General features: G+C 32.1%; 1 protein-coding gene and 2 pseudogenes across 1 annotated transcript; all 3 read right to left on the reverse strand.

The window, feature by feature from the left end:
* Positions 1-14,612: 14,612 nt before the first annotated feature.
* On the reverse strand, positions 14,613-21,145 carry LOC134260562 (actin-2-like; annotated as a pseudogene).
* Positions 21,146-35,006: 13,861 nt separating this feature from the next.
* On the reverse strand, positions 35,007-37,052 carry LOC134260559 (actin, cytoplasmic-like; annotated as a pseudogene).
* A 10,221-nt stretch (positions 37,053-47,273) lies between these two features.
* Positions 47,274-60,240, reverse strand: LOC134260561 (actin, cytoplasmic type 5-like). Its single transcript, XM_062743107.1, has 3 exons — positions 60,088-60,240; positions 58,537-59,281; positions 47,274-48,100 (listed from the first exon to the last, which is right to left on the reverse strand). The coding sequence occupies exons 1-3, from the start codon at positions 60,211-60,213 to the stop codon at positions 47,364-47,366; spliced, it is 1,608 nt and encodes a 535-aa protein (XP_062599091.1). The 5' UTR covers positions 60,214-60,240; the 3' UTR covers positions 47,274-47,363.
* Positions 60,241-69,589: the final 9,349 nt, after the last annotated feature.

The raw sequence follows: 69,589 nt of genomic DNA on the forward strand, positions 1-69,589 counted from the left end.
GACAAAAGGTGTTACTTTGGAGGTGGGTGATAGAGTGTTAGTGAAGGTTGTTGCCTTTGAAGGAAAACACAAGATCGCCGATCGCTGGGAGGATTTTCCCTATGTTGTCCTGGAACAACCGAACTGTAACATCCCAGTCTACAAAGTGAAGAGAGAAGATGGAGAAGGAAGATGTAGGATATTGCATCGTAATTTACTTCTGCCAATTGGTTCTAGGATTTCCTCTTCACCACCAACACCTAAACCAAGGAAGAAGACAGGAGATAAGAGAGAGATCGTTCAGACGAAACCATCCATCAGAGAGGATGAGGATGAGTCTGACGACGGTGATGAAGATATTATAGTACATATAGAAGGTACCGGTACCACTGAAACTCAGAGCACATCTATGGAGGACGCTCCTATTCCCATCAGTGTACCTGATGATGATGATGTTGATGATGTTCCTGAGTCTGAGATGTCAGTCATAGATGAACTTGATCCAGAGGATCCAGTTACTGAAGATGACCATGAAGAGACTGATGTTATCTCCGTGCCTTCACCGCCTAGTACACCACAACCTGTACCAAGAGTATCAACAAGAAAGAAAGTAAAGCCAACCTGGACAAAAGATTATGTTATGTCCCTTCAGCATCATCCAGAGTGGATGCAGAAGGCTGCTTACCTAGAAAAGATAGTTGAGGATGGAACATTCAAGAAGCTGGATAAAGAGGCATCCAGAGCCCTTATTAGCATTATCACAGGTAAGTGATGTTTTAATTGTATATATTGTTTCTTTTATGCCGATACACAGATATTTTGTGTCACATTCTGGGTCCTGGCAATGGCGCGGACGCCATTCTCACACCAGGGGGAGAATGTGGCAGATACATATTTTATTAATTTTCTATGCATACATGTATTTATTATATACATGTATGGTAATTATGATTTATCATATTTAATTTGATTTAAAATGCACATGTTGAATAATATAATTATTCAGTTTAAAGCCCTTTAGTGTGCATTCACCCATGGTCTCTCAACAAGTGTATATAGGTAGAAATGGCCTTAGGTCATTAATTATATCCAGGCCTAATGTTGGATGTTTCTTTTAATTTCATTGGTGTTTTACTTTGTGTTTTACTTGGGGATTGGTTCAAGTTTTTCCCTCCAGAAGGTTCTTGGTTTTCTGGACATTCTTTGTCCAGAGTTTGGTCAGTGATGATGTATTTATAGTGTTCTGACATTTTGACAATCAGACATATTCATAGAGACTGACTTTCTTCTCCTTCTGGTAAGTTAACAATTTATTACTAATATTAATATGATTCTTATATTTCAATTAAATGTCCAATCAGTAATTTTGCATTCTTGATCTATTTCCTAAGCACTTTCTCTGAGTAAATGAGATCAGCGAGAATGATATTTTTAAAGTATGATATAATAGAAAGATCTCATTGTTATATATTTTTATGGTAACATATTTTTATGATTTGGTGTGTAATTATTGTGTAATTGTTTACAGACCACTCAGACTGTATGATTTGTACATCTGCAGCATTGCTGCTTGCTGTTATGTATACACACCTATTCCCATAGAATGGTATGCACATAGTTTTATGCTTATTCAGTAATATATAATGTTCAAATACATTATGATAATAATTATTGTAAAGTTTTATTATGAATATTGATTGATATATAATTGCGGAGAAATATATGTATATTCTATGTGTAATGAATTATCTCCCTTGACAATCATTGTATTTTTATGATAAAATATTTACACTTGTTATATTGTTAATATTGCAGGGTTTAATTCATATCTGGTAATAAAGTCTTGTCAGAACCCTCAACAGGCAGTTATTTGTTCTTCACTTGACACCCCCAAGCCTGTTACAAGTTAATCTTTTAATTTTAATCATTACAGAAAATGGATTGCCTGCACTCATGCGTCATCACAGTATAAAGGATTTCAACCTAAAAAGTATGTATGATTTCATTTTTATCCTGTATTTTTACATGGTCATTAAAATACATATTAAACATCATTGTCTGAGTTGACGTGACATGTCCGCAGTTTCTCGGAACAAGTGATTTTCTTCTTTCAAAAATATTGAGAGTAAAACTGAAAGAAATGTTGAATTTTTCTGGTCATCATGTTGTTGTTACATAGATTTTCATATTCAAATTTCAAGACCAAAAAAAAAAGAAAACCAAGAAAAAACATTAAATAGATAAATACAAGCAGAAAATAGAGAAAAGTCACTAAAACAAATGTATTCATACTTGTTAGCAAGTTGACAAGATAAAATGAATTATAATGTACAAGTAAATTATGTTAAATAAGATTTTTTTTTTTATTTTATATGACTGAGGTTGCAGTATAAGATTTTATTTTTCATGATTTCTAAATGCATTACTTTTGGGAGAGAAAAAGGTGAAATTAAAACCAATTGTACATGAAATGTGAAAGATAATCGCAATCAAAAACATTTTAAACATGTTAAATCTGTATGAAATGTGTATGACAAAATTTACAATCATGAATCAACATGCCCATAATTTCATTTTATGTTTTTTGTTTTGTTTTTTTTCAGGAAACCCTGCACATTTGCAGCTGCACAGAATGCAGTTCATGCCATATGCTGTTAGAGTAAATGATGAAAGATGTTCAAACCAGTGTCAAAGAGTCCTAAGTCTAAAATCATTGTGCTTTTATTAAGGAGATCAGTGTTTGTTTTCTGTGCATTGTTGACATTTGTAGAACTGTTCGGTTTATGACCATCTCTCTGACAATAACTCTGACATTTGAATTTCAATTTGAGCATCGGTTAAGAAAGCCAAATTATATGCATGTAAAACATTATACAAGTGTAATAAAAACATTGATAAACTTAAATTTAAACAAAGTTCATGTACATGTATCTGTGATCTTTGCATTGAAATTCATAAATGCTTTACATGGATACTTTTAATGACTGTTTCATGGTAATGGAATACTGAATTGTTAAACATTGTTGAGGAATCACCTTGAATAAAAATATTGTGAACTTGATGAAGTATTTTTCCTCATTTAAACACTGAAACTTTTAGGGTATGTCTTTTAATCACAAGGAACCACAAGGAACCCCAAAGAACCACAAGGATACCACAAGGAACCACAAGGATACCACAAGGACATCTTATTTAATTTTAATGAGTCTAATTATGGTTTATATGTGCAATTTTTAGTCATCTGAGTCACACAGGTGACCAATTGCTATATGTTATTGTCCGACGTTGTGCTTCCTGTCCGTCTGTTTCCTAATCTTTTGAACCATTTCAGCTTCTTTTCTTGAACAGCTTATCCAATTTCATCCAATTTTGGCACAAAACATCTATAGGTAAAGGGGAGCAAAATTTTCAGATTTCAAAATCTCTTACCCAAAGGCGATTAACTGCCATATGTAATCAACAATCTACATTAACTACCCTTATCCATGCACAACACCACAAAGAAAAACATTAGCACCCACAAGGAACCCAGTGACACCCAAAGATACCCTAAGTGTGAAAAAATTAGCAAATGATTTTATAAACCATACACCTACTCAAAGTAAGCAAGCAGTATTGCATGATTTAAAAAGTGATGATGGAGTAGTTGAAGATGTTAGAGTATATTTGGTTGATAATGAGCAATAAGGCCATCCTTAAAAAATTGTTTGTATGGAATTGCCGTCTAAACGGTTTCAGACACAGGGGGGAGGGAGAGAAATTTTTTTTTTCAAAATTGAAGATGAATTTTAAATTTTTGATAAAAATATCTGCATTCAGTAAACAGTACCGGTAAATACATTTTCTGACTTAAAAAAAAGTATCTACAGTCAACAGAGAAACATAATTTTGCATAGATCTGACACTACATTTCAGTGTTTTGTATGGTGCATGTGATAATGGGTAAAAAAATTGATTAAATTAAAAAAAAATCTTCCTGCTTTTATTTAATAAAATTTTTTCAGGAGGGGGGCATTTCAATGAGGCGGGAGACAATTCCAAACAAACAACAATTTTATTTTGGCCTAAGACATATATGTGCAAAATATTTTTCCTTTGTGTTATCTGGATTATCAAAAAATCATAATATACAATTAATAATTTCTAACATAATAGGAATAATTTTTTAATGCTCAAAAACTTGATGTACCTGAAGTATATGGGTTTTCACTCTGAATAACAAAGATCAGATTCCTTAATGATGTAGTAACTGTTATTTAGGTTAGATACCTTATTTTCCATGCTGGATGCACACAGATCGAGCTATTTTGTGCAGTGAAATGATTCAGGACAGCTCTGAAATACCTACTTTGTTAATTCTATCCTTCTATATTCTGACAAATAAAGTATAATAAATAAATTTGGAGAGACAAAGAAAAATTTGACAAATTTCACCTAAAATTGATATCTAGTCATATCTAAAAATTTACATCATAGATAGATCCCCACATATGATTTTATTTTCTGAATGCATAAAATAACTTTGATCAATCTGCTTAAAATCCACTTGTCAAAAAGTTAGACTTTTAATTTTTTTTTTTTTTTGCTTGTTAAACTTGTTCAGTGGAATCTCATTATTACAGTGACAGTTTTATAAGTATAGAATGCTTGTTAACGTAGTCCGATCCTCAGCTTTATAAAATAAACAGTTAAGTAATTGAAAATACTCATAAAAATATCCCTGGATCCACAAAGTAAAGAAAATTTACCCACAGTTTTTCTAAAGTTAAACATCAAAGTTAATCATGTTATATACATATAGGGAAAATTGTCAAATCGCTAATATTTATGCAGAAAAATCGAATAGGAATATAAGTTATGCATTTTCTATTTGCAAATTGATCGACAAATATATTGTAGGTTAAAAAACAATAGATATTAATGTCACAGGGTGAATAAATTAATATTATAATAAATACTATATAATTTATTCATTAATAATTTGTAACCTAATATACTAATTAATTCATTTCCATCATCATCATCTTCATCTATTATACAGCATAGTGAATTACAGTACTCTGGAATTTACTATGTGTTCTGTCATTTATAAAGTCATTCATTGATATTCATGGGGTTGAATGCTCATTGGTTGGTTTGAGAGTGTGAAAGGTCAAAGGTGTTTGTGTCAGAATGGGTGCGGTTTGAAGGTGTATGATTGGTTGATATTTCAGTGTGAGAAGTGTGTGAGTGGTTTTACTAGTTTGGTACCCAATACGCATGCTTGGCGCCAAACACCCTTAATAACTCACTCCACCCTATGACAGCCAGGAGAAAGGAAGAGTTTATCTACTCTCCAGATACATAGTCATTTCATTTAATAATGATGACAAATTAAACCTGTCTATTCGGTCACCTTGTTAATTGTACTTATTATTATATCATCAAGAAAGTAATTGAAATATAGATAAAGAAAAGAACCCACAACAGCTGTTTTGTTATTTATATGAAGTAACAACTATAGTGCAGCTGTGACAATGGCGCCCAACGGTGTAATTTCAATTAAAAAGAATTCATAAGGTGATTCGATCTCATCGGTGGAGAAATCATCCATCCATTCATGCATTCTTTTATATCATTCATTATGTGATGCATTTCAACACTGTGTTTTGTGTTTGTGGGTTTTATTCAGAGGCCTAACTTCATCAAGGAATGTACCGTTATGCCCCGTGCACTTGATTATTTACTTATTTGTGACGTCACAGACACTAGCTAGTTTCGCTTTCGCTGGATCGTGGATCTTCGCCGCTGGAAACCGTTTTCTGGACGACGCTGGACCATTGACTGTTTTCCAAGGATTCTGTGACTTTATTTAACTCTTAATCTTAATATTTTCATTGTGTTTGCTTAAATTGCATACATGTGATATTGTTTATTTTCATGTGCATGGTGTGAAAGTTGCATGACGTGTGTGTAAAATTTCTAAAAGTTTAAAGTGAAAGTTAAACAGTTAGAATAAGTAATTTATAGCAATACAGTTATTGACATTCATAACATCCCTGCATGTCTCTTAACAAGTTGCACTACTAACAACAAGTACGTAATCACGATTGTGTTTTGAAAGATAGAGGAAATTCGAGTTAGCAGGTGCGAGGTGAGAAATAGAGTATAGCTGTTGTCAGGAGAACCTGGTAGTAAAATTAGGTGTCATATATAGTTTATTTCAGCTCATATCATCATCAAATCATATCATACAAACATGTTATCAAATATTAACCAGTCTTATTAATTTTTGTGACTTACAGGTGATACTTGTTATCTTGTTACACAGTGACAGCTGATTTCTATGAATTACTTTTCCATGATCAAACTCATTTCATAATTTGTTGCAGATATTCAAATATTTACAGGAAAAGAGGAAGTGAAAGCAGTGTTTATTTTTGTATTCATTATTTAGTTTATTTGTATTTAATTGTAAATTTTCCTTTGTTCATCTAGGTATATATGAGCAACAGCAAATTATTGAAGTATTTAGAAAGACCAATCATATCCAAGTCTGTAGTTAGTAGATCAATATTAATTAGTGATAGTAAGGGTTATTATTTAAAGAAACATTTAGATTTGTTGAAACATAATAGATTATTTGTGCAATTTGAATGTAGACCAGGAGCTCGTTTCGCCGATTTCTATCCGTGGCTGAAAAGAAACTTAGCGGCTCTTGTACAGCAATACGGCCGGATTACGCTCTATATTTGGTTAGGAACCTGCGATATTACCCGGAAGTCAGGGAAATATATTGATTTAAGGTACGTAAATTCTGCTTTGTGTGTACAAAATATCATCCATTATATTGATTTGTTTGTTTGTTTCAGTTACTTTGATGAATATTATAAGAAGAATAACAAGTAATAGAAGGTGACCTGTAAAATAAATGAATACACTCATACACTAGCTACACTCACGCATTTAATTCTTTTAGATTATTTAAACTGTTCTCTTTAATTAGATAATTAATAGATAGGGTATTTAATATAATCAGAGCAACGGTGGTAAATTAATTCTTACTGTATAGACAGGTTTAATTTGTCTTCATTATAAAATGAAAGACTATATATCTGGAGAGGAGATATACTCTTCCTTTCTCCTGACTGTCATAGGGTGGAGTGAGTTATTAAGGGTGTTTGGCGCCAAGCATGCGTATTGGGTACCAAACTAGTAAAACTGAAATATCAACCAATCATACACCTTCAAACCGCACCCATTCTGACACAAACACCTTTGACTTTTCACCACCTGTGACATTTACCTCCCCTGCTTCTATAGAACATAATGGGTTGACCCATTACTGGTCAGAATGTTCACCTTGCTGCATTTCATTTCCGGAAATCTGCATAGCATTTCCGATATTTTTTGTTTTCATTTCCGACATAATTTTGTTTTCATTTCCGGAATTTACCTATGCGGCAATTTAACGTTTTCCTAGTCAGCGAAAATGAAGTTTTAAAAGTATTTATCGCAAAATATTGATTAAAAATTTATTTTTAAAAATCTATTCATTATATACATATATGCATACATGTAGCACTAAGTCTAGGTTAAAGAATTCAATGAAAGTAAAACTTTTTCAACTCATTTAATGTGCACTAAAATAAATGTCAGTGACAGCACAAAACTTATGTCCAAGACACTTGATGTACTCTAATCCAGTTTTTACTCCGGTTGAGAGCACATTTATTACACTACTCTACACAGAACTTTATTTTTTTCTGCTTTACATCTGCGCAGAGTAATTCAGTAAACATTGAGTCAATCTCTCAAACTTTAATTCAGGTAGTTGCCTACATTTTGCCACAGTCGTTTCATTGATAAATTTACAAAAACTCAGAAATTGGATTTTAATGATTTATTTATTATATGTATTCCTTTAAATTTTTCATAGGTAAAGTCTTCAAATCTGTTACTTCAGGTAAAATGTCGGAAATGAAAACAAAAAAATGTCGGAAATGAAAAGTTGATAATTAGTAAAAATTCCGGAAATGAAATGCAGCCGTTCACCATTTAATACATGTATATTGGTGGTAGACAACCCCTGTATATTTGGGGTAGCTCTTGAACTGGGATATCTCCCTTGGGTGTGGAGAACACAATATATTGAGTCATTACTGGGGTGCAGTGTTTACCTACATGACACCTACATTGCTCTGTTTATTGGAGGTAAACACTATCTTGGTTGATTTGGGTAGCTCTTAACAAGGATTAAGCAGAGCATTTTTAATTAATACCAGTTTTTTTCAACTGCAAGAACAAAGCACAATTAATTTATTTTGCCCCCCCCCCCTTAAATAATTTTTCTTTAAATTTTATCCTTTTTAATTTTAACAATTAAGCTCCCTCCCCCATCACTTATTTTTGTCATTATGAAGGTAACATTTGAGCTTTTAACACAATTCATTTTATCAAAATCTCTTCAACTATTTTTTAATCGAGATACAAAAATAAAATAAGTAAATTACTTGTTTGTACAAGATTAATTAAATATATTAATTAATCAAATAAATTGATTAAATAAATTATTTAAATTAGTTTTGAAATTACCAATGAATATAATAATTTGCAAAATTGAAAAAAAAAAAATCTAAAAATTCATATGTGCAGGTATATTTAGATTGTCTTTTTTAATTCTACATTAAAGAAATAACATTTCATTTTATGATTATTCTTTCCCTCTTCTTATGATTATACTGTAATTAAAAGAAATTATCCCTTTCTTCTGTTTTAAGGTAGTCCGATCCTCAGGTTTATAAAATTAGCAGTTAAGTAATCAAAAGTACTCATACATGTAAAAGTATCTCTGAATCCACAAAGTTATGTAAATTTATCCACAGTGTTTCTTTAAAGTTCAAGATTAAATTTAATCATATTATATAGGGAAAATCATCAAATCTCCAATATTTTTGCAAAAAAAGCGAATAGGAATATAAGCTTTGCATTTTTTAATTGCAAATTGATCAACAAATATATTTTAGGTTAAAAAACGATAGGTATCCAGGTATTCAGAGAAACTGTCATGCTTTTTATACTTAATTGGTATTTTTTGTCTTCTATTTCCGTCATGTATTCTATAATACATAGTGTAAAAGGCTTTTGCTATCATTGCAAGACACCACAAATCACTTCTTATTTCATATCATGCTAATAAGCATTGGTATCTTAGGCTGGATTCAAGAAAATCTTACGTCTCTAAAACTGTATTATTTTTCCTTTTATAAGGTACAAATGTCAACTTTTATAAGACCTTTTCTCAGACTTCCAAAAACCTTGAATCTTATAAAGATGAATATAATTAGAATTGTTGCATGAAAAAAATTCATTTTCAAGCTTCATTTTGATGCATTTCAAATTAAATATGTATTTTTGGAGTTATCCTTCCTGGCTGAGGATCGGATATCCTTAAATGGGAGGTCAACATTACCGCTAAATCCTCAAAAATTTCAACTCATTACTGCTACATTTTTTTCAAATTTTTGACCGATCATTACCGCTACATTTTTTGGCCGAAAACAACACATTACTGCTACATAATCATATTGAATTAGCCAGGTATGGTACGGAATATGAGTTCCAATCAACAGAATTCACTCAATGTGTAGTAAAGTACAATAATTTTTTTCATTTTGAATTCTAAACAGAAGAATGTGAAGACTGTGAGTTTTAAATATAGACAGAGCTTAATTTAATTTTTAAAATTTTAAAAGTGTTTTATGAAATAAAATAAATTTCAAATAAAAAAAAAGAAAAAAAAATCCAGCTCAAATATCTATTTTCAACTCCCCATGGTGGTGAGCAGGAAAGAGGACTTATTCTTTTTTATGTTGTACTAAAAAGTACATACATACCAGTAAGTTGATGGCTAACGAAAGAGGCACTGTAGCGGTAAAGTATACTTTTATATGTAAGCAGTAATGTAATGTTTTTTGTAGCGGTAATGTAAATTTAAAAAATGTAGCGGTATAATGATATGCACCCTTTTAGATAACCAAGATAGGTGGTATGAAGCTATGGGTATTACATAATTATGAGTACATGCATCTCTAATTTTATTATTTATATGTATGTCTAAAATCATATAAATTTAATATCTTAAATCCCTGTAATCTATTTTCAGATTGTCCATTTAGTTCTTAAAGGTATATCTTATGTTTATGTAATTAGATACACAATTTACAATCATTATAATTTTTACTCTTAAAATATTTATTACATACAGTACTATTTTCAATAATATGCGATTTATCCAAATTTATGCTACTTTAGAATATTCTCATTGTTTTGTTTTTTCAAAATTAAAGAAGCAGTGCATTAAAAAAAATAATGGTCGGTATACAACACAAGTCCGAGGCCTCTTGTTTCTTATTATGCTTTCACCTATAATACAAAAGTATAATCCAACTCTGTAAAAGATACATGGAATGGCCAACTTGATACTAATATATGTAACAAGACAAAGAGATAATAACTACATCCCCAAAACCTTTAAGGAATGAAATGCATGATCATGGATTAACTAATAGTTAGTCTGCATGGTCATTGAATCAGCAACCGGGCCACCCCATAAAATTATTTCATATAAGCCCTCAACACTCTGAATGACAAAAGGAGATAATTTCCTTTATTTGGTGCAACGTACCGGGACTATAATGGTAAAGTTTTAAAAATGTTAATAATACCTCATCTCCAGAGTCCTTTATCCTTTGAACTTAAAGTTTTACATATTTTATAGTTGACTAAATGCATTTTAAAAGCATGCCAATGTTTTGACAGCTTGGAGTAAGGAAAAATATTTTAAAAATTGCATTAATGTTGATGGTTTTGGTCCCACACCTCAGGCCCTGTGGGTAAGAGATTTTGAAATCTGAAAATTTTGCTCCCCTTTACCTATAGATGCTTTGTGCCAAAATTGGTTGAAATTGGATAAGCTGTTCAAGAAAAGAAGCTGAAATGGTTCAAAAGATTAGGAAACAGACGGACAGGAGGCACAACGTCGGACAATAACATATAGCAATTGGTCAGCTGTGTAACTCAGATGACTAAAAATTGCACATATAAACCATAATTAGACTCATTAAAATTAAATAAGATGTCCTTGTGGTATCCTTGTGGTTCCTTGTGGTATCCTTGTGGTTCCTTGGGGTTCCTTGTGGTTTCTTGTGGTTAAAAGACATACCCAAAATTTTAAGATCAATGGTCAAGGTCAAATACAAAGTTTACCCAAGAATGTGTTATAAATGCTGTAAGTTCTGTGAATTCTTATGCATGTTTTATAAGATCTAAGGAATATGTGTGGAGCATTTTAATATTTCTCAATCTGACACTGATTAACATTCAAGATCAAATGCCAAGGTCAAATACAAACTTGCTTTACTCAAGAATGAGTTTTACATGTATATACTGTGAATTCTGAATTTCTCATGCATGTTTTATAAGATCTTAGAAACATGTGTGACCTCACTACAATATTTATTAATGTCAATCTGTCAACCAATATCAAATTTAGAAAATATATTCTATTAAACATAAATTATTAAATTTTCACACATAAAAAAAATTGGAAATTGAAATACATTTGTACGGTGCTGAGCTGACCATAAACTGAGGAGAAACTGAAGTTAAATGAAAAAAATTAACATTTTGATTATCTTGAATTTAGCAACTATATATTTTGCATGTTTGAAAAATATCACATACAATAGATGATGGATGATGAACTGAAATTTTAAAAAAGAATAAATTATGAATTTAAATAAAAAAATCGTACAATTAATATTGAAATTATAAGACAATTTCACATTTAAAATATGTAATATGTGAAAGTCAAGATATTCTAGATCTACATTTTGACTTGTCTGTTTGGTTTATGGTCTAGTCATATCTTCTTTTTCAGAAGTGTATACAGAAAAACCTGTTACACAGGCACAGTTAGACTATAAATGTACACGCATGTTATTTTCATGGTGCTCAGTTTAATAGAAAAAAATAAGATTTTACATGAAACACATACTTAAACATTATTACCGTATAGGTCTATGATTTTTGAAAATAATTAAATATTACACATCGGACGCAAGTCGCGATCCCGGGTCTCCCGATCATTGTTAGAAGGAAAATTAAAACACTAAGTATATTTTTCTTTAATTCTTCTGGTAGGCCAATTTCTTTACATATGTTTGCAAAATCAGTACTTGTCCACGTGTAATTACGATCTGTTTGTTAACATTAATTTTTAACATGGTAATGATAATTCGTAAATTTAATTTGTGCGGTCAGTCGGGAATTATGGAATGCCGATCTCGATTATTTTTCTCCATTAAAATATATAACATTTGAATGAATACCATAACTATATCTGATTTTTCTTTCTGGTAATTCCTTTTTATACGCCCGTCTTAAGACGGGACGTATTATGTTATAGGCTTCATGTCCGTCCGTCCGTCCGTCTGTCCATTTGTGTCCGGCTCATAACTTCAATACTATAAGGCCTAGGATTATCAAACTTTGTCAACTGATACTTCTTGGGTAGACGGTGTGTCGCGCACAAAAAGTTAGTCGCTCTGACCTTTAATAAAGATGCTATGGCCAAATATGGAAAAATCCTGTCCGGCTCATAACTACAAAACTATTAGACCTAGAGCTATCAAACTTGGCAGAAGTATACATCTTAAGTAGAAGGTGTGTCGCGACCTATTTCAAGGTCAATGTGACCTTTAATTTCAGTGAAATTTTTTAAAAAACTAAGTTTTTTAAATTTTAAATTTCATAATCCTAAAAATGTAAAAAATAGAGTTGTAACTTTATTAAAAAGTATTAAATCAAGTAAAAACTTATTTTTTTCATCATATACTTTACAGCAATCTTAAACAAATTTCAATGTTAATGAGGGAGGAATTCAGTTTGTCCCATGGGCATAATTATCAAGCACTGGTCAAGAAGAATTTTGATAGCAGAAAGTTGCATGTCAAATTAGAGAGAAATTAATGAGTTTAGTGTGAGGAGGAAACTAGTAGAGCATTGGTGTTATCTACATCCCTTGGATATTGGGCAAATGGACAGCCAGCCTAGCTGTTAGATTAAATTTAGCTCTTGTTGGCTAGCCGAAGTTTTAAAATGAATTTGATGAAAAGTAATTAAAACTTATTTGATATTGCATAATAAACTATTAATTTGATATTATATAATATTAATTAATTAAAAACTAATTTATGGGGTGGGGTTGAATCAGCATGCCTACTTGTCCAAATGAATTAAATATAAAACCTGTCTGGCATTAAATCTAAAAAGAAATCATGGAGTTTTTTATATGTTTTAAAAGTGTTTAAGGATAAAAAGTGCAGATCCATTAATATTTAGGGAGTAATGAGTGGACAAGCATCCAGTCAAAGATTAATTAATGAGTTCAATGTAGGAAGGCTATCTGATCAAGCGCTGCCTTATCTGTATCCTTTGGGGATTAGACAGAAGAACTGCTGGTCAGTTTGTAGCATATGTCCTTTGATGGCCAGCCTTTCTTTTCAAAATTAATTTGGCATAGATTAAGTTGTTAAGACTAATTTGATATTGTTTATTATGATGGCCGGCATTTGACAAAATCTAACAGTCAAACAGTATAGAAATCTATCAGTTATGTAATATTTGTTATAATTATGCCTACAGCACAGGGGATGGATAAAGAAATTTTTTTTTTTTTAAATGGAAAAATCATGGAAATCTTAGAATCAAGGTTGACATGATTTTCTTGCACTCTAAACTGTAAAGGATAATTGTGTAATTTTTGACGGGCGTATCATGCTGTGGCGTGGCACTTTATTTTCGTTTTGTCAAATTAATTCCTAAATATTAAAAAACTGAGAGTTGCAGGATAGGATAGGATAGGATTAGACTGAAATCACAGGATGGGATTGTGGATGCAGGATTCACGATAGGATAGGATAGAATTGTCAACTTATAGGATAGCAGCACTGTAGTGGCAAAGTGCAACATACCTAAATGTCTTGTTGTTTATGAGAATGGAGAGTGAAGGCGGTTTCTTCTGCGATAGTACAATAACTGTGAGTTGGGTTCACGAGAGTACACGAAAATGTTACATGTAACGAACGAGAAGTTCCACAAATCAGTTATATGTCAAAATGAATTTGCATTGGCAATTGTACATAAAAACTAGTTAGTGTCTATAAAGAATAAAAGGCGTTTTCAAAATAAAATCAAACGAAGCTTATTTGTCTTCTTATCTTAATACATGTTACATGTACAATACTGGGTTATGTAGATGGTAAAAAAGGTTTCTGAATATTGCAAAAATCGCATTAGTATGTGTTATATAACATAACTATAGTGTATGTTTAGGGGCCTTACTCAATCAATACTTTTCTATTGTGTATTTAAAGGAGGTCTTCATTTCTTCTTGTATAATTTCAAAATTTGGAAAAAATGCATTACTTCCTGATTTAAAGAATATATATGTTATCAATAAGTGGCAAGCTATATATAACTATCAAAAAAAGTATAAAAAGGTTTAGAAAAAAAAAAAAACATTAAAAATATTGATTGCAAAAGAACATCAGGCGACGCTAAAATTTACAGTGTTGTTCTGTATTTATGACTTAAAAACACTTTCTATGTACAATAGAAGGACCAAATTCCTTATATTCCTATTTGCTGATCTTTGACTGATGGTAGGTAGGAAAAGAGGCATAAATAGAACCACCGAGCCAGACGGAGTATTTTCTTTCAGGTGGAGCATGGATCTTAACCTCCTGTGGGGACGGCGCCAAAGACTTAACTTCTTCTTGAATACGGTCAACAAAGCAGGCAAACATAGTTGAACCACCAGACAATAACGTATTTGCGAACAAGTCCTTGCGGATATCAATATTACATTTCAAGGTGCTGTTATGGATGGTTTCATGCACACCGGTAGATTCCATTCCAAGAAAAGATGGTTGGAACATAACTTCCGGGCATCGGAATCTTTCATCACCGATAGTAATCACCTGACCATCAGGAAGCATATAACTTTTCTCTAGGGATGACGATGACGCAGATGCCTCCATCTCCTTTCCAAAATCCTCAGCAACATAACATAAGCTCTCTTTGATATCCCTAACAATTTCTCTTTCAGCTGTAGTTGTGAAAAAGTAACCACGCTCTCTGAGAATTTTCATGAGATAATCGGTTAAGTCACGTCCAGCAAGATCCAATCTCATGATTGCGTGCGGAAGGGCGTAACCTTCATATATGGGTACTGTGTGGGTGACACCGTCTACAGAATCAATTACAATTCCAGTAGTACGTCCAGAGGCGTACAGAGAAAGCACCGCCTGAATAGCAGTGTACATAGAAGGAAATCGGAAAGTTTCAAACATAATTTGCATCATTTTTTCTCTACTGACTTTGGGATTGAGCGGGGCCTCAGTAAGTAAGACATCGTGTTCCTCTGGGTCCACACGGAGGTCATTAAAGACAGCATGATGCCAGATCTTCTCCATGTCGTTCCAATTTGATATAATTCTGTGTTCAATGGGATATTTGAGGCTGAGAATACTCCTCTTACTTTGAGATTTGTTACCAACATAACTCGCTGTTTCTTCCATCCCAACACTTACCTGAAATTCATAATGAATTCAGCAATATTGAATTATGAATGACAAAAGACGTGCCAGAAATTTAATCATTAATTGGATGGCATGATGGTTGTAGTGAAAGAAGGGAGATGTGTTAAAATGACGTTTGTTCTTTTTCCCAGTGAAAGTAAGGTGGAAAAAGATGTGTGATTTGTTATAACTTGATATGAAAGATCGCCCGAGTAACACTAAGATAAAAAGCTGAATATCTTAACAATAGTAAAATTATTTTATCCCTAAACCATCGTTTAATATCAACTTTATACATATCAGATATGATTAAAAGGAGGCACACATACTATATCTACATTAAAGAAACAACGCTATCAAGAAAGAAGACTTGAGTCATGATGGTCACCATACCTATCTGAAAATTCAAAGGATATCCTCATCTACAAATGCCATTGCCGGGATTTGGCCATTTCTGACAAATGGACTGTTTTTGTTATATAAAAAAAACTTGCATGGTAAGAAATTTGAGCTGAAAAATAAATTAGCTTCTGTGACAGAACGCTTTGGAGCATATTTCGTGGCCACCTAAATCACGTGCTTCGTGCAATGGCAGAACTGTGGCAGATGTGTGGTATAATCGAAGAGGATTACTTTAAAAATCAACACTGAAACCCTATATGTGTCATTTCTTTATGGAAGTTTTTCAATTACATGTAGTTCGCAACTTCTTGAGTGTGAAGAAGTTCATAAATGGTCTATGATTATTATTTATTATTTATTTTTGATTTATTATTTATCTTTATCTGAGCAGTAGACTGTGTATAATTAACAATGAAAGAATATTATTGATAAATCAGGTTTTTTTTCTTTACCTTGTGTTTGGGCCGTGCAACAATGGAGGAAAAAACAGTTCTAGGAGCATCATCACCTGCGAATCCGGCTTTGCACATTCAACATTGCAACCATTATCTATAACTTTAGCTGGGACGTCGTTGTCAGTCATTTTCAGCTGATATGATTTTCACTGCTTGATTCATACGCTCCGAGATGTTTTTTGTAAATGAAAAAATCACCTTTAAAGGCTCTTTATATACAGCATGCTGATAAGGGCCTGTCTTTAATAACAAAAGCTGCACGACGCTAAATGTCTAGAGATCACTAAAGTTTCATAACAAAATTTCATAACGTATATTTTGCATTCACTCCCACCCCCACCCTCAACCCACCCACCCCCCCCCCCCCCCCCACACACACACACCCTCTCTCGTAAAAATTACCTCATAAAACTATAACAAATTGTTCTTCAAATTTTGAATCTTTTTAAATGGTAACTCCATGACATTTTCGGTAAGACACATAATTCCTTCTTAAAGAATTTTTTGATCCATGATATACTATAAAATTAGATCAGTCTTAAAGGAAAGTCACAATATGTTTTGTGATTGAAATAATGTGGACGAGATAACAAAGAGTTTTCAAGCTCAAAAATCAATAAAACAATACAAAATTGGAGCGGAGCAAACACAGATCTTCAAAACATCAGAGGTGGAATCAGGTGCCATAGACGAGAAAGCATCCTCAGCCGACCGGTCACACCCGCCGTGTGCTAATTGTCATGATCGGGAAATAACGAAACATCCGTCGTCATGTCGTCAATTCAGTATGTAAATAATGGCCCTAAAATTGCAATGCATTCTCCACTTAAACATTTGTCGATCAAAACTCCAAGATACTTAACTATTTCTTTACAATCAATGCTATGGTCATTACATACAACCTAGAATTTTTCAAAATTTTGAAGCTTTCTTTTGGAACCAAATAAAATGCATTCAGTTTTACCTAATTATAAATGTAACGATAATTTATTATTTACCAGCCAATGCGAAGTCTGATCTAAAACTTTACTAAGCTTTTCTGATATAAAATCAGGATCTTTATGTGCAAATAAAATAGCGCTGTCATCAGCGTTTAAAATAAGTTATTTCCTTCTTATACGTTGATAGCCCTATAACTTTTCAGCTTTCGAAGAAAGTTAATTTTATTTAAAGAACTTTAAATTAGGACGTTGGCATGCAATAATGTTTGCTTTCATTTAAATAAGAATTCTTTATCTTTTTACATATACAGACTTACAATAATCAATAAAAGATAACAAACCCTAGATTTCTTGGTAATGTAGTTTAAAAATCAGCATAGAAAATCGGAAAATTGTTCTACCCGAATGCACTAAATTTTGGTGAAAAAAACTGTTAGATAAGTTCATTTAATATCATAACTACAAGTTATTGAAATTTTTAAGAACGATTTGTCAATAAAACCTTGGCTTTAAATTACTTCAAAATATTTTAAGTGCATTTATTTTAATTTATAACATGTATCTTAAATTTGCTATTTCTTCTCCCTCTCCCTCGGAATTTAAAATTTTATCGGCCCATTTTATTATGTTTTATCTATCATGCCACGATTTACTATGAACCCTACGTAAAACTTAAAAAAATGAACAATGATAAAATATGTAAGTGAAGGATAACTATCCCAATACATTTAATCGGAAAATGGCTCTGTTCACTAAGAGGAGAAAATATGTCCTGACAAAGTTTTCACCTACTCTATCTAGATCCCAGGATAAAGAAAAATCTTTTTTGATATCAACAGCTGATTTCTTCACCTACCTTCTGAATTTCTAAATTTTCAAATCTTTCCCTTATACACGTATACTATTAGGCTAGTCCATTCTAAGAGTTGTCAGGTCATTCTACTGTTTGGAGTCTGTAGCCTTTTATTAAAATGCCACCTCCTCATTATAAACCTATATACTGCTTTGTTAACCTTGACCCACTGCCCTTGCCCCCTTCCATTTCCCCAGGGGTTATGATTTGATTAAACTTGAATCTATACAATTTGAGAATATTTCTTAATTAATATGATAATAAATGGCCTAGCTAATCTTGAGAAATTTTTAAATTAAATACGCTACATATTCATATAGTACAATGTTACCCTATGTTGTTGTCCTGCTCTACGGGGATTATAACTGGAACAAATTTGAGGTCCCATTAGTGGCAAGGTGCAACATACCTAAATGTCTTGTTGTTTATGAGAATGGAGAATGAAGGCGGTTTCTTGAAATTCTGCGATAGTACAATAACTGTGAGTTGGGTTCACGACAGCACACAAATATGTTAATGAACGAGAAGTTCCTCAAATCAGTTATTATGTCAAAATGAATTTGCATTGGCAATTGTACATAAAAACTAGTTAGTGTCTATAATGAATAAAAGGCGTTTTCAAAATAAAATTAAACGAAGCTTATTTGTCTTCTTATTTTAATACATGTTACATGTACAATACTGGGTAATGTAGATTGTAAAAAAGGTTTCTGAATATTGCAAAAATTGCATTAGTATGTGTGACAAACATAATCATAGTGTATGTTTGGGGGCCTTATTCAATCAATCCTTTTCTATTCTGTATTTAAAGGGGTCTTCATTTCTTCTTCTATACTTCAAAATTAGGAAAAAATGCATTACTTCCTGATTTTAAGAATATATCTGTTATTAATAAGTGGGAAGCTATATAGCTATCAAAAAAAGTCTAAAAAGGTTAAAAAAAATATTAAAATATTGATTGTAAAAGAACATCAGGCAACGCTAAAATTTGCAGTGTTGTTCTGTATTTATGACTTAAAAACACTTTCTATGTACAATAGAAGGACCAAATTCCTTATATTCCTGTTTGGTGATCTTTGATTGATGGTAGGTAGGAATAGAGGCATAAATAGAACCACCGAGCCAGGCAGAGTATTTTCTTTCAGGTATAGCATGGATCTTAACCTCCTTTGGAGACGGCGCCAAAGACTTAACTTCTTCTTGAATACGGTCAACAAAGCAGGCAAACATAGTTGAACCACCAGACAATAACGTATTTGCGAACAAGTCCTTGCGGATATCAATATCACATTTCAAGATGCTGTTGTAGATGGTTTCATGCACACCGATAGATTCCATTCCAAGAAAAGATGGTTGGAACATAACTTCCGGGCATCGGAATCTTTCATTGCCGATAGTAATCACCTGACCATCAGGAAGCATATAGCTTTTCTCTAGGGATGACGATGACGCAGATGCCTCCATCTCCTTTCCAAAATCAACAGCAACATAGCATAAGCTCTCTTTAATATCTCTAACAATTTCTCTTTCAGCTGTAGTTGTGAAAAAGTAACCACGCTCTCTGAGAATTTTCATGAGATAATCGGTTAAGTCACGTCCAGCAAGATCCAATCTCATGATTGCGTGCGGAAGGGCGTAACCTTCATATATGGGTACTGTGTGGGTAACACCGTCTCCAGAATCAAGTACAATTCCAGTTGTACGTCCAGAGGTGAACAGAGAAAGCACCGCCTGAATAGCAATGTACATAGAAGGAAATTGAAAAGTTTCAAACATAATTTGCATCATTTTTTCTCTATTGACTTTGGGATTGAGCGGGGCCTCAGTAAGTAAGACATCGTGTTCCTTTGGGTCCACACGGAGGTCATTAAAGATGGCATGATGCCAGATCTTCTCCATGTCGTTCCAATCTGATATAATTCCGTGTTCAATGGGATATTTGAGGCTGAGAATACCCCTTTTACTTTGAGCTTCGTCCCCAACATAACTCACTGTTTCTTTCATCCCAAAAATTGCCTGAAATTCATAATGAATTCAGCAATATTGAATTATGAATGACAAAAGACTTGCCAGAAATTTAATCAATAATTGGTTTTAGTGAAAGAAGGGAGATGTGTTTAAATGATGTTTGTTCTTTTTCCCAGTGGAAGTAAGCTGGAAAGAGATGTGTGATTTGTTAAAACTTGATATGAAAGATCGCCCGACTAACACTAAGATAAATAGCTGAAAATCTTTACAATAATATAATTATTTTATCCCTAAAACATCGTTTACTTTAGACTTTAAACATATCAGATATGATTAAAAGGAGGCACACATACTATTTCTACATTAAAGAAACAACGCTATCAAGAAAGAAGGCTTGAGTCATGATGGTCACCATGCTCATCGGAAAATTTAAAGAATATCCTCATCTACAAATACTATTGTCGAGATTTGGCCATTTCTGATAAATGGACCGTTTTTGTTATAAAAAAAACCTGTATGGTAAGAAATTTGAATTGAAAAAAATTTAGCTTCTGTGACGGAACGCTTCGGACCATGTTACGTGGCCACCTAAATCACGTGTTTCATGTAATGGCAGAACTATTGCAGATGTGTGTTATAATCTAAGAGGATTACTTAAAAAAAATTACCACTGAAACCGTATGATAATTATATATTTTTAATTTTTGATTTATCAGTTATCTTTATCTGAGCAGTAGACTGTGTATAATTAACAATGGAAGAATATCATTCTTGATAAATCTGGGTTTTTTTCTTTACCTTGTGTCTGGGCCGTGCAACAATGGAGGAAAAAACAGTTCTAGGAAAATCATCACCTGCGAATCCGGCTTTGCACATTCCGGTACCATTATCTATAACTATAGCTGGGACGTCGTTGTCATTCATTTTCAGCTGATAGAAGATTTTCACTGCTTGATTCATATGCTCCGAGTGTTTTTGTAAATGAAAAAAATCACCTTTAAAGGCTCTTTATATACAGCATACTGATAAGGGCATGCCTTCAATAACAAAAGCTGTACGACTCTAAATGTCTAGAGATCACTAAAGTTTCATAACAAAATTTCATAACGTATATTTTGCATTCACTCCCCCCCACCCTCAACCCCCCCCCCCCCCCCACACCCTCTCTCGTAAAAGTTACCTCATTAAGCTATAACAAATTCTTCTTCAAATTTTGAATCTTTCTAAATGGTAACTCCATGACAATTTTGGCAAGACTCATAAATTTCTTCTTAAAGAATTTTTTGATCTATGATATATTAAAATAACATCAGTTTTAAAGGAAAATCACAATATATTTTGTGATTGAAATAATATGGACGAGATAAGAAAATGTTTTCAAGCTCTAAAATCAATAAAACAATACGAAATAGGAGCGGAGCAAACACAGACCTCCAAAACATCAGAGGTGAAAAAAGGTGCCATAGAGGAGGACCGGTCACATCCGCCGTGTGCTCCTTGTCATGATCGGGAAATAACGAAAAAATCCGTCGTCACGTCGTCAATTCAGTGTGTAAATAAGGGCCTAAAAATTGCAATGCATTCACCACTTAAAAATTTGTCGATCAAAACTCGAAGATATTTAACTTTTTCTTTACAATCAATGTTATGGTCATTACATACAACCTGAATTTTTTCAACATTTTGAAGCTTTCTTTTGGAACCAAATAAAATGTATTCAGTCTTACCTAAATGTAACGATAATTTATTATCTACCGGCCAGTGCGAAGTCTGATCTAAAACTTCACTAAGCTTTTCTGATATAAAATGGGGATCTTAATGTGCAAATTAAATAACACTGTCATCAGCGTTTAAAATAATTTATTTCCATTTTATTATACGTTGATAGCCCTGTATCTTTTTTTTTTTTTTTTTTTTTTTTTTTTTAGAAAATTGACTGAACAAAAGTATAAATGATAATATTAGTCGAAAAAATTCTGTAAACATAAAAAAATTACGATAAATTTGCAAATGATTTTTGGACTCTTCATATATATTTCAGGGAAAACTTGTTGAAATGGGTCAAGTGGTGGTTTCCACATATACCTTTGTTTACATAAGTAAACGCAATATCAGTGGGTCTTCAGAGGGTATGTTCCCAAGAAATCGACGCTATCAGCTTTCGAAGAAAGTTAATTTTATTTAAAGAACTTTAAATTAGGACGTTGGCATGCAATAATGTTTTCTATCAAAATAAGAATTCTTTATCATTTTACAAATACAGACTTACAATAATCAATAAAAGATAACAAACCCAAGATTTCTTGGTAATGTAGTTTAAAAATCAGGATAGAAAATCGGAAAATTGTTCTACCCGAATGCACTAAATTTTGGTGAAAAAATTGCTAGATAAGTTCATATAATATCATAACTATTAGTTATTGAAATTTTTAAGAACGATTTGTCCATAAGACCTTGGCTTTAAATTGCTTCAAAATATTTAAAGTGCATTTATTTTCATTAAGAACATGTATTTTTAAATTTGCTATTTCTTCTCCCTCTCCCTCGGAATTTAAAATTTTATCGGCCCATTTTATTATGTTTTATCTATCATGCCACGATTTACTATGAACCCTACGTAAAACTTAAAAAAATGAACAATGATAAAATATGTAAGTGAAGGATAACTATCCCAATACATTTAATCGGAAAATGGCTCTGTTCATTAAGAGGAGAAAATATGTCCTGACAAAGTTTTCAACTACTCTATCCAGATCCTTGGATAAAGAAAAATCTTTTTTGATACCAACATCTGATTTCTTCACCTACCTTCTGAATTTCTGACTTTTGAAATATTTCCCTTATACACGTATAATATTAGGCTAGACCATTCCAAGAGTTGTCAGGTCATTCTACTGTTTGGAGTTTGTAGCCTTTTACTAAAATGCCCCCTCCTCATTATACACCTATATACTCCTTTGTTAACCTTGATCCACTGTGCCACTCTTGAGTGCACAATACCTTAAATATTTCTACTACACCTTATGAATAATCAAGGCTTTGTTGTTCTCGAGAAATATTTAAAGAAATGGTTAAAAAATAATACAAATGTAGTTCAATTGGAAAGGAATTATCCTGTAATAATATTCTTACAGCACAAATGTACTAAAATTTGCCAAAAACTGTAGTAATCTTCTAAAGGAATTTAAAGAAAAAAATGATGATACAGTAAGTCAGTAACCATGACATTCCAGGCAATATTTTTCAGAAGTTAATAATTATAAGAATTGTCTTTTCTTTCAATATAACTAAAACTGATGAATAGGTAGTATTTTTTCGAGTTAACACACAATGGAACATTTAGACCAGTGTCCCTTTTTTCTAAACGTTTTATTTTTCTAGATATTGCATTTTTCACCAAGTTTTGTTTACTTCTCCACGTGCCCAGTGCTACAAATAGCGCCACGCGATATTTCATATAACTACGGGAAGTAACTCTAAAACTACAACTCTACCGGCGCTTAAGGGGGCGCTCTACAACGTGACAACATGGCGAACTTCCGTTGAAACGCCATTTTGGTCCCAAATGATCTGATTCAAATTAACTTAACACCGATAAATCACTGAGTATAACGCAACATGCGATATTGTGGATGGAATGTACATTGTATCACCTCAATTAATACAGTGTATTGCCCAATAGGTATCCTTTCTTAAAAAATGAATTGTTTTTCAATGAATTCAACTTCTACTTATTTACTTATTAAATAATATATTTACAAACTTATCAGAATAAGATTTTTAGGCGAGAGAAAATTATATAAAAACGTGGCTTGTCCATATGGTAATTCATCATTACGTCTTAAAACGCCATAAACTCAGAAATGTCTGTTTTCTTCAATAAACATATATGCTTTCCAGCAAAATATATCCCCCAAAAATGCAAATTTGATAAGATAAGACATATGTATCATCTTCCCATCGACTAGAGGATACTATGTTCACGATTTGTATACACCCGAATGAATGGTTATACCCGGTTAAATTTAAACCCTTCATGAAATCACCAAAACGTTTGGACAGTAAGTGGAATTTTGCATTACCCAAACGTTTGATCAACATTGATTATCAGCTGTTTGTATGGGAAACGTGCAGGTTTTAGACGAAGGTGAACTTGGTTATAGGAATTTCTTTTACCCGCTTTTGGTCATTTACCATGTTTACATGTTTTGTTATATCTAGCACTGGATAACACATGCAAGTTGGATAAAAACGGTAAGTAAATCTACCTTTCTCAATACCATGAATTCACGAAATACATGTCTTTGTCATTGACTGGAAACGTGATGGTTTTCGCTTAAACTCATTTGAAAAACAATACATGTACATGTACAAAACGAACATTTTACAATGTCCTTGCTTGACTTTTTTTTCAATACTTGTACAAGTTATAGTAGAGTTTATTTGAAGTTTATAAAAAAAAAAAACAGTACCAAGATATTTGAACCCACCCTTGAAGCGGATCTCTCAAACCTGAATTTTTGTAATGTTTAAAATTTTTGACAGTTTTTCAATTTTGTTCAATTTCTTTTTTTTCATTGTTTATACACTTTGATATTATATATCTTTTCAGATATTGGAGAAGATCCAACCAGCTATTCTCAAGAAAATGCTGTTTTGGTTTTTCTTTTGTCTATTTTTGTAAATTTAAATAAAGATTATGTTGATTTTATTTTTAACTTTGTTGGTTATAATTTCAATAATTTATAACATTAAACTTTGTAGAGAAATTTAAAGCACCGGACTTTTAAAAATATAGATAGGAGGTGTTTTAACCAAATAAATAAAATATTTTAAATATTTCTAAAAATAATTGAAATACTTTGGAACCTTATTTTATCGGATATGGAGCCTATTATTAGAAACAAGTGCATGCAACAAAAATCAGTTATACTTTTAATTATAGGTAGAGAGCCCCCTTAAAACTCAGGGGCTCGTAACATAAAGCTTGCTAAGTTTTTGACTTAAGTAGGGTCGTAAGTACGTTTTAGGCACAATCTTAGGACCTGTCTAAGTACTACTTAAGTATGTCTAAAACCGTAACATAAAGCGAACTAAGCTAGGTCTTAGCTAAGTCAAACTTATGTTAAAAATATTTTATATGAGTCAACCTATGATTTTTGATTTTATATAGATATATTGCTAAAAGTGATTCAGTTAAGGTTTTAATTTATTACATATTGAAGTTGACGTCCTTACCTATTGGTTTAAGTTATGATAGATTAGATTTCGTATTAAAATTATAATTATGTTATAAATTAATCGGAATGTTTGGAAACAAATACCGCACGGTCAGAAAGTGGCGATTTGTGGTTCATTGTAAATGTACGACAATTGTTTTATAACCTGAGATGTTTTCAGTTTACCTTTTGTAACTCTTTTGTTTTGACAAATGTTCACTTACCCTGTTGTTATCGCAGACAAGAAAAGATAATCGACCGTCTATACTATCTACTTATAATTGAAACTCTAAAGAGTTCAATACATGTTGAATCCCCGCTATGTGTCAGGCCATGCATGTCAGAAGCAAAAACTTGCAGAAGTTTTATGATATACTCATTTGCAATTTAATCAAGGATACAAAAAAAAAATTGGGATATATTTTCGAATGTCTCCACTTATCAGCAATTCTCTCTCTCTCTCTCTCTCTCTCTCTCTCTCTCTCTCTCTCTCTCTCTCTCTCTCTCAAACTGCAGTGAGCCCTGTCTAAATCCGCATTTGTCACGTTCTACAGATACTTTTTATAATATTATTGTTACTGTCATCATCCTCTTTCTTTTTTGTTTTTAACAAATCATTTCAACTCATTTTTTCAAAGTGAAAATACAGATCCATGGTTTATTACTGTATTTAATTTACTGAGGTCCCACTAATTTCAGAGTGAGACGTATCCCTAAAATAAAATTTTGTATTTACATGTATGCTGTGTTGGGAGTGATATTGGAATCAGTGATCAGCACCCCCCCCCAACGAAAAAATAAAATTCTTAAATCAGTGTCAAATAGAGATAATTATTTTCTTTAATGCATAATATGAATAGAGGAATATTTTAACATCGAAAGTCAACATTAAAGAATTCTAAATATATGTACAAGAAAGTTAAAAAGATATAAGAATAAAACTTTAAAAAAAACAGAGCATGTGAAACTGATTAACTACAGAAGAATATTAAATTTTTACAGACTATTTTTTTTTTTGATACAGCATGCATGACGACTATCATGCTCGTAATTGTCATCTTTTATAAACCATCTAATCTAAATATAGTGAACATGTTGAAGTTTTCCAAAATTATTTATATATGTGTGTACAGGATAATAAACTCTCAAATATTGATCAGCTGATTGACACGCTTCACAGCATAGTCACTGATACGGCGTGTTTGTTTAGCACAACCCGCTTTCCTACAAGGCATGCAGGGTGCATTGCAGTAGTAGTATAAACACAATTAACTACTCAAGTCATTAAAAAAAGTAAGTGTCAGGACTAAAATGCAATAAAATTTAATCATGGCGGCTGCCAATTTTAACCATGGTGCAGCTCGTTTAACCATGGCGCACATAAATTTAACCATGGCGAGCCGCCATGGTAAAAACCCCTTGTGGAGAACCCTGGTCAGATATATATATGTGTCACCAATGCACAAGAAAAAAAGGTAATTTTAAAAAAATCAATTCTTGAGCGAAGTTAATGTTTTGTCTCTATAAACGTACGAATGATTTTTAGATATATTGCAAATAAGTATACCATTTCTGGATTCCCTTTTTTCTTTAATCGAGTAATGTTGCATCGTAAACAATTTTGAAATAACAAAATTTTATGCAAATTTTTATGTAAAGATTTTCCCCCAAACATTTAAAGTACCTCGTTTATCATTTTAAGATCTTTTATTTTTCCCTGATACATATACAATTTAATTGCTACGATTACAGAAGACAATGAAAGAAACAAAAATGATAAAAAAAAATGCATGTACTAGTTATTATAGAGAAATAGTTTAGAAAAAAAGAAACTTCATATTTCGACATATATTTTAGAACTGCAATTTTACACAGAACAATTAATAACAGTCCTCAAACTTACAGCTTTACAATTTCTATTCAAAATATTTCTAGATTATAAGATATCAATTACAAGTAATTAATTAAGTAATAATTGGTAATGTGATACAGTTTTATTTTTTTTTTAAACTACGACGTTGTGTTTGTGAAATATTTTTCTCACAGAAAAGTATCTAGGTAAAAAAAATATTTTACTAGAAGAAGTTTGCCTTAGTTGTTTGTAAAATCTTCATACATGTATTATGCGGCAATGTTTTCCACTCATCTAAAATAAGCCTTAGTTTTTATTTTCGTAAATTAACTTTTAAGAGAAACGGTAATATCCTACATATAAGAACATTAACAAAGCAATTTTATGGATAAAGCGACTTTATGCGAATTTCAATGTATAAAAAGAACTCTGATAAAACGAATATGCGGACAAAACGAACAGAATTTCTGTTTGATAGAGATAAAAACAAAGTTTCGGAATTTCAGTTATAGAACTTGAGTTTGAATTTTAAATAACTTCACTCCGTCTGCTGTATATAACTTTTTTAAAAATATAATTGTAATAAATTAAAGCATTCAAGATAAAATTTACACCGGTTTTGTCTGAAAAGTGCATATAATCACTTATATTTAAAATTTACATCACTTACCCAATTTTTTTTTTATTTTATTATTTTAAACTACATGTACTCGATACTTGTGATTGATCAGGACTTTATTCGTGAAAAGTTTGATACAAGAAAATATATATTGCCTATTTAGATTTTTAATACCCCAAATATGTTACTTTTTATTTCAAACAGGTCACAATAATTTATTTGCATTAATGTGCAATATTTGTTCAATGATAAATATTATTCAAACTGTTTTACGTAAAATAAGACTAGAATTATAGCTGTTGAATTATTCCTTAATTTTTGTCAACTCTCACGAGAGATGAACATTAACTTTGATTTCCGGATGTGAAGTCCTAGTGTAAGCTGCCATTTATCACTCTGCAATCCTCAGCTGACTCCACTAGGCTACATACAAAAAGTGCGAGGCCACCCGAGGATCACGAACTGGTCAGTTTGACGCGATGATGCGATTTTCTAAATATAATAGAGATGTTATCAACGAGCGATCTGCCTTATCATTGATAAAGAAAACAAGCTGCAAAGACATCAAAGAGAGCCCGAAACACACAATCGCCTGGATTATGGGGGTTCTTCAAAATATGCACTGTACAGTATGTTCTTATGCATAGTCTTCTTGGCCATTACATGTACATAAATGATGACCAGAACTCCATAGAATCTTCTACATGTAACTAGGTCAGCGCATATATATAGATCCACTGCAGCCGAGGCGTGCATCCAAGAAGTCACAGAAAAAAAACATCAAATTTAAAACATTCACACTAGTAATCGCATTACTAACTAACAGGAATTGATGGTGAGCACTTTAATTTTTTGGTACATTAGTCATTCTATAACACTGTGTCATTTTTTTTTAAATTAATACAAGTCTGATTAACCGAATGTATTAAGAGTAAAGACATTTCAGAAATTTAAAGCACAAGTTATAAACGGATACATTAACGTCTATAAAAAACTACAGACATGGGAAGAAAGATCACAAAGAATCATTATGAGTATTTTCTTGCATGTCTAATCTATTCTTTTTAAGGCCAGGATTAATCATGCTTATAATTAAAGAACTTGCAATCATTTTCTTCATGCAGTTTTAATTGCATTTATGACAAAAAAGTCATCAATTCAGCCATCCTATATTATTGGAATGAAACCAAAATTAAAATACATAATTGTTTATATGTATAGTATGCAGATAAAGTTTACTAAAACACAAAAAATTTGGACGGTAACTAATGACACAATACTGAATATTCCTAAACCAGCCGTAAGTTCGGGGTTTGCAAATTAGGACTTTTTTCAGATAATTTGTAAATGCTTGATTTTAGCTGATAGCATTTCAATGTTATTACTTACTTGTGCTTAAAGGTATGTGGGCGTTGGGAAGGGGCCCAAAGTCACACAACAAGAAAATTATTTAATTGTTAAATCTTTGCATGTGTATATCCTCATATTTTCATATGAAATAAGGAGATAGACAGATTAAGCATTGTGAATTTTTATAGAAAAGTGTACCGTAATTTATGGAATATAGGTCGATACTTTTTTCTCAGAACAGCTGGGGTCGCCCCATATTCAGAATCGACCTTTTTAAGGCTCAAGTTTACGAAAAATGCCCTTACTAATTGGGCAAAAGACTAACTCTTAAATGTTTTCACCCCTTCTATGGCAAAGATTTTAAGCATTTCAAGACAAATTGATATAAAGATTTGAATGCATTTTTGAGTATTTCTTGTAATTTTTGTATATACCAATGTATCTATATTCTAAAAGCAGGTATTGTGTAGTTTCTGAAAACGATTAGAAAAGTATAAATTCAGTTGCCATGGCAACGAAATACACCATTATCATGTTGGAATTTTCATTTATTCAAGAATGAGATTCATTGTAGGTTTTGCTTAGTTAAATATATTAAAAATATCTTAATGTTAAGGTGAAAATTACGAACATGTTGTACATTTAAAAAAAAAAACAACTTTAAGTATTGGGGGGGGGATTGGGTAGGGGTTGGAGGTAATCACCAGAATATAGCATTTTTACAAATAACGTGTTACCCCCGCATTGATTTCAATAATGGAAAAATCGCTCGAATAGTGCGCAAAATTTAACTCAAGGTAGCAAAAAAACTGGTACAACCACTTAAAACATTTTTGCATATTATTTTATCTTAATTATTTTCTCTTTCCAACGGTGCAAGATTCATTCTGATATTTTCAGTATTAACGAAGTTATGATTTTTTTTTCAAACTAAACTCGTTTTTCAAGTCAGATGCGTAGAAATGCGTATATGCCATGTAAGAATCGGGTGGAAATCCGATCCACTAATTTATTGGTACGAAAGAAAAGGACAAAGAATGATATAAGAATATACACACAAAGAAGGAAAATATGTTAAAATTTTGGTTTAATGTTGGAAAATGTTTTGGCCTCGGTCATAAAGACTGAAGAAGAGCCGTTGGGTGTAAAGAAAAAGGTGACTGTTGCATCTACTGATTGACGTCCTCAACAGAAATAGGACGATTGGGTTCTTTTTGGTGTTGGGCAATCTACAGTGCATCAAGTGTTGAGGCCATTATAAAATATCCAATTTAATATGATACATGAAGTGAGATAACGAACAGTATTCAATATCAAAGTCCATAAAACAGAGCAAAAGAGGAGCAAAGCAAAACGGACCTCTAAAACATCAGATGTGGGATAAGGTGCCATGGAGGAGTGAGCTGCCGACCGGTCACACCTGCCATGTGCTCATTGTCATGATCGGGAAATAACAGGGAAACCCGTCGTCAATTAAGTGTACATGTATATACAATAGGCTAACAATTTATTAGATAAACGGCAGTTGTAATTATGCATTTTCAAGGAGAATGAATAGGATGAAGAAAACTAAAAGTGATCGATCTCAAAAAATCTTTGAACAATACAAATATGTGGATAGGAAATTAACAAGAACCCCTAGCCATTCATGTTGGGATAAGATGCCAAGGAGGATATTTACGAATGCTTACTTTCAACGAGTTTATTGAAATTCCTGTAATATTAGATTATACATGTATATGAGTAGCTTGCCTGAATTAAAAACAGAGAAAAGTAGAAGGTATAAAGGTTCAAGAGCTGAACGATAATGGAGCCCGAGCAATTGATGGAATGCATGTTCCTATCATAGCTCCAGAGCATTCCGAAGGAGACGACTTGAATAGTAAGGACATTACTTATTGATCCTACGGGGCACTTGTTTGCGACCATGCACAGCTATGTCTTTAGAGTTATAAACATAGGTTTGCCAGAAAGGATGCAAGATGCCCTTTTGCAAATTCGAAAATTTATCTCGGATGAGATAATGGCTCCTTGTTTAGAGTTTTGCATTCTAGCCACCATTTTACCAGTGATATTTTACACGCCAATTCATACACAACCGAAATAAAACTTATAATGAAGATTTATGCAATTAACAAAACAAAATACATATTACATAAGTAAATTTGCCACGTGTTCATACGACAAAATTTACACACATGAAGTAATAATTTGCTACAAAGTGTATGCAAAAGTTAATTTGCACCTAGTCCTGACCAGGTGTAAATTTACTCAACTGTGCAAAATTTGCATATGAGTAAATCGGTTCATACGACAGAAATTGCACATGTAAGTAAATTTACTTATATGTAAAGTATACTGAGGTTTGCAAATCATGTTGTATGAATGGGGTATTATACCCCATTCATACGACATGAGCTGCATACCTCAGTATATTTTACATATATGTAAAACTACTCACATGTGCAATTTTGGTCGTATGAACTTATTTGCTCACATGTAAATTCTGCACAGTGGAGTAAATTTACACCTGGTCAGGACTAGGTGCAAATTTACTTTTGCATACATGCTGTCGCAAATTATTAGTTCATGTGTGTAAATTTTGTCGCATGAACACGCAGCAAGTTTACTCATGTATGTATTTTGTTTTGTTTGTTGCATAAATCTCCATTTTTAGTGCCGTTTCGGTTGTTAATGTATTGTTGTCTATATAATATCACTCTGTTAACATGGTGGCGGGAATGCAAAACATAAAAAACTGGGTTTTTAAAAATATTTTTGTGGTCATCTTTGCTGTACTTCAAGGACAGCTGAAAGTAATTTGAGTTTTATAGGGGTACTGCTTTAAAGTCTTTAAAAGATACGCCGGGTTGTTTTAGCATTAGTTCTTTCCACAAATGGCTTTTTCAACTCTGAAAACAAGGATCCACACTATTTCTCAAGTCCCCTCCGAGATAAATTTGAATTTGCAAAAACGTACTCATCTTGCACCGTTTCTGGCAAATCTATGTTTATGCCTCTAAATTATAAAAATATAACTGTGATTGCGCAAACATGTGCTCTGCAGGATCAATAAGTAAACCCTTACTTTTCAAGATGTCTTCATGGGAAGGCTCCGGAGCTGTGATAGGAATAGGCTTTACCTCAATCATCCGGTACCATTTTAGATTTACTTTCTTCTACCTTTCTTTGTTTTTAAACGAAGGCAAGCTACTGACGTATAAATTCATGCTACAGGAATTTCAACAAGCGTTTTGAAATTAGCATTTTTAAGTATTCTCGATCATTGGCACCTGGTCCCACCATGCATTTCTAGGGGATTCGTGTTTATTTCCTATTCACATATTTGTTTCGTTTGATTTTAAAAAAAACGATCGATTGCCCATTTCATTCTCCTGGAAAAACACATAATATTCAAGCAGAAACTTCAAAATGACCTCGCAAACTTGATATACTGTTGATTTCCAAACACCAATAATATTACAAGTTGTTCTTTACTCTGCTGAAGACGCCATACAGTAGATAGCAACAGCCATCTTTTTCTGAACTCTAAACGGCTCTTCTATAGTCTTTAGGCCCGAGGCCAACGCATTTTCCAATTTCAAAGAATGATTTCAATTAATTTCCCTTTTTGTCGTGTGTAAATTTTTTCCTGAAAGTTTACCAAAAAATAAATGGATCGGATTTTCCCCTACTTTCTTTGAGGAACATTCAAATATTAGTCTTATACCCAAATAGTAAAAAAATGACCTTTTTCTATAAGGTTCTACAATTCGGAATCTGTGGATCACCTTATTTTATATGAAAATATAAGGATTTACTTACAGTGCATAAATCTCGTCTGAACGCATAGCAAATTAACTTTTACTAACGTGTATATTTACTCATATGTAAATCTGCACACATAAGCAAAGTTTCGTCGTATGAATGGGGTATTAGATTCATTTAACTAATTCTTGTGATTTATTTTCTTTTTATAAAATTCTACAAATACTGCTTAGTGGGACATTAACATTTTTTTACATTAAAAAATATACTCTTATGATTACTGTAGAAGTACTTTTTTCGGCGTGGTATTAATTTACGCTATGTACGCGGTCACAGATTTTCCGCGGAAATTTGTCCAAGCGTACTTAATATAAATGTAAGGCATCATGAGAAGTAAAATTCAAACAATTATAGCATGGATTACGGGGCAAAATTAGACAAAAAACTCTTCATCTTGACAAATTTATAAAGGAATAATGGACACTTGTGTCATTAAAAGTTATCTCTATAATGGATTAAGTTTACTTTGTGAAAGTGCTAGGATATATGTGAATGAAACGTGTCCCAAACTTTGTCGTTTTAATAATTTCCAGATAAAAGAGAATTTTAAACATTATTTTAGAAAATTTCATGCTTTAGCAACATATGAATCATGATATTATTTAGACAATTTTAGAAAATCGTATCTACAGATCTGTGTACTAGTCCTTTTAACTTTTTACTGCTGTAATTGTTCAATGCCGGCTTCTCCCTTATACACACTTTTTGCTCGAGTATAGTCATGTACTAATAAAATGAATTTGTTTTTCGAAAAAAATGAAAAATAAAGGTAAAATATTCCCTTCGCATCCACAACATAGGGTTTTGGAGTTTGGTCACAACCCCTTTTCCTAATCTAAAATTTTTCACGTAAGCTGCCACTCCCATTCCCTAGAAGAATAGAAAAATTTGTAATAGCTGAGAAAAAAGTTACACTTCACTATTAATATTTTGACATTAATGAAGCCAAAGAGATGACATTTCAGGCTTTTTGGAAAGACAAACTTGTATTTTATTTCATTGTGTATTATCTCAATCACTGAAGTTAATCGAAAGAAGGCTTACTTTTGCATAATTTCCCTGCATTAGAAAGTTCCTCCTACCGCTTTTCAGGTTAAGGAATTTGTCAAAAATGAACACAATCATTTTCAAAGCGAAAAGATATCCGTATATCGTTGAACTTTATAGATCTTTAAATTTGTAGCCATACATATTTTTTCTAACTTTAAACATGTCACGGTACAAACAGCTGATGCAAGTGAAATCGCTTTGGCCAAACACAAAAGAGACCTAATATATACATATACAAATATGTAAATCTTTACTTTTCAGAAATAATGGGTTCAAATTCTAAAGAACCTTATATCCATATTCTAAGACTGTTCTAAGGTGTATTTCCTATGGGTGTCCTTAACCTATTTGCGTTGATGTGGCCTCAACTAAACATTTAGATATATTGACGACGTATTTTCGATTAACCATGGTTATTGATACAATATATCACAGTGAGCTTTAAATAAAATATAACACAGTGTCTGAGACATCTGTTTCATTTATGGATATTTTAGTAGAAAGAGACGTTCATGACAATCTAACAACCAAGCTTTATGATAAACGTGATGACTAACTTTTCAATCGTCAACTTCCCTTACCTATGTAGCAATATACCGTCATCACCTGCATACAGGCTTCATATCTTTCAGTTGATTCGATACACATGTGCATGCTCTACGTATGAAAATTTTAAAAAGAGGTACTCTTTTGATATGTATTAAGAAATTTCAAAGCAATAACATATACTTTTCTTTCTTCTGGGGAAAAATGTTTTATTTGATCACAGCACCATTTGAGGGGTACCTTTAATTAATTTTCTAATGTTTTGATTGAATTATTTTTTGAAACAAAACATTAGAAAATTAATTAAAGGTAAAGATAATTAACTGGTAAAGGAAGCATATAATACATGTTATACTTTTAAACTAAATTTTAATAGTCCCTAAAAGCACTTTCTATGCACAATGGAAGGACCGGATTCGTCATATTCGTGCTTGCTTATCCACATTTGTTGGAAAGTTGAGAGGGAGGCGAGGATAGATCCACCAATCAAGACAGAGTATTTCCTCTCTGGTGGAGCAATTATCTTGATCTTCATTGTGTTCGGAGCCAAAGCCTTCTGCATACGGTCAGCAATACCTGGGTACATCGTTGAACCACCAGACAAAACTGTATTTGCATACAAGTCCTTACGAATATCAACGTCGCATTTCATGATGCTGTTATTTGTTGTTTCGTGTATACCAGAAGCTTCCATTCCAAGGAAAGATGGTTGAAACATGGCTTCTGGACAACGGAATCGTTCGTTGCCAATGGTAATGACTTGACCATCAGGAAGTTCGTAACTCTTTTCGAGGGATGATGATGTCGAAGCTGTTTGCATTTCTTGTTCAAAGTCAAGGGCAACAGCACAATTTTTCTTTAATGTCCCTAACAATTTCTCTTTCAGCTTTGGTTGTGAAAGAGTTACCGCGCTCTGTGAGGATTTTCATGAGATAATCGGTCAGATCACGTCCAGCAAGGTCCAATCTCAAAATGGCGTGGGGAAGGGCATAACCTTCATAAATGGGTACTGTATGGGTGACACCGTCTCCAGAGTCGAGTACAATGCCACTTGTACGACCGGAAGCATATAAGCCTGGATAGCTACGTACATAGCTGGAGAATTGAAGGTTTCAAACATAATCTGTGTTATTTTTTCTCTGTTGGCCTTTGGGTTGAGTGGGTGAGGACAGGGTGTTCTTCCGGGGCAACACGGAGTTCATTGTAGAAAGTGTGATGCCAGGTCTTCTCCATGTCGTCCCAGTTTGTGACGATGCCGTGTTCAGTTGGATACTTCAGAGTAAGAATACCTCTCTTGCTAAGGGCCTCTTCTCCTACATAGCTATCCTTCTGTCCCATACCAACCATTACACCCTGTAAAGCAATACATCCATTCATAGATAAAGGAATGAACTTATTTGCAGACAGCAAGGATATGTTAAAGCAATATCCATATCAGTTTATGTGAATTTATCTTTCTTGAAATTTAAATTCTCAAAGCATAAGATAATGCTTAAAAACATGAAATTTTAACAGTTAATAAATAAATATGAGCACATCTAAGGGGCAAAAAGACAAAGCAAGCATGTAGCGTCTTAAGTAGATTACCCTGTTTTTACTAATAAATGCTTTAACGTACATATACTGCTCAAGTTTTTAAAAAAATATGTTATCTTGTTGTTAAACAACAACTCTTCTAAATATGTAAAATATTAAGAAATCTCCTTTTCAAGTTTGAAATTATATGACTTTAATTTCAGAACTTGATATTTATATGCTTTGCAGATAAAAAAAATCATATTTTTTTTAAATAAGAAAGAAATTTTTACTATGAAGCACAATTCAATAGTTTGTTCGATATCATTCTTTAAGTACTTTGTCAGCAAGCATTGTGTTTTAACATTTAAATCTTTAACATCGTTATTTCATGCATTTTAACTACACATATCCGGTATTTTATACCTTTGTGTATCAAATTACACTAGACTTTAAATTTTACATTCCCCGATTTGTTTCTGCTATATATATAGAATGCCCTATCCTTTAATAACCATGATAAATGCATATAAAAGTAGTACGTTGAAATAATCATTTTATCTTTTTTTTACATGCAGGCATAGTTAAAAGTGATTAATATTTTTTGATTACATTATTATTCTATTGAATTGTAGAATTCGTACCTGATGCCTGGGGCGTCCAACGATCGAGGGAAACACGGCTCTTGGGGCATCATCCCAGGCAAATCCAGCTTTACACATCCCAGATCTATTGTCAATAACTAATGCTGCCACGTGTCGTCACCCATCTTACCGATCTCGAAAGAGTCCTCACTTCTCAAAGATTTTCGTTTAAATTGAATTTATCAGTAGATGTTCAGTAATTCTATCTGGGTTCACAAAGCAAACGCTCAAGCAGAAAAAATTGCCTTATAAGGGAAAATTTTATGGGTAGATATCACGTGATACACTCAGAATAATTACGCAAGTGTGGTTATGAATATGTACAAAAGCATTATAAAATACATGGAATAGAACTGAAACGAGCTCCCGAATTAGACAATAAACTTTTTACTTTCTTCTTTGTGTTTATTTTTATCCGTGGTTCATTTATGGCCCCCCATATTTCCTTGATACAGAAAAAATATAATTAATTGGCATTTATGCATACATATACCTGTATAGAAAAAGTTGAAAATATATATGTTTCAAAAATAGATGTTAGCTGCACATCATCGATGTGTGTTCATTACATCACTCAAACTGAATTTGTTAGGTGAAAAATGTACTTACAAAATTTCATAATTTTGGAAAAATTCATATTTACAAAGAATCATAATCTAGTATCATTAGTATTTCATTTCTCTTCCTAAAGTACTCCGACCCTTAGGTTCTGAAAATCAGGCGTTGACTTATTGAAAATACACACCAAAATGTTTCTGAATTCTCGAAGTAATGTGTTTTTACCCACCATATTTCTCCAAAACTCATCTTATTTATTAATCATATTATGTAGGGGAAAAAAAGAAAATAAAGAGTTATCCCTCCTGGCTGAGGATCGGAGTACCTTAATTACAAGCTAATATATAAATATGAACAGAGGGTTTGACTTCAAATGCAACTATTTATCAGGGATATACAATTCAGTTGTAAAGAAACGATAACCTTCAACTTTAAATTTTAGCTTTTAAATATTCTTACTCAATCCTTCATAGGAAGTTCATCCGAATAGAAGTCTTAAAATTACTAATTTGGCTTCTTTAATTTTACATCTTTCGACTAAATAAGTCAAAAATTCCAAGTCAGTGACTTAGTTTCAATCTAACAAAATGTATTTAGATATTATCTGAAATTACCGTTTAGAAAATTTTCTCTTCAACCCTTTCTTTCACAACATGTGTCTCCGAATCATGAGCAAATACACTCATAAAATAAAATGAATATCACATAGATTGATTGCATGTACATTGTTTTAAATTCTCCAAGACTGTCCAATTGTTCTGCATCTTCAATATTAATATTTTCCGAGTCATACATTTGCTTTACATTTCTGGTCAGGTTGCAAATCACTTTCTTAAAGTTTGAAGTTGAATGCCTTATTGGTGTTTTAGCCAATATTGTAAATGTCAGTTTGAGAGAATATTAAAGACAAGAAGAAAATCTTATCCACCTTAAAATTAAAATATAAGATTTATCTAAATGAGCCCATCACAGAAAAAACACTGGAATTTTTCCCATCAATGTGCACAAAGGACATAAAAATAATCTTTTTTCGATATAGAATTCCTTTGGGATACCTTGCAACGAATTCTTTTCTTCACAAGATAAGAATTGCTGAAAATACTTTTGGTTTTTCTGTAAAAAGATCCAGAAACATTGATTCATCTTTTTATGATTGTACAAATGTATACGTGTAACCATCTTTTTGAGAGATTTTGAAAATTGGTATTATACCATTCAAAATGATTATGTAGCTTCAAAAACAAAAGGTGATAAGGAATTAACCGATTAACCGGTTAGTCGTTTCAAGATATACACTGTGACATTTTCTTTTCATATAAGTACATGTAAAAAGGCTAAAAAGACGTTACACTGCTGTAGAAGTTACATTCTGTTTATTATTTTGATCGGGGAATTTCATGTACATAAGAGCATATTTTATTTCAATTTCAATGGACAGGAAAAAAAAACTAAGAAAACCATGAATTTTGCTTGAGAAATCGGACAGAGATAATTTTTCAACGCAGATGTTAAAGAAGTTAATTCTGCCTAAATACCATAATCCGAACTAGTCTATGTTTGAACTTTCAATTTATTTACAATTTACAACGTTCTTTATAATAATATAATTTAATAAATAACGGCAAAATATAGACATATTATAATTAAAAGTGCTTAAAGGCGATGTTTTTAATATAATAAAAAAAAAACCACAGGATTATCTGGGTAACTGCATGGTGTTATAAAAAACGTAATTAACACTTTACAAATGGACCAATTACCCTGCGATCTCAATCTGGAGAGCAAATAGTTACCTCCAAATATTCTTAATTATAAGATGTGTAAACACACTAAATAAAAATCTATGCAGTGCCATCCTTTCTAAGAAAAGAAGGAGGGATATTAAGGAAAGTGCGCTCAATGCGCAAAATGATAGACCACATTACTGGAATTACGTGGGTTCGAATCACATGAATTCCATATTATTTTTTGACGCCAAATGTAAAAGATATGGACACTGTACTGTGATATTACTTCTAGATCAACCCTCGTAACTCTACTTTAAGTACCTAATTATAAATTGAATGTAAGTTTGAAATATCTGAAGCTACATGCTTTATGCACACCTTGCTCGCCCAGCTACTTTCGGGTTTATTCGAATTCAGCTCTGAATTTTGTAGAGATCAGTGTTTGCTTTGCTCCCAATCAGTGTTGATCCAATAATTTTTTTTAAATTCAATCCCGATATTTTAATGAAGGAAAATTACGTTGATCAAGTAAGCCATCTATAGCAAGAAGTTATTCTGTTTATATTTACAAACACATCATATTTAGAACCAACATCGCCAAACAAAGTTCTGTTGTTCCTAGAATAGTAGGTTATATTCCTACGTCTATTAAATAAAAGACAAAACGTATTGTAATCTTATGCACATATTAGTACATCATGTACATTTCAATGAAACTCTAAGTTTTGAAAAAGATAAACAAAAAGCTGAAAAATGGTTACAGAAGGCTATAGAACAATATTTCGTCTAAAGCTGAGAATATGTAACTTTTATATTTAAAAATTGTAAATGGAATTAATGTGTTTCAAACATAATATTATATTTTCTTTTATTTTACAGAAAATCTTAATCAAATAATTATTTTAAAAAATATTAGTGATGAAAGAGGTATAAAATGTTGAAACGATTAACGGACTTATAACTGTTTTGTATTGATGACATTTATCAATTTATCATGACGGTTTTTTTTTTTTTTTTTTGCCTTTCGTTGCCAAATTTCAAGTGTGTCTCACAATCGAGGGGGAATATAGTCCGCAGCAAAACCGTTTTAAATATTCAAGATCCGGGTAGATAACTAAAGCTGCAATTAAGATCTTTGTCGCTCATGCATTTTCTGGTCTTTAAAGTGCTTTGAAGGTTCGTTTGCAATGAACAAATCACTAGATGTTAATTCCTTATTTTTGCTTTCACAACTGAAAACACCTTAAGTTAAACCGATAAGGCTGCGGGATCACGTGAAAAGGTTATGCAACATAAGGGTCAGATATATGTGTGTCACCAATGCACAAAAAAGGAAGAAAAAAAGAAGGTAATTTTAGACATTCAATTTCTAAAGATTTAAAAAAAAATCAATTCAGCGAAGTTAATGTTTTGTCCCTATAAACGTATGAATAATCTTTAAATACACTGCAAAAAAGGACAGCATTTCTGAGGTCCCCTTTTTCTTTAGTCGAGTAATGTTGCATATAGTTAGAAATTTTAGAATAACAATATTGTATTCAAAATTTTATGTTAAGTACTTTTTTTAAACATTTTAAGTACCTCGTGTATCATTTGGAGATCCCGTTTCCCCTGATACATGTACAAATGTAATTGCTATGATAACAGAGGACAATGATAGAAAAAAATAATAAAGGATGCATGTAAAAGTTATTACAGAGAAATAGATTAGAGAAAAATATTTTAGAAATGTAAGTTTACACAGAACAATTTAAAACAGTCCTCAAACTTACAGTTTTACAATTTCTATTCAAAATGCTTCTTGATTATAAGATATAAATTACAAGTAATTAGGTCTTTCCACCTTTCTGTGGAAAGACCTCTTGAACTGCTTATGTTTATTATTATTAGGTCTTTCCAGCTTTCTCTGGAAAGACCTATTGATATTCTTCTGTTTCTTTTTTTCCTTTTTCTTATTCTTTATTATTTTTCCGCCGTGTGATTTTGAGTTTCAAGATTTATCGAAAAGACTTTTAGTCGATAAGAATGTACTCCGTAAAAGATTTTTGCAGTTGACCCTGCGTATATGAACTTTGACCCCTTTCCGAGTTACGACCCCTTTTGCAATAAAAGCTTGTTATCGCTACTCCTCCGAAACCATAAACCGCAGAGATTCCAAACCTTTATTAGTGTTTACGTTTGATTTAGTAGACTCTCCAATCAAACATTGTGAAAGGATTCGTAAACTCCTATAATGAATTATTGCCCCTGAATGTTTGCGATGTTTACGAATATCAAGAACTTTTCTAAAACGACAAGGCGTAGAGACATGGGGCCAACTGCAAAAGATTTCTTGACCTTTGACCTCAAAATCTAGGTCAAGGTCAAAGGTCAAGGTCATTCAAAATATGTAAAATTCAGCATTTTTTATATCTCTTTTGTTCTTAACCAAATTCTAAACTTCTTTGCATCTTTAGTATGTACTCTTAAAACCATTTTAGAGATTCCATGCTTGTCCCCTAAGATTGAACCCTCTAAAAGTTACTGCCCCTTTCAGTGTAAACCCTTGTTATCGCTACTCCTCCGAAACCGTAAACTGTAGAGGTACAAAACCTTCAACAATGTCTGCGATTAATTTAGTACACTTCTCATCCTATTAGTGCAAAAGAATTCATAAACATTTAAAGTAGTTATTGCCCCTGGCAGTTTATGATGTTTACAAAGAACTTAAAACTTCTTAACAACAAGTCATAAAGACATGGGCCCAACTGCATGAGATCTTTTGACATTTGACCTTGAATATAAGGTCAAGGTCAAAGGTCAAGGTCATTGGGAAAGTATCAAAATTGCTTATTTACGGGCTTTTGGTTAAAATGACCTTGATATTTGACTTTGACATTTGACCTTGACCTTTTCTCAAAAGTTTAAAAAGATATATTCATTATCTTTACCTAGATTCAGCTTCAAGTGTAAAACTCAAGTTTATAAGTGCTTTTTTTTTGGATGACCTTGACCTTGATAAATGACCTTGACCTTTGACCCAAAGGTCACAATCAAGCTTAAGTATGTGGAGGTATTTATAACTCTCACGTCAACAAACACTTATATAATACACCCCCCTCCCCCGAGTTCTCGTTAAAAAAAAAAAAATCAATAGCGGCATAGAAATTTTTTCTACAACTCAAAGGACATCACAGATCAAGATAAAATTCAGTTTAGCATGTAGAAGACACCTCAAAGAAAGTGCCCTGAGAGTTTTACGGTGAGTCTCTTAAGTACAATTAAATTCTAGTGAATATCGGCGAAATCTACATTTTTTTCTATATGAAATTTAATTGTTGATGAGTTTAAGAATTCATTAAAGCTTGTATTGGTCATTTCTTCGATTGTTGTTAATATCACTCGATTCCCCTGCTCTAATACGATATTTCGATACCAAATATTCTTGCTTTCTTTAGTATGTGGAATTTATTTCAATTTTATTTAGATTGAATATTGTTGGGATGAATCTCGAAAATAGCGATTTTTCCTGTCAAATAAATTTCCACGCTCTCAATGACACCGTTTTTTTTCCCGAGATGCATGAATCAAGTTTAATTTATGCTGGTAACTATGAATTCAATTCAAATAGAAATGATTATTAAATCTTACCTATGAGTTTACCATATCTGTCAAAACGAACGCGGCCTTTTTCAAATACATAAATTGCTACGCAACCTCAAATGCATGTATCCCCGGTAATACCAATATCATAATTGTAATCGGACCCTATCCCTTACATTTTAACTCGAAAACAATCTCATTCAAACTCACAAATACACCCAGGAGCTTGTCAGAAGTTTATTAACTGGATCTCTTTGACTGGTCAATGAATCAAAGAAATTCCGGTAACTTTAACTCGACAATAATACACGACAATTTCAACGGAACCCGTGGCGTAGTGGTTAGAGCGCTCGTTTCTAATCAGAGGGTGCAGGGATCGAATCCTGCTGGAGCACCTTAAATTTTTTTTTTTTTTTTTTTTTTTTGCGTTTTTCTTCTTTTTTTCAACCCAAATGACACGGAAACACTTAAAAAGCTGGAAAGACCTCTTATTGTTCTGTGAACAATAAGTCTCCTAGTTCTTCTTCTTTTTCTTCCCGGACTTTTGAAACCGCAAGACTTATCGAAAAACTTTATACTTCATGAAACTGGATATCAAAAGTTATTCTGAAAAATGACAGCCCTTGTTTGAACTTTGACCCCTTTCGAAGTTATTGCCCTTTACGCAAGAAATGATTGTTATCGCTACTCCTCCGAAACCGTAGACCGTATAGACACCAAACCTTCACTAAAGTCTTCGACTAATTGAGAGGACTCTGGAATCTATTCATTGCGAAAGTATTCGGTGACTCCTTCAATGAGTTATTGCCCCTGAAACTTTTTGAATTTTAGAAATTATTAAAAATTTTCAAAACGAGAAGTGATAGAGACATGGGACCAACTGCATAAGATTCATTGAGCTTTGAGCTTAAAATTCATGTAAAGGTCAAAGGTCAAGGTCATTCCAAAATTGAGAAATTAAGCTCTTTTTATATCTTTTTTGTCTCTTAACATATACAAACTGGCTTAGCATCATTAATATGTACTCTTAAAACTATTTTAAAGATTCAATTTGTATTCCGTTAGATTGACTCTATTAAAAGTTATCGCCCTTTGTGCGGAAAACCTTGTTATCGCTACTACTGCGAAACCATAAACCGTACAAATATGAAACCTTCACTAAAGTCTTCGACTAATTGAGAGGATTCTGGAATCTATTCATTGCGAAAGTATTCGGTGACTCCTTCAATGAGTTATTGCCCCTGAAACTTTTTGAATTTTAGAAATTATTAAAAATTTTCAAAACGAGAAGTGATAGAGACATGGGACCAACTGCATAAGATTCATTGAGCTTTGAGCTTAAAATTCATGTAAAGGTCAAAGGTCAAGGTCATTCCAAAATTGAGAAATTAAGCTCTTTTTATATCTTTTTTGTCTTTTAACATATACAAACTGGCTTAGCATCATTAATATGTACTCTTATAACTATTTTAAAGATTCAATTTGTATTCCGTTAGATTGACTCTATTAAAAGTTATCGCCCTTTGTGCGGAAAACCTTGTTATCGCTACTACTGCGAAACCATAAACCGTACAAATATGAAACCTTCACTAAAGTCTTCGACTAATTGAGAGGATTCTGGAATCTATTCATTGCGAAAGTATTCGGTGACTCCTTCAATGAGTTATTGCCCCTGAAACTTTTTGAATTTTACAAAAAATTAATTTTTTTTAAAACGAAAAGTTGTAGAGATATGGGACCAACTGCATAAGATTCATTGACCTTTGATCTGAAATTTCATGCAAAGGTCAAAGGTCAAGGTCATTCAGAAAATGAGAAATTAAGCTTTTTCTATATTACTTTTGTCTTTCAATATATACTTAATGTCTCTGCATCATTAATATGTACCCTTAAAACTCTTTCAAATATTTTATTCTTGTCCCCAAAGATTAACCCTTTAAAAAGTTATTGCCCCTTGTGCAAGAAACCTTGTTATCGCTACTTCTCCGAAACCGTAGACCGTATAGACACTAAACCTTCACTAATGTCTTAAGGGTCTTAAGGCCTAACTTCACTATATAAGTGCAAAAGGATCTGATGACCGCTTATATGAGTTATTGCCCTTTAACTTCTTTGTACTTCCTATTTAACCTTATCACTTGAAAACTATAAGTCGTAGAAGCATGGGGTCAATTGCATTGTGACCCTTGACCTTTGACCTTGAATATTTTTTCAAGGTCAAAGGTCAAGGTCATTTCAATTTTTTTTTTTAATTTTTGCTATCCTTTAAGACAATTTTGGTTTCTTATTCATGGAATTAAATTTTAAAACAAAATTGAAATTCAAAGAAGGTGGAAAGACCTCTTATTGTTCTTTGAACAATAAGTCTACTAGTTATTTAACTAATGATTAGTAATTTTTTTACACTACGTGGTCGTGTTTGTGAAATATTTTTCTGACAGAAAGAAATATCTAGGTAATAAACATTTTTTGAAGTTTGCCTTAGTTATTTGCAAATTCTATATATGAAACGGCAATGTTTTCCTCTCATCTAAAATAAGCCTTAATTTTTATTTTGTAAATTAACTTTTAAGAGATACTGTAAAATCCTACATGTAAGAACATTAACAAAGCAATTTTATGGATAAAGCGACTTTATGCGAATTTCAATGTTTAAGAAGAATTCTAATAAAACGAATTTGCAGACAAACGAACTGAAATTTCTGTTTGATAGAGATAAAAACAAGGTTTCGGAATTTCGGTTATAGAACTTGAATTTGAATTTTAAATAACGTCCAACTCCGTATACTGTATATAGGCTTTTAAAAAATTATAATATTTATATTTATATTTAAAATAATTATAATATATTCAGTACTAATCTAACATACAGATATCTATGGAAGTTGTTTGTTTTTCATCCCTTCGAGAATTTTTCACTTATCACATTGAGACGCCATCATCTGCCTGTGATTTTAGACCTGTACTCGACACTTAACGTATGTCAATCGTCAGATTTTTTAGAAAAACTGAGGAAGAATCTTTTACTTCAAAACTGTTTATCATAATTCAATTTTTATGGCAAATTCAGTTAAATTAATCAATGTAAATTGTTCAGCATTTAACGAAAAAAAAAAACAAAACAAAACAAAACTGCCCAATAATTCACAAGGAAACAAAACTTATAAAAGTCTATTTCTAGTGGTGGAAGGATATTTAGCAAAAAATTCTGCAAGTCTGCACATTTATTGAATTTTATATCTTGGAACTTTAGCTTCAGTTACATACTTTTACTGAATGTTTTCCGTAATGATATGCTAGGAATATTAAATATGCGTCTCAATTTGTATTTTTAGAACATATTTTACACCTTTCTGAACAAACATTGCCGAGAATTGAAGACACATTTAAATTAAAGCATTCAAGATAAAATCTACACCTTTTTTGTCTGAAAATTGCATATTATGACTAATATTTCAAAATTAACATCACTTACCCAAACTTTCTCTTTTATTATTTTAAACTACTCGATACTTGTGACTGATCAGAACTTGATTCGTGGAAAGTTTGATACAAGAAAATATATATTGCCTTTTTAGATTTTTGATACCCCAAATATGTTACTTTTTATTCCAGACAGGTCACAATAATTTATTTGCATTAATATGCAATATTTGTTCAATGATGAATATTATTCAAACTATTTTATGTAAAATAAGACTAGAATTATAGCTGTTGAATTATTCCGTAATTTTACTTTATTTCATTAATTGTGTATTATCTCAGTCAGTAAAGTTAATCGAAGGGTGGCTAAATATTGCATAATTTTCCTGCATTAGAAAGTTCCTCCTAGCGCTTTTCAGGTTAAGAAATTTGTCAAAAATACACAATCATATTCATAGCGAAAAGATATCCATATATTGTTAAACTTTATCGATCTTTAAATTTGTAACCATACATATTTTTTCTAACTTTAAACATGTCACGGTACAAACAGCTGATGCAAGTGAAATCGATTTGGCCAAACACAAACGAGACCTAATATATACATATAAAAAAGAATTAGTTAATCAGAATTAATGTGTTCAAAATTATATAGAACCCTATATCCATATTCTAAATCTGTTTTAAGGTGTCCTATGGGCGTCCTTAACGTAGCTGCGTTTATGTGGCCTTAGACTCAACAATTAGATATATTGACGACGTATTTTCAATTAACAATGGTTATTGATACGATATATCCCAGTGAGCTTTAAATAGAATTAACACAGTGTCTGAAACATCTGTTTCATATATGGATAATCTACTATGATAAACGTGATGACTTAAACCTATGTAGCGATATACCGTCATCACCTGAGTACAGGCTTTATATCATTCAGTTGATTCGATACACAGGAACATTAGCATGCTCTACGTATAAACAATTTTTAAAACCAGATACTCATTTAATATGTATTAGTATATTTCAAAGTAATAACAGAAACTTTTCTTTCATCTGTGGAAAAGTTTTTTATTTGATCACAGTACTGTTTGAGGGTACTTTTAATTAATTTTCTTATGTCTTGTTTAAAAAATAATTCAATTAAAGCTTATTTATGTTTCAGTCATAAAAAACTAGTAAAGGAAGCATATGATACATGTAATGATTTTAAACTGAAGTTCAGTAGTCCCTAGAAGCACTTTCTATGCACAATGGAGGGGCCAGATTCGTCATATTCTTGCTTGCTGATCCACATTTGTTGGAAGGTGGAAAGTGAAGCTAGAATAGAACCTCCGATCCAGACGGAATATTTCCTCTCTGGTGGAGCGATTATCTTGATCTTCATTGTGCTCGGAGCCAAAGCAACGATTTCTTTCTGCATACGGTCAGCAATACCTGGGAACATGGTTGAACCACCAGACAAAACTGTATTAGCGTACAAGTCCTTGCGGATATCAACGTCGCATTTCATAATGCTGTTGAATGTTGTTTCATGCATACCAGAAGCTTCCATTCCAAGGAAAGAAGGTTGGAACATGGCTTCAGGACACCTGAATCGTTCATTTCCAATCGTGATGACCTGGCCATCAGGAAGTTCGTAACTCTTTTCCAAAGATGATGATGACGCAGCTGTTGCCATTTCCTGTTCAAAGTCCAAAGCAACATAGCACAGTTTCTCTTTAACATCCCTAACGATTTCTCTTTCAGCTGTGGTTGTGAAAGAGTAACCGCGTTCTGTGAGGATTTTCATAAGATAATCAGTCAGATCACGTCCAGCAAGATCCAATCTTAGAATAGCGTGGGGAAGGGCGTAACCTTCATAAATGGGTACTGTATGCGAGACACCGTCTCCAGAGTCGAGTACAATTCCAGTTGTACGACCGGAAGCATATAAAGATAGTACAGCCTGGATAGCAACGTACATGGCTGGGGTATTAAAGGTTTCGAACATAATCTGTGTCATCTTTTCTCTGTTGGCCTTTGGGTTGAGTGGGGCTTCAGTTAAAAGGACGGGGTGTTCCTCCGGGGCCACACGGAGTTCATTGTAGAAGGTGTGGTGCCAGATTTTCTCCATATCGTCCCAGTTTGTGACGATGCCGTGTTCGATTGGGTACTTGAGGGTGAGAATACCCCTCTTGCTCTGGGCCTCATCTCCCACATAGCTGTCTTTCTGGCCCATGCCAACCATTACACCCTGTGATTGGTTGATAAATGAATTAAATTATTTTAAAAAAGAGGGGTATTTTCAAATAATCAATCATATCACTCTATGGGAATTTATCTTTTTTGAAACTTTGAATTCTCAAAGCATAATACTATCAAAATATTTAAACTTTTAATATGTTATGTTTAGACATGAGCGCATCTGAGGGCAACGAACAAAGTAAGCATGTAGTTTCTAAAGTAAATTTCCTTGTTTTAATAAAAATACTTTAACGATTTGATCAATTTTAAAGAGAAATTTATTATCTTGTAAATTAATTTTTCTTTGTTACATGACTGTATAATACCAACTTAAAGAGAGGAAATATATATGCTACAGCTACCGACATGAATTTGCTTTAATTGATTTCATAGCGTTGATAAAGAAAAAATATCAAATTCTCCCTGACTCTGTGCTAAAAGAATGTATACCATTTGATTGTTCTAAACATTTTTGACAAATAATAACTAAACATTTCATTTTATTATAAATGTAAGCCAAGCTACCACACTATCCATATCTACTCTACACTTAGTGATCGTTAGCAACAAAATCCTTCATAATAAATAAGTCACAACAAATAAGTCATAACAAGTGAGACAATGTCCCTCCAGGGCTTTCGTATAAATCTCTTAATAGAGTTATTTTATTGTCAATTAGAGTTTGAAAATACATAGCTTTTATCTCAGACTTTGATGTGCGTCGTAGATAGTAGCTAAATAAATGATTTTCTTTAAAAATAAAAATCAAATCTTTACTATCAGACACCATTACAAAGTTCGGTCAATTTCAATAGTTAAACACGTCGTCAGGAAGCACTGCATTTTGACATTTAAATATTTTACCCTGTTTTCCTATATTTAAACTACACATATCCGGTGTTTTATACCTCTTTGTATTGAATTACCACAGACTTTTTCTAAATATAGCATATGTCCTACTCCATTCATAAACGCATATTAAACTAGTTCGTGTATAAAACATCAAACTAATAAATGAATAATCTTTTTTTTTACTTTAAGGCATGGTTAAAAGTGGAAACAAATGATATGATAATGTCATGTATTGATTGCATGATTAATTTAATGAATATGAAAAGTCATACCTGATGCCTGGGGCGCCCCACGATGGAGGGAAACACGGCCCTGGGAGCATCGTCCCCAGCAAATCCAGCTTTACACATTCCAGATCCATTGTCGATAACTAATGCTGCAACATCTTCGTCGTCCATCTTACTGATCTAAAAAGAGCCCTCACTTCTCAAAGATTTTCGTTTAAATTGGATTTATCAGTAAATGTTTAGTGGTTCTACCTGGGTCCACAAAGCAAACACTCAAGCAGAAAAAAATTGCCTTATAAGGCAAGAAACTATGGGTAGATATCACGTGATATATCCAGAATAATTACGCAATTGTGGAAATAAAATATGTAGAAAATCACCATAAAATACATGGAATAGAGCTGAGACGAGCTCTAAAATTAGATATACACTTTTAAGTTTCTTTTTGTGTTTATTTTTATCCGTGGTTCACTTTATGGCTCCCCACATTTCATTCTTACATTCCCCCAGTTAATTGATAAACTGTTGCATTAATTTAAAAGACACCCAAAATCAGAGGCCAAAAAGTACTCTTACTCTATCTTGTCTTTTTCTGTTTATCCCCCCTTTTACAATATTTATCTCCGAATCATGAGGGAATACATTCCCAAAATGAAGCCTGGGATTGATTACATGTATCTTCTATTAATAAGGAGTCTAAAACTGTCCATTTGACCTGCAGTTTCAATATTTTTTTTACTCAAATATTTTCATCACATCTATTCTACACATTATATTTGTCTGGATACTCTTCACTTTTCAAACAAATGAGGTGAATAACTCTCTCAGGGTTTTAACCTTTTTAACCTTTATGTTATTAAAACAGTTTAAAAGAACATCAAAGAAATGCAAACATTGTACACGTATAATTATCAATATAATTTTGATTTACTCATTCAACAGATAGAGTTAAATTCTATTTGAAGTTAGATTTGACGTTCTAAAAACATACATACACATGCATTGCATTTAACCTTCAGTCCAGTACGGAACACGCAGACAGCTACTTTGAATGAAGTTGTATAATTATCAAGATCCTGTGTTTGCAGCAGGTTCTGGCACAAAATGATTCCTCTTTGTTCTGTTAGTACAGAACCGAGTACAGGTCTAAATTAAATTACATCCCTCTAAATGGTGATTCAATGCTGTAAAATCACTAATTTCCTTGGGGAGGGTTAATTTTCGTTGTTTTAAAATCATGGAGAGACCCATGAAATCATGGACACCACAGAATGTAAAATTTCATATGCATTTGTACTAAACATTCTTCCACCACGAAATCAAACTCCCACAAATCAATTATTTTTTTCCTCAAACCTCGAAAATTAAACCCCTCGAAAATATGTGATTTTACAAGTTTATTAGTAAACAATCTCGAGCCAATGTTAAACAAACGAACAAATAAACAATTAAGCAAAGGATCCTATGTGTATTTGTTTTATATGACAGATGTTGATTATCTTAAGATTTTTCAACTACAATTTTTTGAAATTGGGTCTCCCATTACCATCATTGATGTAATTCTTTTGACTTACTTAATAAAATTCGATTCATTTAAAACAAAATAAATCTGATAAGCCACCAGGAAACCAGGTTTAATGAGGTTTTTTATAATGACATTGATATTTTCGCACTAGTGTTTTTTCTTCGAAATTGAGATATTTGCACTATATCAGCTATGGTATAAATTAGTCAAAAATACCAAATGTTAGCGGGATTCTCCTTATCATTTTAATGCAAAAACCTTTCAATTTCCAATTAGACAGAACTTTAAAGTTGTAAGTGATATTTGTTTAGCTTAACAGCATAATGTTCGGTAAAGCCAAATACTTTGGTGAAAAGTGTACAAAAAAAATGCAATTTTACCGCTCAATACGATTTTTGTTTTAGTAATATGAGGGGTGATCAAAAAGTTCGTGAACTAATTGAATAATTTCGAGGCCATAATAAAAAATACTGTAAAATAAAATATTTTCGTGGGATCAAATTTTCGAGGTTTGAGAAAAAAAGTTGATAGGTGGAGATTTGATTTCGTGGTTGGAGAAGTGTCGGGTAATAATATTTTATTGCATATTTAATTTTGCATTTCGTGGTGATCATGAATTCGTGGGTCTTTCCATACCTCGAAAACAAAGAAAATTTAACCCCACAAATATTAATGAATTCACAGTATTTTTGTTACCCCTAACGCGACTGACCCAATCAAATCATGCCAGCTAAAAAGTTTTTCTCCATAGAATTATTTCCATAATTTTTTATTGTTTATTTTCATTAATATTATATATATATATATATATATATATATATATATATATATATATATATATATATATATATATATATATATATATATATATATATATATATATATAATTCATCTGACAGAGATAAAAACCTTTTACATGTCAATGGTCAATTCTGTTCTTTTGTGATTTTAAAGCCTTCGCTGGGAACAAATGGCGCGGCCCACAACGAAATGGTCACAGAGGGTCAGATAGTGTTATAAAACAACGACTACGTTTCAAGCTTAATATGCCTTTTGCTTATTTGAACCCTTCACTTGAAACATATCGTAAATAACATATACCTTGACTAATTTATAGTTAGAGCGTTTGAGTGGTATTTAAAACTTGTTTTGAGTTTGGATACATACGTCGTTAGGATGCCTCATGATCAGACGAGGGAACTACCATGTTAACACATAATTGTCATTGCATTTTATTCAATGAGTTGATCTAATTAATAGTTCGTTTATGTTCCCGTGTTTTCTATATTTGACCTTAGTAGTTGTTGTAAATATATCTGCTTATTTATCTTGATGAATAGGATTCATACGTCCTTTTTTTCATAAGCCTTTTCTTCATGGGTTAAACTCCGAGACTTTGACTTTGTGTAAAACATTTCTATCATATTAGATATCGTTTGGTTCAATAAATATTGTTTATGCACTTTTTGTGAATAGTTTTGAAATCTTGTTCATGCTTTCTGGGACTTCCAATGTATCTTTCGTTTATTAAACTCTAAAAGACTGTGATAGTAGATCTGAAAATATAAAAACAATTCCAGTCTTTGAGTATCCGAGAACCTTGTTTGTTTAAATGTTGGATTTCAATAAATTTACACTGGCATGAGATAATTTAGTTCAGTTGAATAATAATTTTGAATTTTCCATAAAGTTTACTTGTGAACGTCATTTTTATTAATCTGTTCACTAATTGCTTTCTTTTGTACTTTATTTTAAAAAATGTATTTTACCATTTAATTTTAAAAATGTATTTTTTAATCTGCTATCAGAAAAAAAATATTTACCTACAGTGTACCTACCTACCTACCTACCTACCTACCTACCTACCAAACTTGGGATTAAAGGGACGGATTAAGGGAAACGAAGATATATTTAATAACATCCCCATACAAAAAACGATATTTGGTTTCAGTCTTGCTTATAATACATGTATTTAAAATTAGTACTCTTCTATTTTAATATAATTTTGCCACCGTTCTGCTCATCCGCCAATCCTGTGATAAAGGCGGTCATGTGACCCACTCCGTAGCGTTCTGTCACAAAAGCTGATAGATTTTTCTGGGTTTTATATTTCTCTCCATGTAAGTTGATTTTTATAGCAAGAACAGTTCATTTGTCAAAAATGGTCGAATCTCGGAAACATAATGGGTAGATAAGAATATCCTTTCCAAAAATTAGCATGGCGATCATCAAAACCCAAACCTGCTGTCTCGGGAGAGACTTTTATTCAAAGTGAATAGAGAATGAGTGCCTCCTTTTTATTATATCTACTATGTTTAAAATCTAAAGTAAACGATATCTTAGGTATTTAATTATTTTAATATTTTAATATAATCAACTATATTTCAATGTGTAAATCGGAGGGCTTTAATAACAAATTACTTAATTAAAAACATATCTCTTTTCAAACTTGCTTTCACTGGGCAACATAACAAGTATCATTTTTAAACATCTGCCTTCCTTCACTAAAACGATCAATCCAATCATTCACTGAATTTATAAGAAGTCTTCCGTCTTAATGAGCTGTGTACAAATCAAATGCATTATAAATTATGTTACTGCAAAGGAATTTCTAAGATATACCATAAATTTTACAGTCGTTATTTGAACGAGTACGACTAAGAAAACTATTTTTGTCACAAGTGATCTACCTAGTGACGTCATTTTCACATTGTTACATCACAAACAAGGAGCAAAACTTAATTCAGCATATTCTATTTATAGAACTTGTGTATGGATATGTGTGTACAAAATTTGTTTCTAATCCGAATTGTGGATTTGTAGATATAGAGATAGTTTGCGAACTTTTTGATCACAAAATATGAAGTTTTCTTTCTGTAAAGTTTTTGAAGACATTTTCGAGAGTGTGTTTTTTTAAACATTTAACGCAAATAGAATTTCTCAAATAAATTTTCATTGATTCGACAGGGTAAAAACGAGATCTCGATTTTTCAGAACTTCATCCAAATAACAACGGTAAATTTTCCAAAATATGTATGTTTTATTGTATTACTTTTTAAAATTGATAAGAGTGACCCTTGAGTCGAAGCAATTTTGATGATGTACTTGATTCTATTTGCGTTCAAGATCTTAGAAATGTCTACATAAATTTCATAATACTGTTGTTGTTGCATATATATTATGTCTTAGTAGATTCTCTGATAATATAACTTCTTGAAGCAAATCACAAAAATTGATGATTTTCTTTTTTGACAAAATGATTATTTAATGTAATTTTTTGTAGAAAAAAAAATTACAAACCTGTCAGTCTTGATATGAATCAAAACAACAACTTGAAGAAAAAAAACCATTTGTCATCATTTACAAATAACTTAATAGTTCAGTTTTTTGGGTCATAATTCCACTTTTGAATTTACTGATACATGTATGTTACTTTAACATTGTTTAGATAAAAGGATTTTTGTCAATTGTCTCTTTGTATTGATCATGTTGATGTTTAGAACATTATATTATGCACTATATATAAAATTTACAGTTTGTTCAAATCCACCATTGATGGTTTTGGAGGTAAGTGTTTGTTTTTGTTGTAATCTGTGTTGATCGAATGAATGTTTGAACTTGAATACCGACATTTTAATGAATGAAAAATACACTGATCAAGTAAGACAAGCAAGTAATTATTCTGCTTATATTTACGAAAACATCATACTTATCACCCGTCTCGTAACATAAAAAAATATGTTTTTAAATTAGTAGGTTATGCTATTGAAAAAAAAGACAACACATATTGTTATCTTAAACAAATATGTCATGTTCACTGAAGTGAAACTAAAAAAAAGAAAAACAACTGACGAATGCTTACAGAGCGCTTTAGAACAGTATTTTTTCTAAAGCTGAGGATTTATAAGTTTTGTTTTTAAAAAATATATAATCAAATTAATGTGTTTCATACATAACATATCTTTATTTTATAAAAATTATAATTCAAATAAGTATTTCAAAAAATAACAATGGTTTGGGTAGCGTAAAAATGTGAAAACGATTAACCGATTTATTATACTGTTTTGTATTGATCATGTTTATCAATTTATCATGACTTTTTTCGTATTGTAGCCTATTTTCAAGTGCGCCTCATAAGCGACGGGGAATATGGTCCCCTGCAAAACCGGTTAACATATTCAAGATCCATCGTCGAAAGCTGCAAGGTCTTCGTCGCGCAGGCATTGTCTGGTCTTTAAAGTGCCTTGGATGTTCGATTGAAATGAACAAATCATTAGTTTTTAATTGCTTATATATGCTTTCACACCTGAAAAACACCTTAAAGTTAAACATTTATAGCTTTGGGATCACGTGAAAAAGTTATGTAATACAAGGGTCGAGATATGTGTGTCACTTATGTGTGTCTCACCAATGCACAAGAAAAAAAAGGGAGGAAAACAATTTAATTTCTGAAAATCATTTTTTTTTCTAATCTTGCGGAATGAGAGTGTCATTTCTTGACCCTAAACGTAAGGACAATTTTGTGATAAATTGCAAATAAGTACAGTATTTTTTAGGTCCCCTTTACCTCTAATCGAGTAATTTTGTATACTAAGTATACAGAAGTAATCTTCAATATAAAAATAGCAAAAATGATTTTTTAGAACATGTTTAAGAATGTTTGCTTGCCCACTTTAACTAAAGGTAAATTTATTGGGTTGGTAGGTTTATGTTAAAAAATCTTCTTTTTTTTTTTTTTTTTTTTTTTTTTTTTTTTGAGAATTTCAAAATATTTGTTGATTGGATAAGAGGGGGAAAATATCGTGACCTGGAATTTAAAAACAAAGTTCTAAGTCAGGCCATTTCTAGTAGTCGGTCTAGAGAGGGGAACGAGACTTTTTTTAGATGGTTTATATACTGAAACGCAAAAGAAACGCAACATCCTATTTTAGGGGAAAATAATGATATACAGTAAAGAATTTAGTATCTCAAAATTATTCATATCTTCAATTTTGTATATTTCAGTAATTTTACGGTTGAACGATTTTCGTACCATTTCCGGAAGTTAAGTTTAAGTCTGCTTAACAGAAATAAAAAATTGCATGTTTAATAAAACATTTGGCAATATCATGGAGTTATAAGGTTTTGTAACTGTTCATGATAAGTAATACAGCAATATTTCAAGAAATTAAATCTGCTTTTGTTTTTCGTTGCAATGCTAAGGCTTCCTAAAAATGACATAAGTACGTATCTCCATTGCTCTTACTGGAAAATCTACAAGTAAAGGTGAGGGAGAGTTACTGATGCAAAAATACATTACGCCTCAGCAGACTCTAACGTATCATATGCATTAATGACGGTCCGTGGACCGGAAGTTCAAGTGTTTCTTCACTGCGTTAGATTAGAGAAAATTCGACCTTATCAATTGAAAAACAGGCATTTTAAAAATGGCAAAGAATATTTCTTTGGCTCAGATCTCTATATTGATGAACCTATTGCATCGTAGAAATCAATCTGCAATTGTTGTGTGGGGCAGCCTTGCACGCTTTAAATGAAAGTCTGGGAGGGGGCGTTCTAACAGTCATATGGTACTTTTAAATTTAAAAGATAATCATTTAACATTTTTTTTTATCAAATTTCTGATGTTTTGAAAAGTGAGTTTAGCCTTATTAACTTAATTTTTGAAAATCATCAGATAAAAATTCAAATATTTGTAGATCACTGCTGGTTGCGTTTCTTTCGCGTTCAGTATATGTATCCTGTTAAAAAAAACAATTATTTAATCAGTACCAAATATAACATTTTTTAGATACGTATTTTTTCTTGATACATGCAATAGCTAAGATTTCAACAACAAAAAAAAGAATGAAAGAAACAAAATGAAAATTACATGTTCAAGTTATTATGGAAAAATAATTTTTAAAAATTAAATCTTAATGTATTGACAAATTTCAGAACGGCAATTTTGCACAGAACAAAGTGTTACAGTCATCATATTTGCAGCTTTACAATTTCTGTTGAATATGTTTCTAGATTATAAGACATCAATTACTATTAAACCATTAACAAATCATTAATAATTTTAATTTTCAAACTACCAGGTCGTGTTCGTGAATTTTTTTTCTCATAGAACAAATTCTAGGTAAAAAAAAACATATTTCGAGAAGAAATATGCCTAAGTGATTTGTAGAGTCTTCAAATGTTGCGGCGATCTGAATGTTTTTCTATCATCTTAAAAAAGCCCCAGATTTTATCTTATTTAGTAATTTTAATAGAAAGAGTAAAATCCTTTATGTACGAACATTTAAAAGAAATAAGCAATTTTACAGGTATAGCGACTTGATAAAATTTCAATGACTTAAAATAACTCTGATATAAAAATATACGGACAGAATGAACTGTGTTTCTGTCTCATAAAAACTGAAAATAAATAAAATGCAACCTTTAAAAATTACAATTCTTAAGGTTGCAAAATTTCAAAAAATGAAGTTTCAATCATTCGCTTTCTATAGTATTTACATTTGAATTTCAAATCACTTCGAACTCCAGTAATCTGTATATTTTAAGATATAATTTATTCAGCTAGTCTTACATGAAAATATCAATGGATTTTGTTTGTTTTTTTAATATCCCTTCGGGGATTTGTCACTTTTCACATTGAGACGCCACCATATACCTATGCCTATATGAATCTATTCAGCTAGTCTTACATGAAAAAAATCAATGGATTTGCTTGTTTCTTTAACACCCCTTTGGAATTTGTCACTCGTCACTTTGAGACGCCAACAACTGCCTGTGATTTAAGACCTCAACTTGGCACTTAAGGAGTAGGACCGTGCCCGTGTCCTACTGTGATACAGACCCTTGGGTCATAAGATCTTTGACGAAAGGCCAGAATCCATATCAAGCAAGCAGTAAGATTCAATCCCGCTACATAAGGATCAACTCCTTAATAAATGTAAATGTTGACCAAAGACTGCTAGCGTTTATTTACGTTAAATACTTTAAAGATATTGTTCATAATCATTTCCTTTATATTTTTTAATACATTCCAGATAGATTATATAAATTAGATTTAACAAATACGGGTCAACTTAGGAATTTCTTTTTAAACTGTTCTTATTTGACTCGTCTTAAATAAAAGAATAAAAAACAAACCATTTCTTGATTTATTTCTTTTTATCAATAAATGTCAATAACAGGCTGCCTAATATATTGAAAGAACAAAACTAATAATATATACATAAATTATTTGAAAAAGTGAAACGAAACTATATGTTCTTTATTTGCAAATTATAAAAGGCAATTGAAAAATTGTTAGATTACCAATAAAAATTAAAAGCATTTTCTATGCACAATAGAAGGACCGGATTCGTCATATTCTTGCTTGCTGATCCACATCTGTTGGAAAGTGGAGAGGGAGGCAAGGATAGAACCACCGATCCAGACTGAGTATTTCCTCTCAGGCGGAGCGATAATCTTAACCTTCATTGTGGCCGGAGCCAAGGCACTGATTTCTTTTTGCATGCGGTCAGCAATACCTGGGTACATGGTTGAACCACCAGACAAAACTGTATTAGCGTACAAGTCCTTGCGGATATCAACGTCGCATTTCATAATGCCGTGGAATGTTGTTTCATGAATACCAGCAGATTCCATTCCAAGGAAAGAAGGTTGGAACATGGCTTCAGGACACCTGAATCGCTCATTTCCAATCGTGATGACCTGGCCATCAGGAAGTTCGTAACTCTTTTCCAAAGATGATGATGAAATAGATGTTGCCATTTCCTGCTCAAAGTCCAGAGCAACATAGCACAATTTCTCTTTAATGTCTCTAACGATTTCTCTTTCGGCTGTGGTCGTGAAAGAGTAACCACGTTCTGTGAGGATTTTCATGAGATAATCAGTCAGATCACGTCCAGCAAGATCCAATCTCAAAATAGCGTGGGGAAGGGCGTAACCTTCATAAATGGGTACTGTGTGGGTAACACCGTCTCCAGAGTCGAGTACAATTCCAGTTGTACGACCGGAAGCATACAAAGAGAGAACGGCCTGGATAGCAACGTACATGGCAGGAGAGTTAAAGGTTTCGAACATAATCTGTGTCATCTTTTCTCTGTTGGCCTTTGGGTTGAGTGGGGCTTCAGTTAAAAGGACAGGGTGTTCCTCGGGGGCCACACGAAGTTCATTGTAGAAGGTATGATGCCAGATCTTCTCCATGTCGTCCCAGTTTGTGACGATGCCGTGTTCAATGGGGTATTTGAGGGTGAGGATACCTCTCTTACTCTGGGCCTCGTCTCCTACATAGCTGTCCTTCTGTCCCATGCCGACCATAACACCCTAAATATAAAGAAAAATATACATATAAATATAACATGTAAAATTTTTGGATAAATTCAGCACTCATGAGGTTGATTTTTAATTTCGTAAGAGAGGCATTGGCGAATTCCTAAATGAACTCTGACTTACATTTACATTTTGTAACCAACATAATGTACCGGTAATTAAAATAAAGATAATATTATGATTCAAATAAATATAGATCCTAGTAATTCTATTTTTTTTAAAAATCCATAGTTTTATCACATCTAATTCTTAACTTATGGATCATTCAAATGGCTTTATAGTACATCTTGGCATTGGTTTCATATACATTTACACAATAGTTCGTTTTTGTTAGTCGAACACTGATATCTTTCATATATACATTCATTATGTATAACTCATGTTCTGTTTTCATTGTACTGACATAAAAATTGAAAATTATTTCATCCTGGTTTTACTACAGTCCATCTTGCCACGCCCTAAATGTGTCACATACATATAAATGTATGCATGTTCTGACTACTGGTAGTATAGAAACATGATTTTTACCAATCAAAAAAATTAAATCTTGCAACTTTGCAAGAAGGATATGGAGATAACGAACAATTTTTTTTTTATATTTAACATTTAAGTCGGAAAAATACAGTAATACAAAATCGGAGTAGAGCAAACATTGACCTCCCAATCATCAGAGGTGGTATCAGGTGCAAGTGAAATGTATAAATCAACATTATCTGGGTAGTAAAATATATAGTTTCATGACCTCAAAATTTAATCTAGTTTCTGAGACAAAACTAATTAATGCTTCAATGAATTTTTACCTGATGTCTGGGGCGCCCCACGATGGAGGGAAACACTGCTCTGGGGGCATCGTCTCCGGCAAATCCAGCTTTACACATTCCAGATCCATTGTCAATAACTAACGCTGCAACATCCTCGTCACCCATTTTACGGACTGATCCTAAAAGAGCTTCGGATCCTTTCCTCTTATTGCAACCTGAGAGGTAGATTTACACTGAGGAAGTCACTTGTTAAGTTTGTTTAAATACTGCAAGGTAGATATTAAGCCAAGCAGAATAAAATTGCCTTATATGGCAAATGCTGTTTTGCTATAAATTTCTATCATTACTTGCTCAAATGCACAGTTTGGTATGAGTAACACGCGAACACAGCAGAAGACTTGGTGCTTATTAGGCATGACGCGTTTATATCGATTCAGCAAATTGAATTATCATCATATCCCCATAAATCATACCCTTCAAAAATTATAACATCCGTCAATATTAAGTTAAAATAATTATGCTCCCTTCAAAATCTAGTCTGTCCATCTGTCTGTAAGTCTGAAGCATCTTAAATCTTTATATACGAGGGGTTATCAAAAAGTTCGTGGACTGAGGCTATAAAATTAGTACTATGTAGTCTGTGCTTTCAAAATTTATATGGAACATAAAACAACAAAAAATAAAGAAATGTTGAAAATTTCAGCTTGATACGTTCATTATTTGACAAATTATTTTAAAATGAAAACGGCATTATATGATCACCCGGCGCCGTCGTCGTTTATTTTCATGACGTCCGATAACGTCATTGTTTTTTTCAATGTCCGCTTCTTCTACCTCATGCACTTTTTTAATGAGATTCCCTGGAGCTGAGTAAGGACTTAAACCAGCCTTGTTTATATGACTTTACAATGTCATGAACAGTGGCCTTCAATGATTATAGTATTCCAAATGGATTAATAGATTGGGAGGGATCCTCGCTTGATTATGCCGGCATATTTTGCTTTTGGGAGTTCAATATCTATAACACATGATCAACGTCATTTTTTGACGTGATTGATTTTTCACACCTTGACTGCAAATCGACATTAACTGTGTATCCCTTTTCTCTCTGAATCTATTTTGACATTAAAAGACGTGTACTCTGGATGCATTTTATTTTTCTGTTGCTAGTTTCAACATATTTTAGGTCTATACCAGTTTTTTCAGGGGCAAAACTTTATAAAAGGTTGGAAACGGAAACCCTCCCCCTTTTGACGTCATTTTCAAGGCCTAATTTTCTTTGTACATTCCGTGTAAAATTTACGATAAAATTTCATAGAACTGCCAGAATGAAGTGAAAATTTCATATTTTATGGAACAATTGTGTCCCAACCCATACCTAAATATACGGGATGTTTGGATGTCAGATGATCATATTATATGAGTTTTTCTCAATTACACTTAGGTCGCAAAAACGTCGTTTTCGAGGTTGCACCGCCTGGGCAATCCATTGCTTACAAAAACATTACTTATTTATTAAAAAATAAAATTTATGATTTATGGTTTACTCCTTAGATAGAAAAGATGATGCTTACTACATATTTTAAAATTCATTGATGTGCCTAAAGCGGTTTTGATTTTATGACGCTAGTCCACGAACTTTTTGATAACCCCTCGTATAAAATAAGCATCATGTTAAGTTCTGAACTACAACCTATCACAATTTTAACTGTGTCTTGATTTTTACATTAAACAAGGGACCAGATTCCTTGTCCTTAACACCATCAATGCGATTATACTTTATATAAAAAGTAAATAGTAGAAAAAAAAACATATCTTGATTTCGTTTTATAACATTCATCTGAACTTCATATATTTTTTGTTCTGTTATGCAGGCGATTTTTCCATTTTAATGGTTTTTTAATTGAAAAGTTATGTTCTCTTACCTCGCATCAGCAACGTTAGGTCTCAAATTAAACATATTATCAAAATTAAAGTTAATGAAACATAATTTAGCTAAAACCAGTAGTAGGATGGGAATGACCCACTTTTTACACTCAGTCGTTTCAAAGTTTGTGTTTCCACCTGTATCTATCAGAAATCAAGTAATGACAAAAATGATTAAATAGCTTGAATTTATAAAGATAAAAAGCAAAAAAAGTCAAACACACTCGTTATTTCAGCTCAGGCTTCTAGCCAGGTGTTTATATTCTCTCGTAGTTTTAATTTGATGCTCACTAGAAGGTTAACTAAATCTTTTAAGGTATTGATTCTCGAAATCTTACATTGATAATGTAGAAGCTACAGTAGGTAAAGAAAAGGTGTAGCAGGTAACCTATCAATACTATTGTACCTTACCACTGGTTGTGACTGGGATATCTCTTTTATAAATCCAGCGACAGGGAATTATTCCCAGAGGGCTTGTGTTTTACATTTATGAAAGGTTACACAAACGGAGCACCATACAGCGAACTACTAAAAAATTATTTTTAGAAGCAACAACTATACAAACACGCTTAACACAATGAAAAATTACAATATTTTCATAATATTTAATGCAATGAAAGCATGCTATTTGAGCAAAGTTACCCAGAACCTTGAAATTAACAAAAATTGAATAAAAGAATAAATAAAACTTGTACTCACCTCAAAAGCTGAGTGTTTTTATTAATGGAAGCAAAGCCGTTTAGATTTCTTTAAAATATCTGAAACCCTTTTGTCAGGATTGGAAAAGTGCTCTATAGATACTAGTTATAGATCAGACCACTCCATAATATCCTTGTCTATAGATTTTGATGAATTTAAGAAAAGTAGGGGCTTATGGAAGTTTAATAACTCTTTACTTCATGATAAAAATTATTTAGATTGTATCAAAAATATAATTTTAGGGGTTAAGAAACAGTATTCAGTCCCAGTGAATAACTTTGACAACATAAATAACATTCCAGATGCAATTTTTTATTTCCTTGTTAATGATCATCTTTTTTTTTAGAAACTCTGCTTTTAGAGATAAGAGGTAAAACTATTTCATATGCATCATATGCCAAAAAGAAAAGAGAAATGAAAGAGAAAGATTTAATAGAAAGTATCAAATTATTAGAAGAAAATGTTTGTGAAAATTATATTGATGAATTACTAGTATATAGTAAAAATAGTAAAAATCAAGAATTGGAGAACATTACAAAACATAAATTGCAAGGTACTTATTTCAGGAGTAGAGCAAAATTGGTTGAAGAAGGTGAAAAACCATCACATTATTTTTGTACATTAGAATCTAGAAACTTTATTAGTAAGATCATACCTAGATTGGAGGATAATAATGGTAATGCTATTTACGACCAATCAGAAATCTTAAAGGAAGCAAGATTATTTTATGAACATCTATATAAAACCACTACAGTAAACCCAAATACTGATCTATTCAATGAGTTAAATAATGAAGAAATACCAAAGCTTTCCAGTAAGGAGACAGAATCTATAGAAGGTGAAATTACTTTGGAAGAAACCTCAGAAACACTACAAAATTTAACCTAATAAGTCTCCTGGGTCTGATGGTTTTTCTGCTGAATTTTTCATGATGTTTTTGACATATATTGGTCCCTTTAATTTGTAGTTAGATTTATGAATTACAGTTATAAGACATGGTATTATTACACTTTTACCAAAAGGTGATAAGCCAAGACAATACTTAAAGAATTGCAAACCAATAACTTTGTTAAATACTATCTATAAAATTGCATTTGGCACTATAGCAAATAGAGTAAAAAGGTACCTTGACAAAATTATTAACAAAGATCAAACAGGTTTTATCTCTAATAGATATATAGGTGAAAATACAAGGTTAATTTATGATATAATGTATAATACGGAAGAAGAAAATATACCTTGGTTATTATTACTTATTGATTTTGAAAAAGCCTTTGATACTTTGTCCTGGAATTTTATTCAAGGAGCACTTAAATTTTTTAACTTTGGTCCCTCAGTTAGGAATTGGGTGTCACTTTTTAATACGGACATTACATCTGCAATTAATCCAGGTGGTTATCTCTCTGATAGAATAAACATCCAGCAAGGTTGCAGACAAGAAGACCCATTGTCCCCTTATATATTCATTATATGTGCAGAAATATTAGCAATCAAAATTAGATTAAACAAAAATATTAAAGGAATATTTGTGAACAATGTTGAAAAAAGATTTCTCAATCAGCTGATGACACTTCTCTTGTTATTGATGGTAGTAAAGAATTCTAATGGAAACATTAAAAACACAAAAGAGTTTATTTTTTCAGAAATGTCTGCGTTACACATTGATTATGCCAAAACGCATGTAGTATGGATAGGCTCCAAAAAGTTTAGCAATGAAATATTACTGCCAAATCACAATCTTATTCAGGGAACTACTAGATTAACTCTTCTAGGAATACATCATTAGGCTATCACGTTCTTATTTGTTTGTACATGTATTTTGTTTAACGCCCCTATGAAGAATCCTTAACTCACACGGAGACACCAACAATTTCTAATGGAGAGCTGCAAAATTTTGCCTATACTCGATACTCAGGGCCACTGAGCAGTTAAAGGTCTTTTTAGTGACATTAAGTACTGTGGGAAGGAGCCTTGGTTCACATGTGCATCGTCACATCTGATGGACCGGTCTCTACAAGGCACAGTGATACTTGAACACGCGACGCAATGATAAACTCATTAATCCTCAGCTTTAAAGCAGTGTCACGCCCTGGCTACTGTTCTAAATTGTGGAAATAAATTAAGCCAACTTCAACTTATAATTGTTCGAATATTTGTATTTACTTAATATTTGATACCGGATATTTTATTTTCTTTCTAAAAATACCCTTAAGGAGGTCCGATCCTAAATGATATTAATGAACTAATTAAAAAAAAAAATCTAAGAATATTCCCAGCACTGTTAAGGCCTACTATGAGAAATCAACGGAAAATAGACGTGCAAAAAAAGGGGGACCTTTTTAAAGCTGAATTTATTTTAATTAAGCTGTTTTATCATCACAGAATACAAATACTAATGGAAATAGCATAGTATAACCCACTCTGTACTGTATGAAGTTTGGTCCCATCGATGAACAGTCACGTGATTAATGCATAGTTTGTGTACTGAATGTAGGTCATGAACAAATTTCAATATCGCAAGGGCATACCCTAGTTGAAATTACAAATTCAAGCTATTAATTGTTTTGCATACTTTGTAGTTTCTGAAAAGTGCTGCTGCTTTGCTAAGAATTCGCGTGTTAATACTTTAATTTTCAGGTAAATAAACAAAATAAAATAATAAAATCACGCCCTCGATCTAAAGAAAGCAGCAGCACTTTTCAAGTTAAGAAAAAATATCCTTTATTTATATTCGAAAAATGGTTAAGATCTATGAAGTGTATGCCTTTGCGAAAGTGCGATTTTATGAGGCATCTAGATGTAAAATATACGTAACCTGTACATAAAAACACGACATAATTGATAAAAGACATTCTCTTGATAATTAATTAATAATCGCACTAAACAAAGGTTATGCATTGGTATTAATCGACTATTTAAAACCTGTAAATAATGTTCCGTTTAATAATAAAACGCATTTTTCATTGTTAAAAAATTCCTCAATCTGCCTCTCACAGCACATGGAATACGCCATTTTTACCAAAATGACGTCATGTTTACAAGTTCATCGCGTTCAGTGCTTTTTCTATAACCAGCTACATGGGATTTAACTTACAAGTTTTTTAAATGCATTGATCAGTTTTATTGTTGTTTATTATGCGAATACAGTTAAAAGTTGCAAACTTTTTCATTTTCAGGTATAATGAGAAATACATAAAAGTCATATTTTTGTGTGACGTCACAGTAAACCTTTCCCGTATAAATTAGGCCACGCCCCCTTATTCAAGCCTTAGCAATGCAGCGTTTTTAAAGGACTTTGAGTGAAATTTCGTTAATGAATATCCCTAAATGTTTCGATCATTTTTGTTAAATATCACCAAATATAAACTTCTTACCTTAAGGTTAACCGAAATAAAACCCAACTAAATATTTGTAAAAACTAAAAAAAAAATCTGGTCACCCCCTTTAAAGATCAAGTTTTTGGAGGTCAATTCAAGACCATTTTTAGCTCACCTGAGCCGAAGGCTCAAGTGAGCTTTTCTGATCACATTTTGTCCGTCCTCCGTCCGTCTGTCCGTCTGTCTGTCTGTCTGTCTGTCTGTCCGTCCGTCTGTAAACTTTTCACATTTTCGACTTCTTCTCAAGAACCACTGGGTCAATTTTGACCAAACTTGGTACAAAGCATCTTTGGGTAAAGGGGATTTTAAAATGTTAAAATTAAGGGACAGAACAGAAAAGCTGAAACTTATGTGGAAGCATCCTGGGGTAGTGTAGATTCTAAATTGTTCAAATCATGACCCCCGGGGGTTGGTCAGGGCCACAATAAGGAATCAATGTTTTACATAGAAATATATAGAAAAAATCTTTGAAAATCTTCTTCTCAAGAACCACTGGGCCAGAAAAACTGAAACTTATGTGGAAGCATACTGGGGTAGTGTAGAATTCAAATTGTTTAAATTATGATCATTGGGGTAGGGTGGGGTCACAATATGTATTACAATGGGGGAAATCTGGTAAAGAACGGAATGGCCAAAGCTTCTCAGGTGAGCGATGTGGCCCATGGGCCTCTTGTTGTTTTAATCTTATCAGAGTCTGATAGAAAATATCGTTCAAAACGAAATTTTTGGCTGTAAGACAGTAATGATTCAAAGGGAAACATTAAGATTAAAAGGTCAATTGTTGTTAAAGACAAAATATTTGTCTTATGCTTTCTGTCGTCATCCTAAGAATTGATAAAGAAACACGACTTGGCACTTAAACATATCTTGATGATCAGTTTATTTTTGAAAGGGATCTTATGTGAGCCTTTAAATTGTTATTCATTAAAAAAAAACGTACATTATCATTCTATATTTATTTTGTTAGAAAGGAAAAGAGAAAACAAAATTCATTTCTTTCAAAGTCGTGGATTTTAAGTGTTATCAATCTCTTTTGCAATACATCTAGCATTTTAAAAGGATAGAAACTTAATGTTATTTTTTAATCAAATTGATAATTAATTTGATTATTATCATTATTCAGGAAATACCAAACAAGATCACAATAAAGAAAATGAAGGATCGGAAACGAATTTATTGCTAGAGCAGGAAAACAATGAAGGTAATAAATTGAATAATATTATTGATTTTTTAACTTTAGTTTTATTCATTATATAATTAGTAATTAATACAGGATTTTTGCATATTCGATATGCCTGACGTCACAATAGACGTATCAGCCCTGTACGGCTAATATTGATTTGCGGGGCTGATACTAAAACATCAAAGTTCAAAAAAGAGTACTTGTGATCATACACATATTTTAGGGGCTACATTTTCTTTTAATTTTATCTTTTTGAATGTAAGGATAATTGACGAATAATAGATTATTTTCAAATTACGGATCGGGCACATTTGAAATAGAAGTACATGTACATGTAAAAAAAACAAACACAAGCCTATGAGACAATTGACCGTGCGACCGTGTACATGTAAGATTACGAGCATGATTACATACCTATTTTCTTCTCAACTTAATTTGTACTGTATTTTATTACTAAGTATGTAATAAACATTATAAAAAAACGCTTTTCCACATCAAATCATGTATCAGCCCTCGACCAATATCAGCCCTCGGGCCTTCGGTCCTCTGACTGATATTGGTATCTCGGGCTGATACAGGATCTGATATGGAAAAGGGTATGCTTTATTCTCTATATATATTATGGAATAAAAGCAATTTAAAATTTTACTGCATGTACACGTATAAAATTGTTAAGAGTTAACACTTCAATTCAAATATGAATATCTATGTATCCACTGGACAGATTCAAGTTTTATCAAACACTACAAAAATGCTGAGGATCGGAGCAAGAATGATGGTTGACTGTGTTTATGATCAAATATCAGAATAAAGCTTCACTTTATCATCACTTTTATACTACTGTTAGATACATGTTATTTATATGAAAGTTTGAACAAAGGATGACGGCACTTAAGGACATCTGAAATTTGTGTCAAAATAAACTTTCAAAACAGACATTTATATTTTAATTGCAAGGGTGATAAACATTTAATCTACAACTTTACTTAATTACAATAAATATATGTATGTTTTTTCGATGTATGAATCTGTATTTAAGGCGGGGGTCATCACAATTTCTCTAATTCCCATTCAATAATGATGATGGCCACTTTTTACTTACTTTAAAAATAGTCGGTGCATGTTTGTCTATTGTTCTCCTTCTAACAGCAGTTGTGTTTAGCATTAGTAATTGTGCGTTAAAAGAATATTAGACAAATATGAGTCCATGGTTTATAAGAGACTCGTTCTCTCTGTTGTAAAGATGGGCTGTGAAATGTTGAATAATATAATTAACCATGATATTTTTGCTCAGATAATTTTGTTTATACTATATTCCGTCACGTGATTTATTGGTAGTATATTTTGTTCTATCTTGGACACTTTGCTCGAACACATTAAATATTTAGCCATCGATTTAGAATATTCTTTTCATATACTGAGAGGCTCGAATATTTTGAATCTTGTAAATAATGTACTTGTAAAAATATTTAATGACAAAAAATGATGTTGTGCTCGGGATTTATACACAAGTACGCGGGGTGTATACCTCCTTTTTTTCTTTGTAGTATCATTGTTTAGAATATCATTGAAATTTTTGCTTAAAATAACAACAGACTTTTGTTAAAGTTTCTTTAAATGTTTTTCATTCGTTAGTTTTTTTATAATAAGTAGCGCAACTCCGAGTTCATGAATTCGATTTACTGGACAAGTTGGATATATGTTGCCCTTTTCGCTTTGCATATGGTTGTGAAGAATATTTTGTTTAACCATTTAATGTGACCAATCAGTGACCCCTTCAGGTTTTCTACTAATAAAGCTTCATGCATGCATCATTTTAAACATTTCACTTTTTTTTTAAAAGATGATATCTGTCTAACTTTTTTGAATATTTATGAATGACATTGAAACACAGCTTTATGTCTTTTTGCGATGTCTCAACATACAAACTAAAACCAGACCCCGCCTCTGTCAACACCGATGACTTATTCAATTTGTTTTTAAAAATTAAATGTTATTACGTAATAACATTTAATTTTTTAAAAAACAAATTGAATAAGTATACATACCGGCAATGAAACTATAAGCTGTAGACAATCCATTTGCAAAGCTGAACAGTAATAAATGTGATTTTACGCTATTATGGTAAAACTCTTATGTTAAACATGAGTAAATCAACACTCAGAAATTTTTGAACAAGAAAAAGAAAATCATTAAAACGTTAATAATTAAAAAAAAGGCAAAAACTTGTTTAAATCCCCGAAACATCATATTTTTTTAAATATATATTTGAGTAATTTGAGAGATTATAACAATAAAGTATTATCAAGATTGGTATTATTGAAATATAAAAAAATTGTTCTCGTGCATATATTGA

The sequence above is a fragment of the Saccostrea cucullata genome, unplaced genomic scaffold (assembly GCF_032062105.1).
Source record: "Saccostrea cucullata isolate Sc308-1 unplaced genomic scaffold, CSIRO_AGI_Scuc_v1 ctg1025, whole genome shotgun sequence".
Taxonomy (NCBI): domain Eukaryota; kingdom Metazoa; phylum Mollusca; class Bivalvia; order Ostreida; family Ostreidae; genus Saccostrea; species Saccostrea cuccullata.

What these genes read in the sequence shown, in the direction of transcription:
- LOC134260561 (XM_062743107.1), bottom strand. Translation starts at nt 60,213, where the DNA reads ATGGGTGACGAGGATGTTGCAGCGTTAGTTATTGACAATGGATCTGGA. An exon ending in TGGGGCGCCCCAGACATCAG is followed by an intron (nt 59,282 to 60,087) that starts GTAAAAATTCAT and finishes CTTTATATTTAG; the next exon opens with GGTGTTATGGTCGGCATGGG. An exon ending in GAAATGCGACGTTGATATCC is followed by an intron (nt 48,101 to 58,536) that starts GCAAGGACTTGT and finishes TTAATACCCCAG; the next exon opens with CCATGTACGTTGCTATCCAG.